Consider the following 60,948-nt stretch of genomic DNA (forward strand, 5'->3'; position numbering starts at 1 on the left):
AATACCCCAAAAAAGTAATACAGTAATACACGTTACAATAATCGTACTACACGTAGAAAAAAATATTAAAAGTAATTTGTATGTTTAGAAGCAACGTTGATACCTAAAGCGGCAAGTTGTTCTGTTGAACTTCAAATGATCAGCCTCAAAGATATTGACGATCAAAGTTTATATTACTATCCAATGTGCACCCGAGTGAACCGATGTGGAGGTTGCTGCGGTCACGATTTATTGGCATGTCGACCCACCAAAATCGAAACCCTCAACTTCGAAGTATGTGTATAAATGTAAATCAGAGACTTTTGTTTAGTCTGTTAAGTTACAAAGCGTTCATTTTTAGGTAATTGTCTTACAATACAACGGATCGGGGAAATTAGAATTTAATGGTCGAAAAACGGTGTCAGTAGACCAACATTTGATGTGCCAGTGCGGTTGTGTCATTGAAGAAGAAGTGCGATTTATATAATTTTCCTTTCATTTTTATAATAATACATTTTTTATTATTTATTTTTTTACAGAATTGCGCACCCTTACAAGTATATAGTCCCGATGAATGTCGTTGTATGTGTACCAATGAAGAAGATCGCCAAGAGTGTAATGATGAGTACGGGTTAAGACTGTGGAATTCAACAACTTGCACTTGCCAATGAGTGTAACTCAGGAATGTATTTCAGGATTTGACAGTTACACTTGCAGTTAAATTTACATCTTTCAAATTATCTGTTTAAGGCTTAATTAAAACTTGCAAAGTATATATTTCAGGTGTAAAGCTTAATGTAGATAAACACAAACATTTTATTACGTAAAGAATGAATTTAACAAAACCTCATCGTACTCATTAAGTGGAACGTGAACTAAGATATAAGCTCACTGAAAAATTGAAATAATAATTATATACATGTGATAGAGATCTGATTTAACTTTAATAATTTTAAATTTACCAAACTTATATTATACACACTACCTTTATTATTGTATTCGTAGGCACTAGACATTGTAACGGTACAAATTATGTTCGTTATAGATAGAAATGTTAGCTCAGTAAATGTACGTACATTTTACCGAGATCTTTTTTACCGTTCATAAAATTGAGTGACCCCTCATTTTTAATGTTTTTGCTAGTGTAATAACTTTTATTTAGTGTAGAATCATATAATATCCGTATATGAATACTATTCCTATAGTGAAAATAGGTTGTTAGATAGTAAATAGTAAAAATGGAAAAAAATATTCATCCTACATCTACGCACTTCATAAAAAAGTTTTGAGAAGGTAAGGAATTGGGCACGTAAGCTTTATTTGAAAATTGAATAAAAATTACACATATAAATCTTTTTTTATACATTTTACCAATTTACCAAATTGTACGTAAATTTATCAAATAATGTTTACCGGTAAATACCACATCTCTAGTTATATAGGTACCTATACTATAACGTAGGTATAAAAAATTTAAAATATTATAGGTGTAACCCAAATTTCCTTCGGGAAACAAACAGTAACAAACTCAACGCACTCTAAAATCGTACAGTACCAATATTATCGTTATTAAAGTGTGTTCAATACTGTTCAATCCCGATTTTATTGTTGGTCAGTTTATAGAAAACACAGCCGTAATTTATTAAGGGGTTATGTATATACAATTTCGTGACGTGTGTGCACTACGTATTGTGTGTGTGCGTGTGTATGGGAGAAGTTATGGTTATTGATTAGTGAGAATTTACATTTGAATCCAGTTAAATTACGTCGGACGCATAAGCGCAAATAGCGTTTGGGATTGGGGGGGGGGGGGGGGATAAAGCCTTACTTTGATAATATTGAATAAGCTTAAAACAAATTGTAGGAAATTTTTGGAGGGCTTAATCCCTAAAGCCCCCCCCCCCCCCCCAATTGAATAAAATGAAACAAATTATTCATATAGAGTTGGCATTTTTAATGGGCAACGAAGTACACGAGATCAGCTAGTATTTTATATTTATAAGTTTTTAAATATCAATATTAATCACAATATAGGTTTTATGCTCTAAATTTTTCCACGTGATTTATTTTTGTTTTTTATAAAATCCACAATAATATTTATGATCAGATAGTGGCTTGGTGTTTGCATTCAGTCTCGAAACGTCTTCTGAGTGTACACACTGCCCGGGGTCACTAGTGACATGGGTGACAACTGACAGCCCGGGTTTTTAGTGACAAATCCTTGCGACCTTGCCACACATACGATTGTCCAAACCAACCGCATCCTCTCTCACAGTAACAAGCTAATGACTTCAGCTGTCTAAGCCTTAGGTGAAAAAAAAAATGATTAGATACATTTTTATATAAAATCAAAATCAATAATAAACATTAAAACACTACACATATCATACGTATTATTCTCTATTATTGGGTTTGACATAATATGCAATATACATTAGTTTTTTTAACTCAACGTCAACTGTTAATACCTCCAAAAACAACATTTCTACTCACATGGTATTTAAAATAACGACAAACTGCACAGGGATTTTATTTTGAATGGTTTTAATAAATTCCACTATTACGTACCTATTATTAGTACTCACAACTTATGTGCTGATGCAACTGAATATCTACTGATGCAGAAATTACAAATGATACATTTTTCTTTATCGATTTGGATTTTACCATATTTTGACTACCATACGAGCAACGATAAAATATTATTTTAAATTTTATAGTTACACAATAAGTGGCATAACGTTAAACGGTTTTCACTTAAATCGGGAGGCATATTATGAGCTGTATGATTTGGGACGCAAATGAGCTACTTACGACGGTATAAAGGTCGCGACTTATAGACCTAGTTACAACTTCACGTATTAAAAGCTATTATTGGCGTATTATAAACTATCGGTCTAGTAAATATTAAGATTGGTGGGGTCACTTTGTAATTTTCTCGGGAAATATAAAGTCAGTAAACTTTTACCGGGTAAATTTACAGTATGGAGAATTGCATCAGCTGTATTACAATGATGTAGACTGTATAGTTGTAGAACACGTGCGGCATAATTATATAACGACAGCGTAATATTATTTATTTGTCGTATACCTACTGCAAACTTCAACCTACCAACTTACTATAGACGCAGAAGAATGTATGCCGCGGCGGTGACTATAATAATAATATTATCCATACCCACACGAAACACATTATTATTATTATTATTTTCATTGTTGTTGTACTATCGTCAGGCGCCGAACGCGAGATGAGTCACGCTCGGCGGCCGCCGCGGATAAACCGATAGCGGATAAGAGTAGAGGAACGACCACGGTACTCACCTGTTGTTCGCCTGCAACAGCCGCGATAATTGTGGTGGTGGCGGTGGTCGTGGCTAACCAATGCTTATAATATTATATCGTCCTCGGTTCGCGGCCATCCACCGTCATACGCACGCCGCCGTCACGGCGACAGAAAGCTAGCGACACCGGCCGCACCCGTACGCGCTTCACTCGCGCAACGCAACACGATAATATCGCTTTGAAGTTGTTGTTCATCTCGCTCGCCGTCATGTTCGCCTGCACCGCCGCTGTCGTCTGTTGCACGCTGCTCGCCACTGCCGCGGCCAGGCGCGGCCAGACCGCCACGCAGGCTCGTCCGACGACGACCACGGCTTGGCGCGAAGACGTCGTCGACGCGACCGGCGGCCCTACGCTCTCGCTCGGCACCGCCAGTTCGGGCGGCGGTTCTTCGTGCTGCAACGGGCCATACACCACCGACCACCTACCATCGTACAACACCGATCACCTACCATCGTACAACACCGTCGCAGGTCCTCGTGAAGTAAATAATGTTTTTTCTATATTATGTACCCAATTTAAATCGTATATTATTTTGTCGATGAGCCATCGCCTTTCCGTATCCTCATAGAATACTTCCATCATTTTCATTGATCATATTCCGTACTCTGTACCCCGGCGGGTGTGTTTCACATCGTCCCCTCCCCTTGAACCATATATACGGTATTTGTGTATTCGTTTCGAACGATACGTCTCGTTCGGTAACATTTACTATTGCAACGTAGTAAATTCAATATCGTTGTATAATCACAACACTATAATAAATATTATGGACTCACTCCCATTGACCAATTAATTTCCTCAAAGGTGGGCATGTTAATTCAATTAAATTGACTTCAGTTAAGTTAAACGTTAAGATTGAAAATAAAATTAACTTAACTCAGTTAAAAAAAAGTTAATTTTTTTTAAGTTATAATATTTTTAAGTCATAAACTGTCCTTGTGTTTTGTTGTACACAAACATTTACCAAGACGTTTAACACTGTGTAAAAAAGTTAGATTATTATAATATATAATTCGAAAATAAATGACCAAAATCGAAAAAGAGTCAACGAACCAGTATTGTCTATTTGATTACACATATGACACAAAAAGAAAACTGACTTAACTGCATGACAACGATAATTAACTATAAAAAGTTAAGTTACAGCAATAAAAATATTAACTGAATAAGTTAAAAACAAGAACAATAAACTACCTAATTAAATTAAAAAGTTAAAAAAAATTAACTTTTTAACTTATAACTTTAACTTTTTAACAATTGAATGCCCACCTTTGAATCAACTGTTGCACCAGTGCACCACCGTTGCTATCCTGCTTCAGTTTATTATTCCTGAATATCTCGTGTAACTATAATATACTTAATATATCTGCACGTGCATCGATTTACATTATATATTTTATTTTATTATGCGGCACACCGAGAGGAAATCGTATTCGAATTGTCTCACTGTAAATGGAATCCCCGACGCAACCGACATACCTACGTAGTTGTACCTACGTACTATATAATTTTTTGTTACCAACAAATATACTCGTCAGACCTTGTAGCACACATGCAAACCGACTCCACGCAGTGGGTAGGAGAATCGGTTAATATAATTGCGTTCACCACAGTGTCTTCGACTCTCTCCGTTCGGTTATATTATATTTTAATAATACACCTAGAAATAAATTCACGACCAAATTAACCACGTTGTGTCCACGCGTTCTCATCAAAAATTGAAATTTTTTAACGAACGTCATTATTTTGGGTAGATAATCAATAATCATAATATGGTTTGTTTTTATAACATATTATGTACATAATTTAACTGTATTGCAGACATCGTAATATGCGAATCTGTTCGTTTGAATAATATTTAATACCCTACTATCTATAATTACCTGCTTCTAAACATATTACTGGAAAACAAATAGGTATACAAGTCATATTTAACAATACAAGTTTTTTATTGCACAATATATTAATAATTGATACAAGACGTATAAAATATAAACAACCACCTGTCGGCAGCTCCTACATAGAAGCTCAAATAAGTATCATTACTTCACAGATGTCATTTGATTTTCTAAGATTTGTAATTTGTAAACCGACAAGCTATGAATACTATGTTGTTGTACAATGTTTGTAACCCAAACTATACAAACGGAAAATATGTTTTCCCGAGAAAATAACATTTAGCGGTTAGCACATTAAATATAATATATTCTTATATGGTTATTTTGAACTATTTGAACAATTAACATACCTAATGAATCATGAATGTATCAACCTATACGTATTTATTTTAAAAATTATAAATATTGCGTAGTATTAAATACACTTTATACAACTATTTATTTAGAGCTGCCTACTACAACCGCATGTATACTTCCTTCTATAAATAGTTACTACCTACTTTTAACCAGTTATTTATTTCTTATGATACACATTCGTTAAAATTATATCAGTTTTTGAAAACATTAAACTATATTCTGTACATAATACATAATACATAATTCACAATACATTATGATATCTATACTTAAAACATAAATAATAATAATAATACTATAATAGTATGTAAATCTTGTTTTAATATTATAACCTGCAGCCATATTGCCAAAGGTCAAATTAAAAAAAAACAGGCCAAGTCTCTATGCTGTATAGTCGATTTCCGTAATATACTTTGTCATTGAATATAGGTAACTGCAATGGATGTGTTAAACCTTTAATTTGAAAACAATAATAAATTATTATATACGAAAAACGGTTCTAAGCGAAGACGGTATCATTACCTCTATTTCTAAGGTCATTTTCTAATTTTATTATATTGGTATTAGGTATTCATTAGTATTAGTTGAACCACATTTTGCAAAATATATCGCATACATTATAATAAAATATCGAATATGATTATTAAATAACTTATAAGTCAATTCCATGTAACGTAAAATGTTATTAATAATATAAATATATTTTTTTAACATAATTTTTCATCGGGCAATTTGTTACAGCAATAGAAAAAAATGTTCTAACAGAGATAATGAAACTTGGATACAACTTAAAATAATAAACTAAAAAAAAACAACACTACACACGTGTCATTGTAAAACAAATTCATTCATCGCTTAGCTCAGACTCTAAAATTAATCGTACAAATTCATTGACAAATAAATAGAAATCAATGTATTTATATACTTTTTGTTATTTTTTTACTTTTAAACTTAATTCTAATATTTTAAATATAGGTAAGTACCTTATTCTAGTTGGTTAAAATAATTATTATAATAACACGTAATACAATTTTAAATTTAAATTTTAGGTTTAAAAAAGCTATCTATATAAATATGGTATGCGTTTTCTAACAAGAAAATTATAAATTTAGGCTTACAAATTTTCAATTGCCATTTAAATGATATTGCCATGTTAGGAGATTGTTCTTACAAAACACATTTTCCGTAAGTATTATGTACAACTTTTCGAGTAGGTACTATTGTTTATTATAATTACACACTTTTAAACAATTTTATTTTCCATAATGATATAAATGACGTGGATATAATTTAGTGATACAACGTTTTGTACAGAGTTATGCTCACATAGAAATGTGCAATACCTACCTGCAAGGTATTATATCATGATTGAATTAGTTAAATAATTAAAAAGTGTTTTACCACAACTGCATAGTTACTATAATATTATAACAAAAGTAATCAAAAACTATCTTTGAACGTGATAGACTTTAAGATTTCAAAACGTGATTATTGTATCAAAAGAATTGTAAAATTTGTTTCAATTATATTTTCGTCACGTATTCCATTACTGGCCAGCGGCCGTTAGCACAGTACCTACCACCCTATTATATTATACAATATGCAGGTTTTAGGCACCTAAATATAATTATTGTATTTTGAAGACAATACGGAATCTATGCATTTGATGAAGGAAGTAGAAACTACAGTTAATTATATGGTAAAAAGACTAAAATATTAAAGTTATTCATCATATATATAACTACGTGAGTATACATTATATACGAGTTGGAAACTCTTATAATAATCCATGAATCCTATGAAATCCATCTAAATTACTAGTTATTTAAATCAGCTGGCATTAATCAAAATTGTAGATTTAGGTATATTATTATATTATAATGTACTTTGAGTTATCCGACGTTAATTTGTTTATTTAATGTCTTGTCAAACCATTTTTATCACGATGGCCATTGGCCAACTTAAAAACTACCTAATTAAATATTCACTATTAAGGAAAAACCAATCATTATGGATTTAACTAATTCTCAGGTAGGTACTTATTACCTATAACTACTGACGTATTTTACTTTGTTGATTGATAAAATACCTACTTTCTTGGTGGTGCAACGTTGAACTATGTGATGTGTTGACACTTATCACTCAGTGTCTCAGCGATTATACAAACTTGTAACTCGATATAATATTTTCATTGAAAATTAACTAATAACTATATTATTACCTATTGAAAACTACAAGTACCTAGATACATGACTAACGAGAACATAATTGTAACATTTTTACGGATGATGGCGGTTTTCCTTATCAAACACTGACATTTTTACATAATGACTCATATAACTTACAAGAATATACTGGCGACATCTTAGATTCATAGCTATTTCAAAAAAACCTCAGGGTCTTGGTAACTATCAATTATTAGGTAATGTCTGCGGATGTAAATATTTTAAGCTTCTAATATTTTATTCAATTAAATAAATATTTAAGTAGATAAACTGTCATCAATACATAATTTCCAACGTAAAAAACCATGACCAAATAGATCAATTATATATACATATAGGTGTTTATGATTCACATAAGTATTTTCAAATGATTTTTACAACAATAAATTCAAAAAATTTGATCGAGAAAAATGTTTAGAAACATAAAAGCCTAAACACAATGCGTATAATATTATATTCAAATAAATACTACTTTTATAACTTTACTTGTATTTGCTCCAGTTTAGATTAATGAAGTGTTATTTATTTTAAAAATGTAGTCAATAAATTAAAAAAATATTTTAGTTTCTATAGAAGATATTATATAGTATACAGTTAGGTACCCACATAATGTACTCATCTACCATAATGTTACTTATCTATCTAGTTAAAAGTTTAAAATTTGATACATTATTTATACGATATACCCATTAGTTATTTCAATGTTCTCGTATAAGTATATAACTATTACATAATTCTAATTCATCATATTAGTGGTATACTTATTTACGTGCGATATACAAACATACGACATTTACATAGTCTATGGTTAGACTGGTTAGAGAAAAAGCATTTTAATTTTTAATTGTGTATTTTAGAATAAAAATAACGTATTTAAACAATAAGTATTATTATTTATATAATACACTTCGAACATATTCAGTCGGCGGTCGCACTTGCTATGAATTATAATTTATAAATTATCACTAGATATTAATATTAATTTTACAAAGACAAATTTACGCAAGAATATAAAATATTAGTGTAAATTAAAAACTCAAATATAAAATAATTAATATTGCACATGGGGCCGTGTCGATTTTTCTACTGGAAACAGATTTTTGAGGTCATATTAAATTAATTAGATGGTACCACCCATCCATCACTCAATAGATATTTAACAATAAAGAATCATGATAGCATGTGATTATAATATACTATAGTGAGACACTCAACTAGAGTGGTAAACATATTAAGGTATGATTGTTTTGAAATTAAAAAGAAAATGATATTACTGAAAATAAAAATGACATAAATAAATAAATAATGTACTTTCATGTCAACGTGACTCATGTGACGTATACGTAAGTAAATTCGTTACATACGTAGGTACCGATGCACAGTTGTAATATATCATGGTATTTTAATGTTTAACATAGCTGACCTTGATTAAATTACAGAATACAAAAAATAGTTATGTTTTGTTATTTAATGAGGTAATTCACAGGTTTTGTTTTCTAAATAATTCATCTCCGTTGATATTGTTTATGTATTTTTACTATAGCGACTTTAATTATTTTCTTATATACAGCCATATTCAACAAACAATAGGTATTAACTTAATTGCTTGTAAATAATTTGTATTTAAAAAAAATAAGAATACCTCAAAGACTGAAACTAATAATAGAATATTTTGATAATTTTAATATATTTTTTTAAAATTAATTCAATGTTAATAAAAAGAAATATACATTATAATTTATAATAAATTAACAACTATTGATTTGTATCTGAAGTCTGAATCGTATAAACATAAGATTATTCTTCGTATGAGTTCTAGGTAGTAATTTTAAGTTGCCCCGTTTAACACCACTTCATATCCACCCAACAAAAAAATTTAAATGTTTAACAAGTTTTATGTTTCAGATCCCCTTGAATGTCATATTGGAACTGAATCAGCTGAAGAATGTGTCAGAATTGTTCTCTAAATTTATGCCGGACATAAATACAAATGAAGCCCAAAAACTTTTCGCTACGACAGGTTTTCAAAGTAAGTCAATGAACTAATTAAATTTATTTCTAAAATCTAATTAATACACTTAATTTTCAAAGAACTGATAAAATATAAGACATGTATTGTATGCTCATTTTATTTTGCTATTAACGAATAGGACGTAATGAGTAATGACTTTGTAGTTGAGAATGTAACAATACGATAGGTAAAAAATATAACGTTCTCAGATAATTAGATTAAAAACTACATATTTAAACAAAAGTGTCATTGATCTATATTAATCACTTCATTTAATACCTACACTGAACATTTGAGTAAAATATTTGTTAAAAGATTTTTGAATGAATATTCGAATACTTACATACCTTAAACAAATAATATTCTGAATATCTACGAATTTTTCTTATTACGCTAATGATATTCCTAAACTCCAAAGTGTACTGAATATTATATAAAAAAGTATATATTTCAAATAATGCGTTCAGACATTCAGTATAATATCCAAGTATGAGTCAGATGTATAGAGTAAGATGAATACAAAAATGAAAATTTTTAGTAAGTAAGTAATATCAATTTTTTTTCCTCAAAATAGCTTATATTGCTATTTATATATGTGGTTGGGTTAACAGTTTTTTCTTAAAAAAAGAGGTAAACATGGTGGAAAGACAGCCACGATTGATATGATTTGGATTTTAAGTGATATTAATAACAACAATTAACATGTTCAATGAATATTTTCATGAAAATCAAATAATACAAGTGTTTACAATAATTGTAATTCATTTTTATTATTTATAAATTATAACTAATAATTACATAACATGTTAGATATAGGCATATACCATATTATCAAAAAATACAATAACTGTATAGGTAAATTAATTATATCGAACAAACTATAATGTAATTTTTATTTTGTTCTAGGCCGAACTGAGCTAAATGTAGAAAGAAGTATGTATTCTGGTTGAATAATAAAATTTAAAATAATAATTATAGGAATTCAATCACATAAAAAGTATTATAAATAATTTGTTTATTTAGAAGCGACGTTGACGCCTAAGCCAGCCGGTTGTTCTGTTGAGTCTCAAACCGTCAGCCTTAAAGATACTGACGATCAAAGTTTGTATTATTATCCAACGTGCACTCGAGTGAACCGATGTGGAGGTTGTTGCGCTCACGACTTATTGGGATGTCAACCGACCAAAGTCGAAACCCTCAACTTCGAAGTATGCAGTAAAACTAAAATTATTTTTATTTTTTTTTTTTTGTTAATTCTTTCGATATGACTGTTATTAATTTTTTGTCGTATTATATTTTTCACAGGTATTGGTCTCACAGTATAATGACGATGGAAAATTACAATTCAAAGGTCGAAAAACGGTGTCAATAGATCAACACTTGAAATGCAAGTGTGGATGCGTTGTTAAACCTGAAGTGCGACTAATAACATTCCTTACATCTTTCCATATTTCTAAAACAGTTGTTCAATATACCATATAATATGTATTGTTTTATTTTGTCAACAGAATTGTACCCCTCTGCAAACGTATTATCCCAACGAATGTCGTTGTACGTGTAGCAATGAAGAAGACCGCGATAAGTGTAACGATGAATACAGTTTAAAGCTATGGAATTCAGCGACTTGCACGTGCCAATGTCGTGAAATAAAAGAATGTACTTCAGGATTTGCATTTGACTATAACACTTGCGGGTAATTTTACATTGACTTATTGGTTATCAAATATCGAATAAATTAAAATCCAATATTGTATATAACATTTCAGGTGTGAACCTTTAAGAATGAGAATAAAAAATCCGGGTTATGAATTTAACAAAAACACGTATTCATTGGGAGGAACGTGACCTAATCTAAATGATGTTGTAAATAATAAATTTATTGAAAATGAATAACGATTTATTGTGTACAGGATGGAGCTTTAACTTTTTGTATTAGATAAGTTTATTTATTTTATATTTTGCTCTATTGATTTGTATGTTGTATACTTGTATTTATAATTGTATATGAAACCAAAACGGTTTTTCATTTTTTTTTTTTTTTTTTTATTATATTTGTGCTTAATAGTATTCCTAAAACGCTTTTATTGTTCCAAAGTTTTAAACATATTTATTTTGTCGAACTAATAAAAAAACCTACTGTCAAATTCGTTAACATTTTTATTTGTTTAACAGAAAGCGTGCTTAAATTATAACCTGACCTAACTTTGAATTGTAAAATAATATATCATAAGGTGAGTTCTGTAATATTTGAGTGCATCTAAGTTTCAAGTGTTCAAGTAAAGAAAACTGTCAGTATCTGGGGAGTGAATATAGCTTGAAATCGTATTATTTTTATATCGGAATGGGAGATGATTTTCAAATTTTAAAAATCAATTTGCAAATATTGACCTTTACAAAGTAACTAAATGCATTTTCAAATAAACTGGTCTTGGGGGAGGAGGATATTTTGACGCACGTTTATCCTTATATAGAAATTAAAAAATAAGTTTGAAAGACGAAATATTTTGAATGAATGTGGTGAACGAGAAAAATTTTAATAAATAATTTGAACTTTTTAGGTTGGGACGAAAGAACTCCAGCCACACCTGAGGGAAATCAGAGTTTTCACCTTGTTACCAATTTAGAGAGCCTCAACTTTTACACTAATTTTATTTGGTTTATTTCACATAAGATAATTTACGTTTTTCTGTGGCCTCTTAGCCAACAACTACAAATTGTAATTCACCAGGCAGTTCATGACGATCAGATCGAAAATAATCATAATAATTTACAAGAAAATAAACCAATATAATATAATCAATTAAAACAATTTGGAATCCCACTATTCACAACAAGAGGTTGAAAATAAGTTGAAAAACGTGAACTTTAACACGTGTACAAAATATTCAAGAGAAGTCTGACGATCAATATAGTTTTGATTTGTGTAAACAATGCAAAAATACTCACTAAATTTACTGCAGCAAATTGAAAAAAAAATAATATTTGGTTTGTGAAAAACTCAAAACTATATTCGGGCGATTATTGTCGCGCGCTTCGCTCTTATTTTTTACACAAACACACCAAGTTTATTTATTAGCAGTGAGACTAACTCGTTCACGGCAACAAGTTAAGCAATAACAAATGTAATGCATATTTTAAACATTGTATTACCTATGTACCTATATTATTGTTTTATGCATTAGGCTTCGTGCAGTTTTCACTTTCAGTAAATAGATCAAGTCATAAATAAATTATAGTTACACGCAGAGATTGGCTCAAGAATTTTGAATGATGACGGTGGGGGGAGGGTTTAAAAAAAATAGCAAATTGCCTGATCTAAAATTGAGAAATACAATAATTATAATTATACTACATAAGTACGTTTATATTTTTCATGAACGCTTAACTGTGAGGGACTTCGAATAATGTAAAAATAATATTTAAGATCCTTAATAATTGTTGATGGGATAGGTCGAGGAAATAGAGTTAAACGCCAAAATATAAGCGAAAAAATACTGAAAATGGAATGTTTATTGAGGAAATATGCCCCTAAAATATACGTTGATCCCATTAACCAGCGTGTGAATCAAATAGAAAAATATTTCCCTATATTTAAGTATACATGTAAATTGGGATAAGCCTGTTTGAGTCCAATTGGTGAATGAGTCCATTAACTGTGAGTCCAATAAGCGGCGACTATGCTGTACCTATACATTAATTAATACGCGGTTGTTTAACATGTATCGTCTTACTATTTCTTTTTTCTTTATTTCAACAATAAACCATACAAATTACTTAAATAAACTTAAATAGTGTTATGAGTATTTATTTTTTAGTATACTATAATATAGTTACTGACGAATAATTAATAATACTTCCACAATGGAAATATACAGCTTTTTTTTTATGTACTTAACTCAAAAACGAATAACCGTAGATGCTTCGTTACAATTTTACAAATAATAGATGTACCATAAAAATGTCAGTATATAATTAAATTACCTAGGTAAGCTTGTTCAAAAGGTCTAGGTATAGTATATTTTAACTATCTACCTATGTGATTTTGTTATTATGTTATGTTTATTGTACTGTAATAATAATTATGTGTACTTAATGAGTAATTCTTCTGTATTTTTACTTAATATTAAGTCTTATATAGAAATGTGTTACTTTCATTGTTAATTTTTCATTTATTTGTTTAGTTTTAATTGAATGAATTTTGGTATAACTTATAAATTTTGTGGGAGTGTCTTTGCAGGTAGGAATTGCTTTAGATTTTAATATTGGTTTTGCATGACAAATGTGAAATAACACCCATGGTTACAAAATTATAATTTGTTATATAATAATACTATAATGTAATATATTATAATATTGTATATTTCTATATTACAATAATACAATGCAATTAAGTGGGAAATCGCTCATCCATAAACTTACACCAACACTTGTCTTGCGCAGTATATTTTGTTAATTTTATCTAGATAAGCCATACTATGTAACACGGGGCGAACTTGCAAAAAGTCACGAAAACAAGTTTTTGAACACAAACAGACCGGAGAAGCGAGATAATTGCTACAGTAGGTACAGAGAAAAGATTTAAAGATAATTTTTGTTGAATAACATTATAATACAAATTAATGCGTATAAGTTAATTTATTATTATTTTAGTTTATTCAATTCAAATGAACCATTTTCAGATTGGTAGTACCTATGTGTATTATTCAAAGTAAAAAACTCTATTCCGGTGGATCATCAAAACCCTCCATGCCTATCATTTCCCTAAAGAATACCCGAATAGTGAATATATCTACCTACGTGGCTAATATCAATATCTACGTATCAATATAGACTATTGTGAATTCCTAAAAATGTGTTACTCGGGAGAATGTTATTTTAAAATTTGTGTATTTTTGTGTATTTGTGTGTATTTATATTTTATACCAAATCTACCAAAAGTTTAGGTATTGCTAACCAAACCATTGGGTAGGTATATTGTACAATATACTATTATATAATAGGTATGTTGATAAACCTTTATACATTTTAGATTCAAAAAACCTTATAATAATGATGAAATGGAAAAACTATTTATGTTTTTATAGGTGAAAATTGTACGTATACCTATAACTTACTACTTACATAAAGTATCGACAATTTAAACAGTAATCAGACAACAATATTACAGGTGTTAAATTAAAATTTACTTTTTTCGAAAATTTAAATTTGAAAAATAAACTTCACGTAGATATTTAACTAGATTCCTATATTTTTATTATAATACTAGCTGACCCGTCACAGCTGAGCCCGTGATTGGTTGTTTATTTTGTTTTCAGACGATGATTTGTATAATTTTTTATTTAAATTTTATCGTTTAATGTGATCGGCAAGTGAGTATAAAAAATGGTTAATGAAAACATATTGAAATGTTTCTAGCGATATTAATGGTAAATTAATTTTTATAGCACTTCATTACCCGTAAAAAACGTAAATCTTAAAAAAAATTACGATTGTTCAACTACTTTTGGGTGTAACAGCCTGCAGTAAGTGCAACTCAGCCACCCTGGTAGGCAATCCGACTACGTCGGATCGCGAACCAAGGGCAACTCTTTCACCAATCACCTTGGTAGGCAATTTTCAATAATTCGATTTGATGCAAGCTTGCACTTGGTCTATCCAAAAAACCAATGGCAACCGATAATAAATAAACACAAATAATTTCTACTGTTGACTGTAACCAATAGGAACTATTAATAAATAAAAATAAAATTTTCAATGTAAACTTCAATGTCCCTGTTTGAGCACCTCTTTGAAATGCGAATTTTGACAAATCCTTTCTTATTGCACGGTGAAAATATGAGAAGATTCTCTATTTCAAATTTCAAGTTCGTACGTTGTGTAGTTATTGAGTTAAAGCGATCAGTGACTAAGTGGTATTTTGATTTTATATGTATAGATATTATATGGCAATTTACAAAATAGTAAAATAATTAAAATAGGTAACCTACGTAATTTAAATGTTTTGTAACAGATTTATGAAAATAAGTAAGTCTAGTAAATATTATAAATCATTTTAGGACTTGTTTGAAAATACTTAGAAATATTGATAACGTCAACATTAAGTGATTATAATGAAAATATATTGTTATTTAAATTGTTAAGATGTGTTGATATTTATATTTAAAGAGTACTTATCCAATACTAATATAATAAAAAGTCAATATTTCAATATGATATTATATTATGTATTCAAAACAAAAATTATATATTCTCAGAATATTAACTAAGTAATAAAATAAATAAATTTACTATAATTAATATAGCATATTTGTACAGGTCTAAAATCACACTTACACTAATCATCGTTGACGACTAACACAAATGCCATGGGGGGGGGGGGGGGAGAACAAAATTGTATAATGTATATTGCCTAATTACTGCCCCTTATGAAAAACACACAGGCAGGCCCTTTAAGATGAAATTAGTGAATAAAATAAAATTATAATTCTTCTATTAGTAAATATAATACCATTATTTAAACATGTAGCTAGGTAGCTTAATAATGTTTTAAGTTATTAAACACCATTTGAATTTTAGAAGTATTCAAAGTCTAAGTAGGTATGTGGCATAGATTAGGTACAACATTTTACTCACTATTTTCTGGTGGCACAATTCCTTACGTAATTATTTTCCCAACATAATTAGTAAATATAAATTTACAATTCAAATTCTACAGTAAACCATTCAATATTAAATATCAACATATATTATTTTAATATTACAATTATGAAATTGAAACAATTTTATAACTTTAATATGTTAAAAATAAAATGATCAAGTTTCTATAGTTATAATTATGTATAACAAATAGTTACACATAATTAAAGTTTATTTTAATTATTAGGTATTATTAAGTAAATATATAATATTATATTGGTGGTATAAAATAATTTTATTAAGTCACATTATTTAAATTTTAAATCAACATATTTGACATAAAATGTTATGAATTTTAAAATGAGTGGATATTTTAATAAATAAATTAATGAATATTACAAAATCTGAATAGAGCTTTTTATATAATACAATTTTACGCTATATAATTATAACTAAATATAATAATCGACCTTATCATCTAAAACATAATTAATTGAAAAATATTTTTCTGAAAACATAACAGAAAGTGTATACACATATTACATGTCATGCCATTTTAATTCTATATGTTTTATTCATAGAAATATTTTTAAAAACAAATAATAATTATTATTATCACATTAAATATATTACAGTTAATAACTATTTCATAAATATTTTTAATTTCAATAGCAATAAATATTTTACAATTGTCAAATATAGGTACTTAAAAATGTAAAACTGACAGAAATAGTGATTTTTTAACTCTTAAAACAAAAACTGAAGGGTGTGTTGAATACAAACTATTTGGACATGTTATTTTAATTTAATAATTATTTTTTATTATTTTAACAATGAAAAACATTTTTTTTCAGTTAACTTTAATAATTGTGATTTAACTAATTATTTCTAAGTACGGATTAGCTAGTTCAAATTCAGTCATTATGTAATATATTCCGCACACCCTATTTGTTTTAAAAGAAACAATAATACAAAATAAATAAAACACAGCCTAATGATTATGTACAAATCTCTGAATAAAAAAAACACATGTTTAGATTAAATGTTTTTTTTACACATAATATATTAAGGTAACAAAATATAAAAATTGATAAAGCAACCAGAAAACTTTAAAAAAAATTACATAACGATAGGTACCTACTTAAAAAAACAATTAGGTAATACAATTAATTAATTATTTAAGTGTAAAATGTTAAAAATTCAGAAGTATTTATAATAATTTAAATGTTTAATAAGGTAACACAAAAAAAGTTATTCAAGCTAATTTAAAAAAAAAAAAATACTCAACAAATATTTAACCTAATTAAAATTTAAATAAATTTTTTTTATAAACTTAATCATTGAATAAGTATTTAATAGGTAAGATAAAACTGTTGCATGGCACAAGATTATTGTGTAAGTTCTTGTACCAATAAAGTTATATGTTTGACACGGTCACATTTTTCAAAAGCAATACGCATAACTCACGCATCAACTCAAATAGGAGTGCAATGTGATTAAATTTATAAGACCGCCGTGGACAGTGACTCAGTGGTATTGGGTGTCACTGCACGTAGTGTATATGTGTAAAGTCTTGTGGGATTGAATCTCATACCGAGCATTATTTCTTCATTTAATTTCCGAAGCATTTTCCTAGACCATCTACTCGCTCCAGTTTTGCGCACCCTGACCAAGGGCCAACTGGAGACAGAGCTGTGGCATGTTTTATTCTTAAACTTTATACATTTTGGTCAGTTTATATTTACATAGTAGTTTTTTTTTTATTATTATTATATTGTATTGTTTTACTAAATTGCACATATCCTATAGAGACCAAAACCTAACACTTGGTGGCACAAACTTAATCAATCATTTTACTAAGTATCACTTATATTACGATAATACCCTTTTGAAATGCAGTTCACACATAACCCTGAAACTTTGTCAACTTATACCATGTCTTGAAGTCTCGTATATACTTGTAGAATTAATTAGTTTTATCTACAAGACTTATTTTTAATGCCTAGTTCACAACAAACACAGTCAAATTAAAGTTATAACATTTTTACGTTCCTTCATTGGATGGTGTAGAAAGTTCACGTTCAGTAACTCCAATCCTTAATAATTCTTTCAACATAGGAAGTGGTCTTTTAGGCCATGTCTTTTTTGCTTTTAAGTCACGTGCCTCATTGTGTATTTTTTCCAGTTCTTTAATCATTGGATAAATTCTTTGTTCTATCCATTCGGATATGGTATATTTATCAAAGATCCCAGTCATGGATTCCTGAAAAGGTCTAACCATCGATAAAAGCGATCGGTATATACGAGAATGATCATTCATGAGTTCGTCGACACGAAGTGGAGATGAAAACTCATGTTCTACGTTGTAGCTAGTCATCCATCCACGGTTCTTTGTGGTCACCAATATAAAATCATTATAGTCTATTTCAATTGTGTGTAATCTGTACAGCAACCTAAAATTAAAGTTATACAAATTGGCGTTAATTTTGTACAAGATTTACTACTTACACTGGGTATTTAATGAACCAAACAAATTATATTAATTATTACCTGAAAAATGTATTCCCAGGAAATGTGCATCTCGAAAACTGATCCCAAAGATGAGGATCGTTATTTAAGTTTAAGAAATCTCCGTCATATTCGTTGTTGTGGCCAAAAATACCACAGTTGAGTCCTTCGTTCAAATCGGTTTGCAGCGACTGGTTCATGTAGCCATTTGTAGTTGCCAAAAGATTAACGACCATCGATGGTATGGATGACGGTAGGACCTCGCATAGGACAGCAAAATGATCATACCTGTTAAGTTAATCGGATAGGATAAAGTGATAATAATATAATATACCTAATGGATAGGTTTTTAAAAAAAATACTCTGTGATTAATTAATAAAATTATATTATATTACAAATAATTACCTCTGCCAACCAGTTATGACGATTCCTTTGAAACCACCTGTAAACCGACTATTTTCGTTGGACATCAATTGTAACCAATTTAAATTGTTTTCTAAATGTCTCTTAACGTTTGGAATGTATAGAGTTTCTCCAAATGCCCCTTTGAAAGCACTAGCTGTCCACGCATTCGGGAATACTATTTGATACTTTTCCCAAACACTTTGCATCACAAATCTATACACGTCTTCAGCGTACACCCACACCTGTATTACATACAATTAAAATGTATTAGATTAAGTTAAAATATGGTTTTAAGCAATGCCCCGAAATTGATTACCATCGGCTCCACTAATTTCCCAATATCGTATAGCTGCATTGTGGCCACCGGTAAATGTCTCAGCATGTCGTCCCATATAATAGGAATCGTATTTGGGGATTTAGTGCGTACATACGTAGCCACTTGCTTGACATGTGACAAGAACAAATCTTCTCTGGCTTTTGCCCTGCACCTGAAACATTCTCCCATGTGGAACACTTCGTCACAGCCAATATGTAAGTAGTTAACATTCCCGTGAATCTCGAGGATCTGTAAAATCGAATAAATAGGAGTTAATTTTAATTTACAACACAATAATCCCGGATGATTTAAATTGTTATTGGATATATTTACTTGGTCGACCATTTGTTCAACAAACTTCATAGAAGCGTTGTACGATGGGCAAAGTGCTTGTGGTGACTCTTGGACTTCTCTCAGGTGGGCGAAATCCGGTAGTTTCAATGCAAACTCCACGTGACCAAACGTTTGTATTAGCGGGATTACTTCCAGTCCATTCACCGCGGCCATTTTTAATATTTCTCTAATTTCTGCTTTTGAATACGCGTTTCCGGCAGCTATTGGAGATAGGCTTCCACTCCAAGGAAACATGTCTTCCCATTCGAGCAAAAGACCAGTACCACCGAATCTTTTTATTAAAGGGAAAAGTTTTTGAAGGTAACTCAGCTTGGGCGGCGCTCCTTTGAAATCGATATGTACTAATCGTTGAGGAGGCACATACGGTAGTGATTGTTGTGGTTCATTGATTTGAATCCGGCGGCTTTTACGGGCTGGCTCCTGCAGTTCTTCAATGAAATTAACATCTTCTTCTTTTTTCATTTTTCTAACGGTGCCCGAAATTGGCGCTGGGGGTTGATGTTTATTCAAGGGTTGTTCATCAGCATCAGACTCAGACATTACTAAGGTGTTTTGGATGTTTTGGATACCTATATCATTAGACGCGTTGTATTGTACACATACTACAAAAAGAAGTATGGTGAGTATAAGTCCAAATAATATGGATCTTCGTCGGCGTAATGAGTTAGTAAACCACCCGGCGTATGAAGTTATTGAATTCTTCCATAAAGTTCTGAAACATTAATTAAATTGTGATTAAAATACTTTTTCAAGTAAATAGATTAATATTTATTATTCTACATTTTAAATTCAACAAACGAAGACTTAAACTCTTAAAGACTTAATACGAAGTTTTAAATTATTTATCAAATTATATACCAGATATAGATATTAGATATAAGACTGTACATTTTGAGATTGACACAGATTTATGTAAAATTCTTAAATTATCAAATTCGATATTGTTAAAGAACAGAGGAACGATATTGTTTATTTGGTCGGAAAACTAAACGGTACCTACAACTATTATGTCTAACGGTTGGCTTAGGTAACGACTAACGGACACTAATAGTTGTGTAATAACAAGTACCTGCGGAGAAAAAAACAGAAAAAACACGCGGGATTTTGGCATTTTGCACAACACACATTTCAGTGGATTAAGTTAAATTTTTTTGTCTAACTGTTGAATAAATCGGCTGAATCATTTCTGTCATACTGATATTACACATTTATACGGTGCACGGTATAAGGAAAGAATAACAAGTCACACTATGGGGGACCATCCTTATCCAAACAACAATGTAGGTCCAACTGTTTCACGATATAGTAATCATATTATATATTTATATCTGAACATATCGATAGCGATACGCACAAATTTCTAATTGCCACGGTTGGTAGGTATATACTATTACTAAAAGGGCACAGAGAAAACAAATTGTATTATTATATTGTGTACACCGTTATTGTTAATATACCACAATCATACACTAACAAAAGTTGATAAAATTCAACAAAAGCCACCGTGATGCGCACGAATTTCCACACACCTCGATTAATTTCTTTTGCCGGGTTTTACAGCGTCACCTATGCGGTGGTCATGGTTAGATGAAAACCTGACAATTTATTTTACTATATAGCATTAGTTCATAAACACGAACTCGCGGAAACCAACACATTATGCTATACATTCACACGGATATTTTGTGATGACGAGGGGGGGGGACATTCAAATATGACATCACGAAATCGTATTTACCGCCGCCCTAGAGTTATATTTTATTAGGATTCTCCGCGTACATTATGCATAGTAATATTATTAACGCCCGTTTACCACGTTAACCGCTATATGTTAATAGGAGTTCACCAATTGCCAGATAACTGAATACATTAGGGACATACATACTGAATACTGTATACGTCTTTACTACTGCTGCAGTAACGTCCTCGCGAAATATTTCTACCATTTCGATATCCGTTGGCTAACTTTGGGTTCACCCTTTTGCGGGCGATCCCGTCCGCCACGCAAAGCGAATTATTGATATATTATGCGGGCGCGATTTCCGGCCAAGTATTCACCGCCTACCATAATATTAATATTATCGTCGTTATTAGATTAAATTACTACACGCACAGGCGGCTAGAAGACAAACAATGATTATGGCTGGAATTTTGATGCAGCTCTTTTTTTCTGGCGTTTTAAAACTCCTACAACTGAAAATATTTGTATTTAACAGAGTACTAATTAATTGTATAATACTGTAATGTAATTTTAATTTGTATTTCTTTTACAATTTTCGCATTAAAACTTATGGGGCATTTTTCGCAACTTATTGGAAGTAAATTATCATAAATCATAATACAACCATAACGATGAAAACCATTATATTGATATAATAGGCATGTATATAATGTTTTAGTTGCCACAAAATGACAAACGTGTGTGCAACACTGGTTGACCGCGACTGTTCTCACAGCTCTATGTATATATAATTACCCTATTAGTTCAAATTAAGAAGCCAGTAGACCTAATCTATCATATTTATTTTACTATTCAAGATTTAAAAAAAAATATTTTAAACGATTTGTTTGAGATTTTTAATTCATTATCTTGTTTTTAGTCATGGTAATTTTTCCAAATTTTAGGGTATCAAAATCCCTGACCTAATCGACCATCGACCACCGGATTAAAAAATACAAATAATATTATAAATCCAACGTTCTTTTGAAAATTCTTACGATCAATGCGTACGCGTGTGTGTGTGTGTATGTGTGCGTAATACTCGTGTGTATTGCAGATCAAACAAAACGAAGAATAATGCACAAATATAATAATAATATAAACAGTAGTGAATTATCCAGCCAAAAGCAAGCCAACAGGCAACGGGTGGTCTTCATTGTGTGTATAATAATATGGACCATTTGCGAGGAGTACAACAATAATATTGTCGTAATGATTTTTTTTTATTTTATCATTATTATTGTTCTGGTCACAGACACATAAAGTACAACGATTGGAAAATTAAAAAAAAAAAAAAAAAACAGTTAATACAATAAAGTCCTAAATAAATATATTATTATACGACGACAAACACTACTGCTCCGCCCTGTAATGGTATTGTTGTTATAATGTGTATTATCATATTATTATTATTATCGTGTGTTTAATTGACCGTGTAATTCAGCGACGCGATAAAGGGATAACAACGGAATCGGAATAAATAAACAAACCTATTCCCCGAGCGGCCAACGCTATTACGGGTAGATAAGTGTACCTATAATATATAACTATAAAATATAAATCCTATGGGTATTATAATGGGAAAAAAACTGACGCCGTCCAATCGAAAGGAAGCGAAGTCTCTGCAAACTGCTAACCCACATTCGCTCGTTTCCGCACACGATCATCACACACGCACACACACACACTCCCAACACACATCCAACACGGTGACATGTCCGTTATATTATATCTGTCGAGTTGACACTTTTCGATTTTACCACGCTCCAAAAACTCCTATATTGATGCGTACCCCGTGTCGTTTGTATCCAATAACGATTTGTTTCGTAGCACTATACACGGTCGGTCTCGACATATTCAGTTCAGATGTTCAGAAAAATAGATTTCCACTCGCTCCAGTGTCCGTGGCCCTTTGTGTTGGCAACCACTATATATTATAATAATACCACTGCCAACCGATATGCGGATACGAGTTTCCCATGTAAAACGAATACCGAGTTCCAGTGAACCGACGAAGCGTATATTATTAATATTACTGTAAATTAGCGTATTACCCTTTACACGCCGTTTAGCCGACTGCGAGTAATTAAAAAAATGTCAACTCGAGATTAAATAATTTAAATACCATTAGTTAATGTTATTAAAATAGTCGGCTTAATCTCGAAAATTCCAATTCAGGGGATACGGTGAAGCGGTTGGAATTTAGCCATCATTTAGGCGTATATAATGTTTATGGGAAATGTGTTTAAACAGAAGGCAACATTATCATTGCCTCTTGACGGAAAAGTACTAACGCAACTGCAATAGTACAAGTCGTTTTAATTGTGTACACAAATATGGCATATTGAAAGTGTACATAAAAAAAAAAAATGTGGAAGCGATAATGGGTCTGTTTTTAACGGCGATAGTTTACGAAAACTATGGAAGTCATCGTAAACTAAATCGTTATTCCTACTTATATGATGTGAATATCTGATTTCGGATGTATCAAATGAGTTTCTCTCAGTATGTTATGTACGCAGACACGCAGTATACGTTTACGATGTTTCTAAATCGAACAAATCCAACGATACATTTTTCATCGCGACCATTAACAGACACATTCTGGCATCGAAAAAATATATAAAATGACAAGCGGAACATAGCTGACGATAAACGTAATGGACTAATATAATGTTAAAAAACCATTTACAAATATTTCGTAAACAACATTTGTAAGCAGTGCTCGATATACTAGGAACGTGTTTTTGTTAAAAAGAAAAAAAATTCCCATTCTTGTTGAGTAAAATAAAAACAAAGTTATTGAATAATATCATGTTTCAATAAAAATAAATAACTACAAAAATTTTTGAATTTCATGAGACATTATTTTTAACAGTACTGTGAGTATTGTTCGATTAATCGCAAAATATTTCTTCCTTAGTCAGATTGTTTTTAATCCGAATTCGAAGCGTACAGTGAATTTTAACCAACTGAACGCTTATACTTTTTTGTACGAGATGAATCCTGAAACGGTATGTGAACGCAGTAATCGTCTAATAAGACGAATCAACCATTACTCAATCATTGCTGGTTACGTTTTTAATCGACATAAATAATAAGTAGATTGAAACTCAAATCAGTGAATATATTAATTTTGTTCTGTGTTTGAATTTTAACAAAGTAATCCTGCTTGGAGTGGTCGGCAACAACTGGCAAGTGATAACTAATAAATAGTATTAATTATAACTTTTATAACTCTGACGTTTATGAAATAAAACTACAACGCGCGAGTACCAGCTATAACTATGTAGAGCAGAAGTATTCAAACTTTTTAATTCCACGGCTCCTTTGTGTCTTAAAAATATTTAGCGGCTTCCAAATTATTGGCGACTTTTAATCAACGGAGACGGTCGACGGATATAATAAAATATGGACGATAATATTTATGATTTTAGCACTATGTATAGAAATTCAACTTGAAATTTCAATGATTGCTATAATGATTAAAAATAATATAATGTAATATTTCTATTTGTATATTACATTAATTTTGGTTTGAGTTATTTTACAAGTCTCTATCCACTAACTACCGTTACGCCCCTGGAGCCGCGACGCACAGTTTGAATACCTCAGAGAATATATTTTGATCGTTTAAATAAATCATGTTAATTTTTTTATGGCTGCGTTTTGTTATATTTAAATTGCGTCCTTAGATCTTCTATACGACGGTGTATAAATTCTCGTTTAACATTTAATTTATTAGACATCAGGTGAGTAATATGGTTTTTTATACATTAATATCCTAGATGACTATACTAAATAAAAACATCTATTGTTGTTGATGTTTGTTGTAGGAACACCGAACAAGTCATGGTTGTAAATTCTAATAGCGCTGTCTATAAAGATGATTGACAAACTTTGACCCCAAATTACTGTAAGGAGATTGGCATCACACCGCGATAAGATAGTCTTACCTTATAAATAATAATATTATAATAATTTACAACCATTTACTAAAATCGTTCACTAAATATATGTTTAATTATTTCATGAAATATATATCCATACCGTGATTACCTATGTGTTGTTTTCATCAGGATTTCTCAACTGTTTTTAATATTTTTTAAATATATATGTATATATTACACTGCTGTCTAGTACCTAATAACCTACCTACTCAAGGTTTATTATGGTTCATACTTTATTATTATAGTTTCTAAAACTTGTTAAACATTAACTGCGTATATTTCAATGATGCTAAATAGAAACATGAATTATACCCGTATGAAGTTAGAACTCGCAATAATAAGTTAAGAGTATTATTAACCATTATAATAATACGCGTTTAGTATCTAACCGTATGTTATTTTGAGGCAGGTGCGCGTATACGCTATAGTACAATATAATATTAGGCAAGACCAAACTGTGAAAACAATTTCCGTGTGTAGGAAAATATCTAAGCATTCCAAGAAAAGTTATATCTACATTATGAATGCATCACTCTCGTTGTCATACATATATAGCCAAAATGTGAATCATAATAATTAATATGTGAAAAATATTCTATTCTATGGTACACAATATTTTGAATACAGATACATTTTTATGAAAATGGTTCTTTTCAAGAAATAGACAATTTAGTGCGTTTTGTTTCTTTCATTGCCGAGTATAACTGTATAGAACCACTCACTACGTACCTACTAATAGTATTATAACAGTACTATTTTACAAATTACTTGTGGTATGATTTATAACATTCTGTTTCGGCCAAATAAACACATCATTATTATAACTGTTTGTGCAAATCATCTGTTTCACCACAAATGACAAATTAAACTTACAACTACGAACGAATCAGGTCGTATTGAGTATTTTTACAGTTAAATATATACTAGTGTTTAATATACAATGCATGTAAATAAATATGCATAGAATTCCAGTTTATTTGACTTTCAATAGTGAACCATTTATAAGTGGAAAAATGAATGAATTTTATCTTTCTATATTTTTTGGAAACTTTTAATAGCATACTTTGTATATATTAGATATTCTTTTTTTTCATCATAATTGTTTGATAATTAAATTACAGAAGGTACGTGTGTGATCTCTATACGAGCATAACGAGTGTTATTGCATTAATGAAATAATTTACTAGATAATTAATCACTTCTGAGCTCCGAATTCCGATAGTAAATGTATCTCTACTGATCGAAATATTGTGTACAATTTCCTTTTTTTTTATAGACACATAACTATCAATAATTTATACATAACTAGCTTATCCCATGCACTTCGTTGCCCGTTAAATGTACCAAATCTATATGACTCAAACTTTGTTTAATTCGTTATTTAATATTCGGTGTATGGTGTTCAAAATTTATCTTAACTTTTCCGTTGCCCGGAATAAAAATTCTGATTCGCAGCAATATATTATCAGGTAGGCTCCCTCCACCTGCGGTAGATCGCGGACCCCGTGCTGTTTGTACGTAAGTGTATGATTTAACTCTAAAATATCAAAGTTATACCGAGTTTGTCGTTTTTACTTAATTCCACCTACGGTGGATTAATATAATACATTAATACAAAATCCTAACCTAACCTTTTTTTTTGTCCATGTTAAATCATTACATAGGAACCGAACTGTTTTCACATTGCTCAGCCCCCATGCATGCAGCATTGTTTATTTAATAATAAATGTTTACAACTTTGTTTTTGGGCTCACATGGGGCGTGATACACTTTTCTCACCTGCTGGCAGGTGTGTATAACCTAACCTAACCTAACCATACTAAAATCAACTGAATAAAAAAAATCAAATTTAACCCTTTTTGAATTTGCTTATCTTTTTCCCAGACATTCATTTATACATATATATTATATATATACATTTATATTATTGGCAAAAAACAATAATACAAATCAACAAGCATGCCCGATTAACCAATAGCAACCAATATATAATACACTATTATTATATTTTAATATGCGAAAAAAAACTAAATTTTTATTTTATTATTTAGTTGATTATTGTCTGGACAGATGGGTAGGTACCTAATAAAAATGTTTAGTTTGATAAAACAAAAATATTGACTAAGGAAAATATAACTAAAGTTTCGAATATATTTTGTTCAAAAGGCAACCTAATTTTACGATCAAAACAAGAAAAAAATGTTTGGTTTCCCAAATTAATGTATAACCTATTATTCTCCGTAATGGTTTATTATATACCGCGATTTGTATTGGACAACATTGCACTGAACGCTCAAAATAATAATATATGAGTCTAAGTACCCTTTGCCAGTTTGTGCCACTTAAAGCCCTAGCTAACTGACCATACCAAATAACATAACATATCAGTAGACCAATCAGATATGGCTATACTGACTACCAATGGATAGATAGATAAATAATAAACGCCCAGCTCATGTTATACTACCAAGCTAAGTCCATAGTATAATCCAATATTCGTTACATCCAATTACATAAATAATTCTTTTACTCAGAAAACTAACAGACCTACCAGAGGCCAACAATGAACGCAAACATAATAAAAAGAAAACTTTTTTCCTTAAAAGTTTAATAACCAATTTTAACAAAACAATAGCTGCATGAAAATGAATATTTTATATGAAATGAAAAGGTCCTTATCTGCAGTGCCAAAAAAATTAAACATAAAAAATGTTTTATACCTATATTATATCACGGGTAGAATACTGTTAAACTGTATATTATTAACTCGATAATATAAAAAGTTTCACAACAATATTATGATGGAAAATATAGAAATAAATATAGCAATAGAAACCTGAAACTATATGGGGAATGGGGATATCTACAAAATAATATATTTGATTTTATCATAAATATTACAATATATTTTATATCAGTCTTTATTCACAATAATTATAATATCTATTACAAGTAAGTTGTTGATTATAATCTATAATCAATCTTCGTAAACCAAACAATACAATATGAAATAAACTATAATATTATAATATACGTAGTTTTTGAATATAAGTTAAAATGAAATGAATTACATATAGATTACTTACATTTTTTTTCGTCCAATACTTTAGTTTGATGATTTTACTATAGATAATACTTAGTATGGGGGGGGGGGGGGGAGTACTGTTTTATTCATTTCATGATCTCATTCAAATAATTAATAATAATAACGGTGCACAAATCACGAAAGCAAACTCCACCAAAAGTTTCGATTGTTATTGCAAGAATTAATTTTGAAACACAACTTGTCATATTATTATGTTCATACAATAAGGACATTTGTGTATGCCTGAGTGAATACATAAACGGAATACCTACTCAAACTTATATTATATTTTCCCGACTTGCTGCAAGTTTAAGGAAGGTAGTGATTAGATTAGATTAAATGTCGTATACATGGTTTACTTTACTGCATGTCAAAAGCTGAATCGTAATTAATTCTATACGCGTTTTCTTCCATACAGTTCATATTATGATAAAAGACGAATTTGATTATAAATGCAAACCAAAAACGTCATAAACACAGGAGTCACGGGGACAGCTGCCCTCACTGAGAGATAATTAAGACATAATTGATATTTGATTATACAATGAATAGTACCTATATGGCTATATGGTTATAAATCAGTGGTATAGTCAGGGGGACTTAAAGGGCTATAACCAGTGGCAGGAGGGGGCATTGACTTGTTTTCATTAGTGTTTATTAAGCATATTATTTAAAACTGTATTTACTAGCAAACATTAAGCCTCTATAGTCTATAATTATATGTATACATGAAAGTTTGCAAGCCCTTCCTCAGTGTACAATTTCTGGATACGTATGAGTACATTTTAAATTATTTTAAAATACAAAATGGTAGTTCATATTTAATTCATAATCCTTAATTATGATTTCACATTTACAATAATAATTTAAATTTTAGTGTATTAGGTACTATATAAATAAAAAAAAGAAAATTTAGTTTAAAATATTATTTATTTAGAAATTTGACTCCTATAAGAGTAATATTGAGGATTTGATGTAATTTTTTATTTATATAATATTATTTTTTCATGATATTGATTTTTTTTGTCAATAAGTAAAATTGAATATTGAAACTTTATAATAATGACCACTGTATGTGTTTCATGTTGTCTTCAGGACTTAGGTAAATATGTTACTTGTGCAAATAAAGTAGTACTTAAATATATAATTAATGATATTTTATTAAGTATAAAGTATATATTTTAGTTCATGGCTTACTGTCGTTTTGCACACACACGCGAATGAATAAAACAATGATAGTATTGTATTTCCAAAATTGTACCTGCAGGTATGCGCACTTAATATTATATCAACATAACTAGTCATTTAGATAAGTCGTCATATTATGATTATGTGCTTATAATTATAGTAAATAGATGACTTCAATTAATTGTGTTTGTGTAAATTTTAACCATCCAGAGTTGAATGTGAATATTCAATATTGTGTATACTGTATAGCTATAAATTAATTGTACGATATTGTATTGTGATGCTGTCGGGTTAGGCATAAAGAAAGACCGAGCGTATGATTTAAAATTATTGTTATTAACAAATCATACAGCCTTGAGACGAAGTATTATGGTAATATAAAATAAAGACTGGTCACGAATCTAAACTGGAAAAACAATCATGACATAAGCCTAAAAAAAGTACACAGACAGAAATAAAAATTACAGATATATAGGGTATACGACCACGTGAGTTTCGCTTCACTGCTCACCTCAGCACAAACCAGTATTGTATAATTATTATACGTTTGAAAGAAATGTATTATAAGCCAACAGTTATCGAGAAATTACCCAAAGTTTTTCTAATTTTTATAGGAAGTTTTCTCAAATATTGAAGGTCATAAAAATGCGAGAAACATAGAGAACCATAATTACACATTTTATAAAAGTAATCTAATACCTCAGTATAAAATATTACATCAATAATATCGCCGTCGTAATACGTAGGTAAGTTAATATGCACTCAAAACTTAACTTCATATTTCCATATTATAAATGTCACTATAATGATGTTTTTTTTATTATTATTGAAAATATACTTTATGGTAAGAACTGAGAATACTCAGAGAGCACTATCAGTACCATGAGTACTTACTATGGTCTATGGAGAAGTAATTTTTACATCACAACACCAAATACTATCCATTCCAAAGATAAACGAAGCGACTAAGCGAGACGAGTACCAAAACGCGTTTTACCGTTTTCTGTGCATCGGCTAATTATTGTATTGAAACTATATTAATTAAGCCATCTATAATATTAAAAAACAGTATATCCGTTACAATATATTTTTATTGTATTTTTTTTTATTATTATTCTATTATTATACAACATAATATCTCCTTCAACAGCATGACTAAATTTAATATTTAGACAAACGTCATTATTACGTATGTTGTATATAAAACCAGGAAGTCGAAATCATGTTCGTAATTTATCCTTCCTTGTTTCTAAATAATATAATGTTATACGATTTACATATTCTACGCAATTGTTTCAAATCTTTGAAATAATACATAATATATAGGTTTTGATATTAGGTACATACTTTGGTAGGTACAAATAGTTAGAAAAAAAACAACAAATCATTGACTTTTTCAATATTCCGTAAGAATCCAGACGCTATTTCTTATAAATATTAAAACCTACCTAACGCGGTGGGTTATGCAGTGGTAGGTGCACGTGTACCTCCTCCTATGTACGAAATAGTATATATCACACGTGTTTCCGGAGCCCATTTGCGCGGATGATGTCAAATAATAAAACGTGATGTAAAATGAAAACCGACTGCAGAACACTGCGGAAACCAAACGAATATTGTATATACATTATAATTAATGTACTTGATAGAGTGGCAAAAGTTGAACACACGACCGGATTTTGAAAACGTCACGTTTCTTTTGTTCAAAAGAAAAAAACCACTCGCTCTGGATTTTTTTACGCTCGATGGTTACTCGAAAGAATGACGCATAATACTCGAGACTCTGCCTCAATTAAGCCCGCAGTAAGGTTTCAATGTCAATGCGGCGGCGGCGTCGACGACGTCGGTCGCTGCAGCAGATAATATTATATATAGTACGCCGTGTTATATTATATTATTATTATGATGGTCGCATAATAATAATAATAATTATTTTTATTACGCGGCGGCGATTGGAATTTTGAAAAAAACACCAAACTCGGTATATATAAACACGCGGGCAATGTGCGTGTGCGTTTGATTTCTAAAAAGCGTGGAAAAAAAATCGCAGCAAAAAATTGCACGCGCACTGTCGTGAGAGGACGGACATCACGCTGCACCAGTAATAATACACCACCACGCTCAGCAGGATATCCGAGAGCTAACCGCGACGCATAATATGGTATTATTAACATAGTGTATTTTGTGAATATTATTATATTATTAGTTATTATGTACTTATAACTTATTACGACGGCAAAATGCGATGAGACACACGAGCAGTTTTTTTTTTTTTACCAACGCACCGGTTTTTAATATTATTACACCGTTATACGATCTTGCGCATTATATAATAATATAAACTATTTTACTTTGGGTAGATATGTGTCGTATATTAAAATGTATAATACATGTGCACAGTCGGCCAGTTATTGTGAGAAAATAAATTTCGCAGGACCGGTATGAGACGTGCATTTTCTACAGTTGGAAGTAACCATTATTACTACATTCATATACATTTTATACTGCACTGCTGCAGTCTGAAACGATTGTTATTATTGTTATTGTGATTACGTCCCGGAAAACTGTGACCCTTAATGTGCAGCAAGGCACACTTAACACGAAAACATTATTTTATGCAAATATTTGAAGTGCGTAAACGCGTTCTTTTCCACTTGCTAAAATACCCGACGGGCGGCGGCGGTGGCGGCGATATTAAAAAGCCTTAGTAGTAATATTAAACCAACACATATTATGACTTTACGCGTAAAACGGTGTAGTTTCTTGTTTTTTTAAGAGTATATACAGAAACAACGACTCAAATATTTTTCGCATTCTATAGTAATTTAGTAACCAGCAATTTTAAATTTGAAAAATATTAGTTATTTTTTAAAAAATATTAGTTATTTTTTAAATTTCTTACAAAAATAATAATAATATTAACGCTCCCTCAACCATCAAATTTATAAGTTAGTAATAACTTATTACACACTAAATTAACTTAATAATATACGAACTAACTTCATAAATGTCAAGCGTTTATTTGTAATAAGTAATGACTAATGAAATGTTAATTTATAAATTAACTCGACTCGGTTATTTAAAAATATTATGTACCTATACATCTGTACTAAGTCAAAATTATTTATTTTGGACGACGGACAGCAATGCAGTAAGGTAGTGGTGTCAAATAGAAAATATATGACTGGGCTCCCATGTAATAGCTAGGATGTCAGACAAAATAAATAGCGACCCCAGATACGGGCCTTTACCGGCGTATGCGCACAACAATCAGCGGGAAAAGAATATACGCTTGTAACACGATTAAAGATATACAGGCAGGCGCGGACTGGTAAAATAGGGCACGGGATGCTACACAATTTAAAGGGCAAAAAACAAAAATATTGTGGGGGCAAATTTAAAACATGTAGATTATTTATAAAATATTAATATATTTTAATTTGTTTTAAAAAAATATTGAATAGGTTTATACGTTAAAAACATAAATAAGTACCGAATTACAACAAGCTTTCAATCAAAATTGTACAAATTATAGATTACTAATAATCGTAGGTTGGTAACGTTCTGCTGTTCATTAGGTGTCTGAAGTCTTTAAATATATAATAAATAATATTAGGCAAATATATTTTAGGGCAAGGGATGCTGTAGCATCCCAGCATCCCAGCCAGTCCACGCCAGTATACAGGTTACTCAACGAAATTTAATTTTTGGTGCACGTAATGTCTTGGTACTACAAAATATATATTATATACAATATTATGTTGTTGATTTATGTTAACCACGCTTGGAGCGTTATATAGTATAGCTTTTCTCCTATCGTTGATCAGCCTGCTGTTTGAAACCAGAATGTTCGCGCACCACTTTTGTTATGTATGTGTATAGGGTCGTTGAGTGACCTGTATATCTTAAATCTTGACTTGTACCGTGTTTATATTTTGATTGCGCAGCGCGAACGTTATTATTCTTATTATAAGATATCGAAAAACGATGGAATATGTAGAAATCTGCAGATTTGGAGCCGGTTGATGGAGTTAGTTGGATACGTCATGATGCGAAAAAAAACCGGATACAGCTGCAATATTTAATTAATATTTATCCTGCGACGTGTGTTCCGTGTGGTATATTTCACCTCGTCAGTAAGACACTATTATACCATAACCAGATACGTAGTTAATAGTAAGTTGTTACCAAAACGACTATAAAGTCGGGTTTCCACTACACTGCCATAAAGAGTCGAATATTATTATATTATATTCAACTTTAGGTAACGTGTTACCAACATTTTATTACCTATACATACTAAATAGTAAATATATGGAACATGACACTATACACGGCGAATGGTGGAAACCCTGCTTGACTCGCCAACCATTTTAATGTTTACGTATGGGTATGGCATAGTATAAAATGTTTTGTTTTCTAGTTTTATTGCGGACAGACGACAATATAATAATATAGTATTGTCGTTTTCGTCATTTTGCTCGTTTTGTCATTATATCATCTAGCACACACGCGCGCAATTAGCCGACCCGACAATCGGCGTCGGGCGACGACAAGGACGACGGATTACGTATGAGTATGCATTTTTTCGAAATGACACTCGCGACAACTACACACGTTATGAGAAGAGTTATCACTTATCAGATGAATAATATTTTGCCGACGACTAAGTCGGATTCCGGCTGGCACACCGATACCTATATGCGTCGCACGACGACACGTGTCCGGGGCTGCGTGCCATGTACATCATAATAATAATAATAATAACACACGTGTATTTTACAACGAGTAATATTATTATATATTATACGTGCCGCCGCCGCCGCCGCCGCCGCCGCCTGGTTTATACTCGACGACACACAAAACGAAATCCTGATTTTATGGCCTCCGGAATCGGCGATCTGCGTGGGCGGCTGTGAGGCGAGGTGGGGACGCATAAAGGTCCGAACGCCGCCGTTTTTCATTGTCCCCGCGAAAACCCGCTCTCGAAATCTATATACCATCGTTTCCGAGTGCTATAAATTTCGTCGAGTGACGCCGCCGCCGCCGAAATACATCATCACCCTGCGAGTAAATCGTCCGACAGAGCTTTCGGTAAACGACAATATTATTATATTAATGTTGTACTATTACACCGCGAATATAACTACCTATATTATTGTAAATGACCGAAAAACAACAATATATCGCTGGTTAGAAACGTATTTCTATATATACATACTTATAATAGGTGGTACCAGTAAGTTATAAGTTATAACTAATGAATACAATCGTCGTTTTAAATCTTACGTACAATAATTATTATATTAATTAATAATTAACAATATGATGGTCGAGTGTGTGCGAAACGCGAACAAACGTCCTACAACTGTATATTATAATAGTATATAAAACGCCACGCACCAACTATAGCGATCCAAACGGAGCAAACTATATTTATTAAAATCGATTTCGGAGCATTCGGCTGGTGTTTTAAACGAAACGATAGTATCAGATTTTTGTAAAACAGCCATTGTAGACTGCCAGAAAACGACAATATTATTATATAATGCGTTCGAATAAAAACTGCGATGAAAAATAATTGCTAAATAATTTCTTTTTAATAATAGTAAAACGAATTGGGCAATAAATATTACAGCTTCTTGCAGTGTTGCAAATCTGTAATAATTGTACTCGTTGATTCTTTCTCCATTCTGTCGGGAATTCGGCATTGGTAGGATCTTTATAGTTGTTAAATAGTATAGCATTCATAAATTGTTACCGTTTATGATGTACAACTGCTGTTAATGACTACGATTATAAAACAGTTTATCATATTATTATTATTATTATTACGATTTTACAATGCAGTTCGGGCCGACTGTTGTTGTAGTCGTTATAGTAATGACTATGCGGCCGTGTACCATAGTCCGACAGTATCCAAGCGCGCGGTATCAACAGTATTTGAACCTAATCGACATTGATATAAAAGTCGCGGACGATAGTATATTTTTTTAGTCATATTTTTTTTCTCCGACTAACTTTCACTTTTAATACTCGTATTATTCAACCGACTGAAGCACGAGCAGGGGAAACGTCGTATAAATAACAAAACGCTTTTCTAGAAATTTATGGACCGTGAATATGTTTATAAGTCTTAAAAATAGCAGATTCATCACGCGATAAAGACGGTGGAATTTATTTTCATCGGTTCGGCAACAACCAGCGCGTCGGGGTATAATATACTTAAAACCGGCCAAAAACAACATAACAATTTACAACACGACAGTAAAATATGGTATAATATGACACAAGTGGCGGATCCAGAGCTTTATTTTGGGAGGGGCATGGGGGGTGGGCAAAAGTACAAAAAGTTCCAAAATTGGCTAAACACAGTGTAAAACAAAAGGAAAACTACGGCGATTGGGGGGGGAAGCAAATGCCCCCTTTGCCCTCCCCCTGGATCCGCCACTGTATGACACTATATATGGTGTGCGCATGATTTAATCGAAACCATTTTCACTGGGTTTCGGCTACACCCTGGTTGATGTAAACAATAATTATAATATTATTACGTTGTTTATCGTCTATGTTTGTCGTTGTAAACTGTTCACATTACAGTATCTTCAGCAGCCGTACTACAGTTAGCATACAGCCAATGATAGGTGAAAAGTATCTCGTCCCAATTATCATACCAATCGTCGGAAACAATATTATTATAGGTAAAATTATATTATTATATAATAATCCGTGCCAGGTGACCATTGTAAACGTACGGATACATACTTATAGTGCATCATGCAGCAAACAAGATAGGAAATCACCGATCGTATGCATTCCGATTCAAAAACCAGTTTGTCCAAGTTGCCGCGCATGTAACGCACGTTTGAATTGCGTTCGATTATTATTTTGTAATAAAATCGGATATCGGATACAAATGTACAATATTTAATGATTATAATAATATACAAAACCAAAGAGATGTAAAAAAGTATAATCCGGTGTCAAGTTCTAGAGGTGTATCATATGGTCTGTTCATATTATACGTCCTCCAGGGCATATAAGTTCTCACAACAGTTAAACTGTTAAAGCATCGTCGGGTCGTCGTTAGAAAATTATTTTTATGTTTTTTTCATAATATTATAATACGTTGATATTGCATAACATAATATATTATAGTAATACAATATTATACCAAACATGTGTGCACGGCGGAGGAAAAAAGAACAGGCGCAGAATACGAATATTATTATTATTATTAATTTAGTTTCCGCAGTGGAGTTCGTCTTCTTCTTGCTCGCGCTCTATACATAATATTATTGTTTAAGGTCGAAATCGTCCGCTGCAGCAAAGATCGAAACGAAACACATCAGTCACGGGCTATTGTGCACTACTCTTTGTTGTCGTCGAGATTTAGCTGCGCAAATTTTCGTTCCGGTGTGCCTGGCATACCGGTCAGTGTCAGTCGGTTAAACTGCAGTCAGTGCGCGAGCGGGTCGACTGTTTGTGTTTGTGTACGATGTATTGTACTTAATGATATTATAATAATATATTATATACGTGACACGCATGCGCGTGATGTACCACCTTGTGTGTTGGTTTTTTTTTAGTCCATCCAAATATCGAAATAGGTAACAAAAACTTTAAAAAAAACATCAAAACCGTGTAAATTCACCAGTGTAAATCTATAGACGCCGTCGGCATCAATGAGGTTTGTTGCAGTGGTGTCGACCGAGTGAGTTCTACTTTTTTGTTCCGAGCGTAGTAAACACCGCGAACGTCTGGGAAATAGGTACGTCCAACAGTAAATTGGATGTTTATCGACTACGAACGAAATCTGATATATATATATATAATACATTATATTTTTTTTAACGAGATCATTTATTTTGTACGCGGTGATGCGGTAGAAAAGCTGTCTTTGATGCAGCACCTGCACCGCTGGTATAACATGTACCTATCTACACTCTATAGACGCAACTGGCGCATTCGGACAGAAAACATTTTTTTTTTGTTTGCTCATAACGCCGCCACTCAACACCGTCATTACTTGCCAAGGCTTTCAAAATATTATGTTAACACATAATTGCAATAGTTGAAAGTTTTACAGCTATTTTGGCACACGTCTTTCGGTCAATTTCGTTGATACTGCTGACATTTTACCGATAGTAGTTTTTGGATTCTGAACGGTGCGGGAAGTCCATCAGTACTTATTGTCTGGTAATTATTTTAAGTATAGAAGTAGTAATCCAAAGTTTAATTTAACCCCTCTTCTAATCTCCGTAGATAAAAAATTCGTCATGGATTTACGATACTTCAAACATATTAGAAATTTGGAATTCTCCAACTGCTTTCAGTGCAAATTAAAAAAATATATATAATTGGAAATTATTATCACAATTATACGATTTGTACATATACAATGTAATTATACCATACTATTATTAAATAAATATGATATTCCTCAACAATACTCGAAATATTTATCTATGTACTATAATCATTAATTGTATGAACATTGAGGAGCGCACTAAAACACTATAGACTATAATATTATATTATATAGATCCCCATTTATAAATCTCCAAAGTCCGCACAGTACCGTTTTAAATGCACTTAATGATGGTTAAAATAACGCCCCCAACCTGAGGTATACTTTTTGAAATATGTTTTCTCAATCGAATCAGACTTATTCTTACCTGACATCATATAGTATCTGATTCAATTCACAGTTCAGATTCATAATATCCAATTATTCTTTAATTCATCAAATCCATTAATTAACCGATATTATAGCCTCTGAGCTCAAAAACAAACAAAACTGCACAGGATTGTTTTTTGATATTGCACCAGCATTTAACTAAGTATGGGGCATATGGGGGAGGGAGATACCATTAAGGGGTCACAACACACACCCCCCGAATGATTTTCTTCGTGAAAATGTATTCCTACGATTTAATTTTACCCTCTCCAGTATCAGTAATTTCGGGAAAAGTATTATTAGCACACACCCCCCCCCCCCTCCTCTGAAAATAATTGTATATGCGCTACTGGGCCAATGGTCACTGCTTTAATGCTAACATAAAATTCTATGATCGCTCTAGTATTATATAGTAGGTATTAAATTTGGGGGCCTGCCAAAACCAAGAACATTAAGCTTATTCAATCTTTCCAAAACATTGCTTTCCGCACTGTTGTTCCGTGATATGTACCTAACTAACTACCCAAACCCAGTACATAATGACTTGAAAATTAAAAATGTCACAGTATTAGTTAAAACTCACTACACTCGTTTCAATACAAAACTCAACTCAAATAAAAATCTCCTTATTAAGTACATGGCTAATGGCTATAGAGCTTATATGTACCTTGACAAGCCTTCTCACAGAGAAAACATAATTGGAATCGTGATTTACCATCATAAATCTATGCGAATACGGTTCAAAGGGTGTTACCATAGGGTGACTTCCTCAATCATGTTAATATTCGTGTTATATATATTTTTTCATTACTTAGTATACAAAATAACGGACTATGCACATTGTTTTATATTTAATTAAACTTTAAGAGCTAACAAAAACTATTTCCCAATTTAGTATATATATAGGTACACTCAATAACTTTTATTGTTCATTATTTTTTATTTGAAAATAAAAGTTATAACTGCCATTGGATGTAACATTTTATACATATATTTTAAGAACCTTTGGAGTAAGTAAAATGTACGATTATTGATTAGGTATATACATTTAGGTAATACATTAAAAGGTATTTACTTAATACAGTAATATGGTTAAGTTACATGAATAAATTTGTATTATTATTAGGTATAGTTCTATGAGATCAGAAGTTTATCAGAGGTATTTCGAATTTTGCTACTCCCAATTTATCTCATCTCCTGCTCGTGTGCCTGGATTCGGTGAGATTCTGAGAATATACTTAACTGCGTGAGGGTGCTGCAGCTGATAGGTACATACAAGGCCACTCTTTTCATTAAGTATTGATGAGTGGTGCGTGTGTGTGTGTAACCTATTCTGAGGCAGTTAACGGAGGTATCGGAAAATCAATAATTAATATAAATACGGTATCTTCAATAGCATTATAGCAATGAGTGTAATTACGGTTAGAAATACACTATACCTACATGTAAACCTCTTAGAAATTAAAACACAAATGGTTAACTGTATTTATAGTTTTTAAAACTGTATGTTTATAATTGCAATTGCAATTTATATACTTACTGTGCTTACAAATTACAGCTACACATTATATAAATTGTATAGGATTGTGTATTATTTAATGTTAATGTTGCGTAAGAAAGTTTATTGAGGGCGGTGGTTTTTTTTTCAATTCGATTAATATTCGACTATACCTTCATAATGTATTGAGAACAATGTTTGTTTAATTTCAACAGTTCGACAAAAATACAACTTTGTAAAGTTTGTCGTTGCTACAATATATAGACGTGTAAGTATTTATTATTAAGCATATCAAATAATACTATATGTTCATATATATACGTGATTTATTAAATAATATATTATATATTTGTATTATGTAGGTACTGTGTAAAGGTACATTTAACGTCTTGCAAAACGATTTTGAAGACTTGTATATTATAATTTAATTATTGTAATTTTTAGTCTATATACCTTCACGATATATAATTGTTTGGTAATTTGGTGTAGGTATCATCAGTGATGTAGTCGTAATTTGTTAAGAGCGTATACGCTTAAATGTGGGGTAAACATGGGGGGCTTCGCCCCTGACACAATGATACACCCTGTATACTACGCGTGGTTATTATTTTAATATTTATAATTGCATGCATTATATTACTACCCTGCCAAAATTGAGCTTCTAAAATCTTACTCGGATACTCCTAGAAATTATATTCAAAAAAAATGCCATAAAAAAAAAACCCCTAAAATAAAAATACGGTAAAAACTGCCCCGGAAAATTTACATTTTATTAGTTTATTATTCTCTATTAGTTATTTTTTTAATGACATATTTTTATTTTTATTATTAGATTTATGGCTTTAACGACTGATGTCTTTAGGCTGTAGGTTGGTAGGGTTGGTACTGTAGGGTTGAAACGGTCGGTAAGGAACACGTGTATGTGTGGCATGGTTTTGGCGCACTGCGAACTCGGGTGGTCACCCATCCGAGAACTAATGGTAGCCGCCGTTCCTTACCTTCAATCACGTCGCGTGATTGTTTTTAGCCACTGCGCCGCGCCGAGCCACAAATTACATTTATTAGATGTACATTTTTTTATTTACAATTAGGTAATTAATAAAATACCTAAATACAGTAATTATTAATATAATAAATTATATGCGAATGTTCGATTATATCTACCAACCTAACTTAGGTAGGTATTATATTTTTAATATACTATTGTCTATTTTCCTACTTTATATTTTTATTTCCATTTCATAATAATATGATGGTTTACAAAGGTTTTAATAATATATAGAGGGGACGGAGTGGCCGAGCAGACTAAGGCGTCGATTGTGACGCACACCGGCGCCGGTTCAAACCTCGGTTCAGGGGCGGTATTTTTCTTTGGGCATGTCACGGTGTCCGGAGAGAAATTCCGCCATCCCCCACCCGGACACAAAAAAATCTGCCAAAATTACACACACGTGTTTACATTTACAGTTCCCGCCCCACAGTTTAAAAATCACCCAATGGCCTAAGTTGCCACGGGTTAACTAATAAAAAAAAAAAAAATATTTTATAATAATATGATTGTACTATACTTATTTAAAGCACGAGAATACATTATGTTGAAAACAGTGTTACATACAATTATTGAATAAAAAATAATATCAATAATAGTTCTGATAGTTGATAGAAAAATTGGAATATTTAGAGCATAATCATTGAACGTTTAGTGTTTGGTAAAGCGCTTATTTCCTATTTCCGGGACTGTTTTCCCTATTTTCCTATAGTTACTATAATATATCCATATATATTATTAAATGTTTAATTACAGTGTTGTACTCGTACTGTCGTATATTCTAAAATACTATGAATATACTTATAATAAAATGATTATGGAAATCGTCAATTCGATAAGGTTTGTTTAACATTTTTATTTATTAATTAAATGTATTTATCAAATTGGTTTATAAAATAAATGTATTCCCATACGCATACACCCGCGTTTAATGTGTTATTAAGTTAATGTTATTAATGTGTAATTATATTATATTGGCTAATATGTGTACATTAATTGTTACTTATATTATATAAGTATACGCACTTGCAGTAAAATAGAGAAGTGGGTATACGCCCCACTACACCACTGGGAATAATAGTATTAGTACCTATATATTATACACATTACACATTAATATTATAATATACATTTGATTTGATATCAAACATAGGTTTCAAATCAGCTGTTACTGAAAATCGACAATGGTATAATGTAGAACAATATACCGAGAACATTAGTAACCTACATATTTTATTAACATCAAATTAAAAATAGATCGCACATCGTTTGTAAGTAATAGAATTTGACATACATACCGTGAATATATAAAATAACGCTAAAAATGCCTTTACATTACACGGCCGTACAAGTTGAAATGTATTATTCAACTTGCAAGTATAACATTTTACCAACAGAGGTACTTATTTGGTATATACAAAAAGACATGACACGATGTGGTGTGAAGGCACCTTAACCTTAAGGGTATTTTGACACATGTACCGATATCAGCATTATTATGACTAGGTATCGGGTTACTAATCTAGATTATAAATCTAATTAAGAACTGTGTTGTATAAGACAGGACGTCGAAACACAAAAGCTTTTTGTAAAGCCAGCGTGTAATATAATATACAGTTTACCTTTTTACGTTTCAAATTATTTTTCACTATATTATGGTGCTTACTGCTTACACACCGATACACAATTTTTTTTCTCTAAAATACATTACCTTGACACGTACAAAGTCGTTATGGTCTTAATTTTCATAATATGCACCTACGTCCCAACCAGTTTTCCTCTTTACGATAATTATCATTACATTTTGACATCTATTATGTGTGATGTCAAAATATACCTACATATATATAAACTTTAACACGAAAATAAAATATTAAAGCAATCATAAAGTTGAAACAAAATCATTTTTTCTTGTATTTTACGACGCACTAATAACAACACAGACTCCTGTGCTCTATGCCCTATTTTGATTAACAATAATAATTATCATGTACCACTTAGACCAGTACTATAGTCATTTCAACTTCACATATGAATAATATTATTACTTTGACAGTAATAAATAATACTAGAGAGCCTAGATATTATTATATGTACTATACCATAAGCTGTATACTGTAAGCTGTAAATTATAATTTGAATACAATTTAGTACCTATCTGGCTATCTATACTTTTAAGTTATCAAACATAATTTTATTATTACAAACAAATAATACCTCGAATTATACTAATAAATTATAATATTATTGAATTGATTTTTTTTTTATGTTAAAATATGGAAGAAAAATAAATCTATGAATAGCATTATTTAAATAACAAATGTTTAAATCTGATAATCTCACCTTATATAATATACAATATTATTATACCGCGGAACTAAAAAACTAAAAGCACAATTTATTTAAATGCCTTAATATTTTTTGGTCCGATTTTAACGTATTTGGAATAATATTCAATAAATTGAATGAAAGTCATTTAAAAATTATACTTTGTACATATTATAATTGAGAAGATAATATTATTAGAAATACGTTAATAATTATTATTTATTGGTTATGTTTAAATATAGTTGTTTTTTTAATATTAGATTTTTCGTATAATTGTTTAACCTAGATTTAATACCTATTACATTTTACTTAACTAAAATAGCAATATTTTATACTTATAATATGCAAAACCTAAAATATAGGCTACATATTATGGTATTATTATATAGATAGGTAGGTGTATACCTATAGTCATATTATGGTGTTCATATAAATTATAAGAGAAAGTCGATGTGACTATAGCAGGATAATCATTGTTTTGTTTTCCCAAAGCTAGAATTATACCTATTTGCCTTGTACAAAAATATATAAAAAGCGGTGGGTGTAACTAGCTGAGGACAATAAGTGAAAATTGTTAAAATATGACCATATATTACTATATTTACGAAAGCTGCAGGGAAAGTTTTTTGAAACGTATATTCAAAAAATCGTAGACATTTGACCAAAAAACACGACATATTACTGAAAAGTGAAAATTACAGTAAAGAATCTCATAAAATATTATCTCTACTATTATTTATTGGAACATTGCCTATTTTCCATAACATAGTAAACACTACAGTGCAATATGAAATATATTAACGTTTAAATGTAATAAAGGTTTCAAAATACATGTAATTTAACTTAATTTAAAATATAAATTACATAAAGTTCCTTACCGCGGTAACCTACCTAATATTGGCTATTGCTTATTATCAATGACAACTATACTATTTAAGTGTTTGTGATTTTATATAACAAAATATTCAATATAGGTACGCATAATACTTTGTAGTGTGTTCTATGTAAAATAGGAAGTAAAAATAAAAATTGAGTTTATTCGGGAACATACTGCATAAATATTAAATAGATACAAAAATTACCACGTACCTCGTAGATATTAGATAATTACATATTTATAGGGATATGCAATTGTGATAAAACCGAACGGAAATTGTATGTAAATATATTTTAATCCCCAGGGAAAATTGTGTTATAAAATATACCGTATACCAAGAGTATCCATCCGGCTTTTTTTTTATTTGCAATTTGTATACCTTTGTGTCCGAACAAAGTATTTGCTTTTGTATTGCTGTTGTTTTATGGTTAATTACAGCACGACATCATCCGCAAATATATGTGTCATTTTATATACAAAAGCTAAAAGGCGTGGGTTAAGCGTACTGTACCTACATTTGATAAATAACTGTAATTTTACATTTTGACCAATTAGGAAGTATTTTACATTACTAATTATCTACGAATAGAGCCCAAGGGGAAAATAATTGAAACGGTGATCATGTAAATTTATGATACCACGTTATATAGTTACATTTTACATATTAGGTATTACGCATGCAACAATAATTTCGTTGTGCACTTTGTAATTGTACGTGTACATCAAAATTCAAACAATAATACAAATACATAATATCTTTATTATTACCTTCAAAAATATTGTTATAAATTGTATTTTAAAACCAAGTGCACAGTGAAAAAAAGCGAAAAACGTGCCATAATTATTCATAAGCGTACAATAGGCACAGTATACGAAATTGAATAGAATGTGAATAAATAGAATTTATAGTTTAATTCAATTTTGATACCTTACAATTTATTTGATATAATATATGATATATTATAATGATAGTATAGGCGTTTAATTTAAAAACATATAATAAAATCCAATAACCATCAGTTTATTCACTATTAAATAATTAAGTTGATGTTTTTAAAAAAAAATTAGTTTATAAATCATAATATATTTTTGTTTTAAATATATTTTTATAAACATGCCTATATAATATATCATGGATAATGTAAAGAAAATCTATTAGTCTGTTGTTTTTGCTGTTATTATTTAATCAAGTAGTCAATTACATAGAATACCATAATATATAATATAAATATATTGACATTTATAGTAATGTACTAGTTACCTACATATATGGTATAATGTATAAGTAACTAAGAAAGTTCATAACGTTCAGTGTTACCAGAATAAAAGTGTTTGTGCTGGGTTAGATGTTTTTCTTTTTAATAATATCATTATTTTTTAATTATGATTTAAGAATAATTTTTCAGTTAAAAATGTTTTTTATTTATTTTCAAATTTAAAGATAATAATATATGCCTATATATATTTTATGTATTATATATATATTTATATCCTTAATAATTATCCTATAGGGGAAATTGGTATATTAGTATATTAATTACAATTATTTATTTACTTCCCACAATTAAAAAACAAAATTTATTAAAAGTTTAAATTGTAATATTCTGATTCAGATAATTAAAAAAAAATATGAATTCAAAACACTCGTAAATTCAAAAAATAACAAATTAGTTAAATGTTATCAATTATTTTGTAATTGTGTAAGGATAAGTATACCTATTGGCAAAACAAATTATCACCGAGAACGCAATTGACGCCTGTACTGATGGTTAGGCGGATTTCCACCTACGTCCAATCGGGACACTATTTTCAGCTTGTATGTATTTTCTCGACATTTTCGTTTACGTTTTGCATTAAGTGAAATTATTTGAATGTATTTCATAATATTAGTAGACATTGTACCTATCAACGTATACAGTTAACTATACTAGAGTAAACAGTTTCATTAAAAAAATTAATTTATCAGGAAAAGTAAAATAACCAGTATAAAACTATATCTATACATCCCGAATCGGAAGGTACAAATTGTTACCACCAGAGCACGTTTTATTAATTTGCTTCACTATTATTATGTATCCGCAAAAGAGGTCACAGTAATAATTTGCCCTTATCTCTACTATTTAAAATAAAATAAATATTATGACATGAAATATAGACATTTCCTGAGTAACACTTATATTAGCGAAAATATTTAAATATAAATACATATTATGATAATATATAAAAAAATAAATCTAAATATGAACACCGGTTTAATGATTCTTCTTAAAACTCGTTTCAAACTTAAGAAAAAAAAACAATAATATAATATAGATAGGTATTAGTTCTATTATTTATTTATGTAAAATTATTAATATGGCACCGATATAATAATATACCTAATCAAATATTTTCATTTTTAGTAAACAATAAATTACACCTTGAATTATGGGTTGTATAAAATACCATAAATCATAACTAAAATTTAAATATTAAACGCCTACTAAGTATTAACCGCTATTGGATGCATCATATCATAATTTGGAGCAATCAAAATGTATTTAAACTATTTATACATATTACAAAGGATCGATATAAGACTTAATAGCATTTAGAATTTTGGCACTTATAGATTATTTATTACAATAATTCATATTCCGATATAGGAAAACGTGCAGTTAAATAATTTTAATGACACATATAACTAGTTAGTAGTTTCTCCAATTAGTTTGCATAATTTTGTACATAATTTTTTCGGACCATCAAATAGCAACTAAATATAACTACGATTTATATATCATTATTCATTAGCACGTTTTCGTGCCCCATTTATTTATAACTTCTTACACAGACTCAGTATTTTATAATCGAATTTTGATCCGTCACGTTTTCAATATAAATCGGGATATTTCTATAAGGATATATATACTGGATAAGCCAATAATGTCGTGTTAGTGAAACTTTTTTTTCATATAGGTACGAAGTACCTACAATAATTTGTATCAAATAATAATATTATAAAATTAAGATAAAAAATGTTTTAACTTATTAAATATAATTTGTTATTTTATAGGTAGGTAGCTAAAAGAATAATCAGTGGGTGTGTGGTGCTTCTTTATTTAAATTGTCCGTGTAATTGTGTTGTTTCTCTATTATTATATAATAATATGCGTGTTGTGCCTAGGTCCTCGAAGTACAGAATGTAATGTTTTTGAAAAAAACGAAATATCTTATCATAATTAATATAAACGCTCACGCTTAAAATGACATCGAAAAGATAAGAGGTTTAAAATCGAGAAAAAATACATTCATCAAAACGAAACGACAGACTTTTTAAATACAAACTCAAAGTTTGCCCTCTAAGCAGTCTACGCTATAGGTACGTGGTCAAGATAACAATCACGTACTAAAAATGATTTAAAAGAAATCGATTTCATAAAAATCATGAAGTATAGTTCAATACTTGGCGTTTACTATAGGGGCATTAACCTCGGCGACTTTTTTCAGCTCTTGGCTAACTGTCAAAAATCCAAATAAAATAAAGACGACCACCGAAGCATTGCCGTCAATGCCAGCTCAAAGGGGACGTGCTTTTGTTCTTTGCGAAATTGCTACAGATTTTTATTTCCCGTTATATTATACAAAATATTAAAGAGTAAATACGCAAGTATGATCACATATATGATAGGTACTTATAAAGACTACATTACCGTACGCACTAGATCGTAATATTTTTGAATTAAATACTTATTTACGTTTTTATAATGGTCCAGATAGTTATTACTTATTACTTGAGTTATTAGTTACTACAACTATCCGTGAGCGGTAAGCGGCACACATTTAATACAGATTACAGAACAATTTTGCAGATTGCCCAGCATGCCTATAACAAATAACCATAAAATCGAAAAAAAAACTGTTACTTTTAAGGACTTCTCCATCAGGGTTTTAGAAAATAAATTTATTATTTAAGGCCTTGAATTAGGTATTATTATACCTAGGTATAATAATAAATAATAATAAAATATAATAATGCAACTTCAAATAAAAGCATAAAATCAAATAGGACGCATCACCAATCATGTCTAAGTATGATTTCTTTTGTCGAGCTAAGTTACGTACTATTTCTTTAATCTCATTGCTCTTATAATTGTACCCGCAAATACAGACTTTGTAGGTATTTAACAATTATAAAATAAATATGGTAATAAAAGCGCGTCCAAACTTTGTAACTAAGTAACAACAATATACCTACTAAATTTTTCGTCAGTTTAAACACCGTCACAATCATAGTTTACGGCGTTTAAAACGGATAAAAGACAATTTATTGCGCCACCAGTACAATAGATGTAAAAATATTTCACTTTGAGTGTATATCACCTGTACGCGGAGGTGGTACATTCATCGCTATCGTAGGAGTCAGTAAGAAACATAATAATAAATACTAAACAGTATGCCCACGTAAATATAAGGTTAGGCCACAGATGGGTAGAATTGTTTTTATTATTTTATTTAAGCGTCTGTAATATTTGTATAACATAAATAAACCACGTCTTTTGTGAGTTTGCCGAATGCAAGTTGAACACATTCACATCGGACAACGAATGACGAGAAAAAACGCGAGGTGGAATGAACAAGTAGAACTAGGTAAGTACCTACTAACAACATCGGTCCGCGCGCTACTTTCACGGCGGCAACGGTTACAAAAAATCAAATCGTAGCTACGTTTTAATTCGGAGTTCGGACTGGTATGATATCATATTATATGAAATCAACGATATTATAATATAATATATTTATATTATATTATATTGATATTATACGCCGTGTGTACACGAAACTACCGCCGCAGACCGCCGACCGGTATAGAATTACTGGAGGGTGTATAAGAAAATAAAAAACAAACAGATTCGACCAAAATGGATGAGCCAGCCTTGCAGTATAAGTTATAGTGGGTATAATATAGTAGGATGTGGAATACTGCCATCAGATACTGGAATGCCGAAACGGCGGTAAAAACTATTATTCATTCGACGAATCCAACAGCCCCACTTATCACGAATCGTTATCATCAACAAACATTTTATTACCTACCACCCACGGGTCGCAATTTCGGCATCGTCGACCGTTTGCTGCGAGAATGGATCGTCAGGGGTGTGTTAAGGGGTGACGGAGGGTGGTGACCGGCACCTGTCCGCCGTAGTGCGGTAACCGACTAAGGTAAACGTAGGTAGTAATAGTACCTATCGGACACACTACACAGATATAATAACACGACCATGTCGACTGGATCGTTCCAAATTATTATTTATAATAATTATTGTTTATATTTTTTACTTGGGTAAACAGGTGGGCACCCTCGGCTCACGGCGGACGGCGGGCAATAACAAACAATCATATTTTAAACAATACAATATTATATATTGCACACGTGACACCTGTGCCGCAAAAATATCTATCTTATTTACCTGTCCATATCGTCAGATGGTCTCCACTGCGATTTCCACACTGCGTGTCAGTCCATCCGCACCGGGAGGCGAATCGGACCGTTTTTTAAAAGTCCGTCAACGCGTGTAATCCACTGACCGTCGCAGGCGAGACGACGGTGGGTGACCGGAAAAGATCTGTCTGGACCGGCCGGAACCCGCGACCCAGTGCCGAAAATATTGCGAAGAGAGGACTGACACACAACACTGATCACGACGCGCGAAGAGGACGGACAACGGCGAACGACAGACGTCCAGCTATGTAGAACGGCGACTGTCGGACGGGCGACGGCGGCGTCGACTACTACTACTACTTCTACACCAGTACTACGGCGGCGACGACGACGACGACGGCGACGTACTCGGTAGAGAAACCACCTCGCTCCCCACCCGGACCAAACCCGTCGTCCCGTCCACTCGGCCACTGACCACCCGCCAAACGGCATACGATGTGGCCGCTTTACGACGGCTACAACTACTACGGCTACAGTGTACGCGTGTGCGCGTGAACACTCGGCGTGGCCGCGGGGACACGGGACTTGTAATAATATTATATTATTTTAATATTATTTTGTTTCATATTACATTATTACAATGCGCGCGCGCGCGCGCGTGGCGGCGGCGGGTGTGCCTTTTCGCGTACATTGTGTTCTTCTATCGATTTACCGTCGGACGTGTATCGGCGAGGCCATCTGGTAGTCTGCTCCCCGAACTAAAACGCGCCGGGGACGCGCCGGGGACGAGACCGACGGCGCGGCGGCTGCGGACGACGCGCGCTCTCTTGCCGTCGTCGCTCTTCTCTCGTACCACTCGCTCACTCGGTCACTATGCGCGCGTGCGGCCACGACCACTTACCGGGTAACCAGGTCCGCGGCGGGTGACGTCCTGGAAATAAACGTACCCAAAGGCTGCTCTACCTATAGACCTATAGACGGTTTAAATGAAAACGTATAACAGCGACGTGCCTCAACCACAGATTTATATGTAGGGAACTTGAATTGAAGACTCAATGTCGGTTGGCAATTGTATGGTATTTTATATGGTAAATAAGAATAATAATTATGATTTATCTTGCATTACATTTTATTATTTTTAAAACTTGTTTAAAAAAAATGTATATAAATCATTTTAAATTTACTATTTTATTTTACCACTATAAAAACGATGTTATTCCTAATACATTTTGTATAATGAATGAAATGTTTTGCCAACCGAAAAAACGGTGGCCGTCCACAGCTGAGCTTCACTTGATAATAAATTAATAAAGTAAATTATAAAGAAGTTCCTTATTTAGTGTAGTCTGTGGCCTCGAGATTATTTTGGCGAAGCCGTACATTGTCATTGTGATAATATAGAGGGTTCTCGGAAAATTAAAAGTTAAAGGCACGTATTTTAAAAGGACTCTTTTTTAACGCTGGCATGAATATAATATGGTATCAATATATTATGTAATGTTATTAATTTTGTCATAAATGTTAATAACGATTCTTTACTGGCTTAACTATTACAAAGTAACGTTTTTCATTTCACATATTAGGTATATATACGGCTTAAAACATATTATCACAGATCAGTGTCAACCTGGCCAAAGCCCCGAGACACGAACAGAACTGAAGCCCTAAGATTTATTTTTTCCAAAAACTTAAATGTAGTATTACTACATGTTTAGGTATATGGTGTATTGATGTCACTCATAGGAAAAAGCCAAAAATAATTTATGAATACATTTCACGAAGACCTATATAATATATTTAAAATACATATAAAACATGGAGGCAGCACCTCCAGTTCTTCCCAAATCATCTACAAAAACTAATATAATTTTGCGTCTAATATTCATTTTTTAGATTCCGAGAGAAGCGATAAACAGCTGAACAACTTAATTAATAATTGATAACTATATTTGATAAACTTCTATCATATTAGAATGTATAAAAACTAAGAAACAAAAATAAAAAATGTTATCATACATAAATCGAAAACAATTAAAATAGGATATTTAAGACATTGTTTTTTTCGATCAGAATTTAATCGGTTGTGTATGATATATAATATTGTAATATAAATGCTTGTAAACCGTAGTTCATACCTACTCCATAGTCCATATAATATTATAGTAGTAGGTATACTGATATATACTTATAATCAATATAAAGCTTACATACCCATCAAACGACGTAAAAGAAGGACTTCATTGCCCAAAATGCATACGTAGGGATCCCATGAAAAATCCCAGTAAAGCCTATCCACTATAATATAAATTATATTAAACTGTTGTACTGTAGCCAATGGCCTACCCTATATAAGTCACAAGAATCGGTCATTCCACGTAGTGGCGTGGCAGTAAACGCGTCACATCACCGGGTTTTTCTTCCGACCGCCATCAATCGCAAACCCCAAAAAAACAGTTTTCCGTCTCGTATTACGTCTAATTTTATTTTATCGCTCGACGTATTGCGTATTTGCGTACCCCTTTCCATTTTATCGTCGCTGACCCTTTTCCTTAGCCCCTTTCTTTGTGATTGCTCTGGCTTAGGATTTTCCTCGTCAATCACAGGTACTGCACACACCCTGTGTTATAACATTACCTATTTGGCATCTGAAGTTCGAAATTTTGTGAGTCTCTGTAATATTAGTGACATTAATTACGCTGGAAATGTCATTTCGGCCGAAACCACGACACGTTTTTTGCCACGAGACGTTTCCTGTTATCTATAGTGTCGTATTAAAACACCAAATTCGTCGTCGCATCGTTGTGTCCAGACCTTTTTCGCAGGTCATGCACAAGTTTCAATAAGTTTAATAATATATGATTGTGATCTGTGAAATACAGTAGGGACCTTAAAGTTTCGAAAAAGAAAAACTTATCGTTACCTGGTTGTCGGTACAGAGATTAATAAAAACTAAACATCAATGACATAAAAATGAAAATAAAAATATTTATATTTAAAATGAACCACGATATTATTGATATCACATTGAGGTGTACAATTAATGTTTTGTCAAATTTCGCAGGTTGTGCAAGTACATAATAGGCGCGACCTGTAGACACGCCTCGTCATATACTCGTATTGTATACTATTATAATATAAACAATGCACTAATATGTACGTACTACATAATACATTAATACATATTACATTTATTATTATGGTTTAAAACAGTGGCGTAGTTATGGTGGGGGGGATAGATCCCCCTAGAGCCTTTTTTCTTTTTTTTTTAATGTTTAATGCGTTGACTTATATACCGATATAAGATTATTTGGTTATAAAATTACCCATATTATGTCATAAATTATAACCACGGATATAATCCACCACGTCCTATCTGGGCTCTCAAATTATATTATCTAATGGCTAACGCCTATCATAGTATCAATAGTATCATGCATCCATACATGCATACACGATACGCTACACACAATATACAACACTCGTCAAACAACAGTTTTTTCCACAGATTTCTATATATAGACTGTGGGTTTTTCAATACGTAATTATGATGGTAAGACGGGATAAACTGTTAACCAGACCGTTGTTTCATGACGCGAGTACGCGACGACGCCCTTTACACAGTTTTATGTTTGTTGACGTCTCTGCAGGGACTATATGTATAGTGACTGTGTGACTGTATGTTTCAATTTATTTTTGTCCATATTGATTATTGATGCTACACATTTGCTATGGATAACACTAAGGAGTATGAAACAAACAGAAGAAACAATACTTTTCTTTCTTATTTTGTAAAAAAACTAAAAGTAAACGAAGATATTATTATATGTATTATTATATTACAATTATATAAATGTATTCTGTTTAATTTAATATTTAAAACAAGAAAAAACCGAATGAACCTTCAGTTAATAATGAATCCACATCCGCTGAGTTAACTCCAATTGAGGATATTGACAGTTGTGATCTCCAGTCTCAAGTTCCAATTCATGTAAGTACCTACTTTCCCTTACTTTGATAAAAATGTTGGCATTGCACATGAGCTTGTTATAAGCATATGCTTAAGAGTTAAGTTGTTAAAAATGTATACATTTTATATGCTTAATGCTTATTGACCAATGTGTTTTTATATAAAAGATCGAAGAACCCTTGAATATACAGCAATATAAGAAAAATGATGTAGATTTATTCGTACAAAGAAATTCGATTTCTGATGAAGATAAACATCTTGTAAGAATAATAATTTGATATCAAAAATTGTATAATTACCTACATAAACAAAAATTAATTTTAGATTCTAACTAATGTGTGGGTACCACCATCTAACTATAAATTTCCTATAAGTCAAAAAAACAAAAACCGTGGATTGAAGTTTCAATATAAGTGGCTTACAGAATATAATTGGCTGTCATATTCTGAATATAAAAATGGAGCTCTCTGCAAATATTGCGTTATTTTTGCAAAGACTGGCGGAATCAATAATCAGCCATTAGGACAGCTTGTAGTTAAAGCCTTAAATGGAGTGGAAAAATGCTAAGGAGGTAGTTGAAGTACGCACTAATTGCATGCTTTTTTATTTATATGCCCATGTCGGTAGATTGTATAATATAATATTTATTATTGTTAATTTTTATTTCAGATTTTTCGTACACATTCACAAAGGAGCTATCACGAATATTCCATCTTGGATTCAGACAATTTTTTAAATATATACTCTCATAAAGAATTGTCAATAATTGATAGACTGGATTCCGAGAGGTATAAGATAACATAAGTCATGTTAATTATTTATTATTTTTCAATATATATTTATGATTATTTTTATTAATTTTAATAGATCGAAGCAAGTTAAGTCAAATAGGAAACGCCTTGTACCAATTATTGATTGTATAATATTGTGTATAATATCGTCAAGAACTAGCACTGCGTGGACATAATGATTCTGGAAACTTATATGGTTAGTATTTTTTTATACATTTATTTATTTCACCCTTTAGCTTTTTGTATATATTATATTTGATATATTTTTTGTATCTCAGATCTTACTGTAAGTCATTTATGTTACAGATTATGATAATATAAATCAAGGAAATTTTAGAGCTATTTTGAAATACCGTAGTGATGGTGATGAATATTTAAAAAGTATTTTGAAAAAAGAAGGAAGAAATAAATTCATTTGTCCACAAATTCAGAATGAAATTAATGACTCAAAATGTTTTACTGTGCTGGCTGATAAACAGTTAGCCCTCTGTGTTAGATGTGTTGACAAAAATAAAAATGTGAATGAAGATTTTTTAAAATGTATTCCTGTTCAAAGTTTGACAGGGAAAAATTTAGCAGATTCTATTTTGAATGATAATTGAAAAAAAATATGGCTTACATATTTTAAAACAATTTATTTTGATTTTAATTTGGTATAATAGGATTGATGAGTTGTGGGATTGACTGCAACTATTTATATAGACAAGGTTACAATGGTGCAAGTAATATGGCAGGCCACATACAAGGCGTTCAAGCCCAAGTGAGAGCAAAATATCCCAAAACATTATACATACATTGTGCAGCTCATTCATTAAACTTGGCCGTCTCAACAGCTAGTAACATTAAACCTATAAGAAACTGTTTGGGAATTATAGAAAAGTTATACGTTTTTTTCAGTACACCCAAATGTAATAATGTTCTGCTGTCTTGTATTGAAAATAGTGAGACTGATGTAAAAGTGAAAACGTCTTTGTGCCACAAGATGGGTACAAAGATATGATGCGGTTCACGATTTTGTTGAGCTATTTGAGTTTGTCTTATAAGCATTAGAGACTATTTCAGATTGTAATGATTCATCAGGCTCCACTACAGATGCAAATTTACTATTAAAAGCTATGGATTCTGAGTTTATAATATCAGTCTATATTGTTAAGGTAGTTTTTTAAAACCTTGAAATTAAAATATTAATTAAATAGGTAAAAATTATGTTATTAAAAATGCCATTTTGTTTGTATTTAGCTGTTGTCTTCCTTTATGTGAGCAGCTACAAAAATAAAAAATTGATTTAAAGGAAGCAGTCGACCTAACAAAAGATATTGTTTCATAATTGAAATGCATGAGAAGTGAATGTGATGAGTTCAAAAAAATATTCCTACAAGCAAAGGTTAAAAAAAATATACAAATGTGTGTTAGGTAAATACTAGTTATTTTTATAAAAATGTTTTTAAAAAAAAAAATGGTTGTTAAAATGGATATTGAGTTGACAATTAAACAGTTGAATAAAAGACAAACAAATAGAGCAAATCCATTGTCTGATCAAAAATTAGATGCAGAAACGTACTATAAAATAACTGTTTTTATACCATACGTTGATTATTTCATAACTGAATTGAAAAAGAGATTTTTAGCACACTCAGATATTTTTAAAGGTAATATAATAATATAATATTATTATTTATTAGTGTATTTTAAAATTGTATTACATTTTTAGGGTTTGAGAGTTTATTTTCTTCCAATACAGTTTTAGCTGAAAATGATGAATCTTCATTCAAAATATTAGTTGAATTTTACTCTCCAGATGTATAAAACTTTTACATTGTACTGGTTGAGCTAAAGTTATGAGGGCGCAAATTAAGCAGATCTAATTATGTTCCGAAATCAGCTCTTCAAGCTCTAACTGAATGTGATGCCAGTATATTTCCTAATATATTTATAATAATCAAAATTGTATGTACATTGCCTGTCTCTACCACCACACCTGAGCGGATGTTTTCTTCTCTTAAAAGAATAAAGACTTATTTAAGAAATACCATGTCTAAAGTAAGAATAAAAAACACATTTTTGTGCATTGTCATAAAACAATTGTCATTACATCTTCATAATAATTAACTAATTACCATTATTTGTCATAAAACAGGATCGATTGAATGGATTAACCATGTTAGCTGTCCACAAAAATGTACACATTGACACAGAGGAAATAATTAATGAATTAGCTAAAAAACCAAGAAAATTGGATCTTATTTTATAAATTATAGTGTTATACATGTTTTCATTTTTTATTTTGAAGTACTATTTTTTTTTAAATGTTTAAGTATTAAGCACAATATATTTTTTTAAATTTCTATTGCTTATTTTATTTATGGTGGGGGGGATACCAAACAAGAGTGGTGGGGAGATAAATTGTATACGATGTACTGGCGGTAATAAATAAGTACCAATTTAACTGTGTATAGTATTATGTTTAAAAAATTAAAAGAACTGTTAGGGGGTATGGGGGACGAAGCCCCCCCACTTTATGTTTAGCCAATAAATTATTTATCCCCCCCAGAACAAAATCATAACTATGCCACTGGTTTAAAATACAACGTTTTTCTCCCACTGTTCCACCATATTGTTTTGATCAAAATCTAGACTTTTATATTTGATTGAATTCGCCAGGCCGTATAATATATTACATATATTATAATTTATAGCACAAATTGTTCGATAACAAACGATTAGTTATTTCTTATTAGTACTTGGGCAGAAGATTATAGGTAATAATGTAATATACACACAGTATAGTTGTCAGTCAGTCACACAGCTAATAATCATTTCCGACAAAATATTATATTTTAAACAAAACAATTTACTATAGTTTGTACACTAATAATACAAAAAGTAAATTTGAGAAATTGATTGATATACTATTATAGTTTGTACGGAATATTGTTAAATATAATATTATAATATAGTGACAATACATTTTGATTTTAATGTTTCTAAAACCACATTACGGTCGAATCAGTGTCTATTGTTAAATGTATTTAAAAGCTTATAAAGTATATCTGATGATAATGTATATACCTAGGTAATATTATTGATAGTGTTTGAAGTATGAAATATTTCACAAAAACGTTAAACATTGATATTTTTTTAACACAATTTATTTATTTTTTTAACACAATGTTCAGTGTTTTAAATTCTAATGTAAGAATTCAGTAGGTATACAAGATACCTGTATAATATTGTATACCCACTTGTATCATTTAAACATTAAAATATTTTAAAATGTTGAATGCCATTTTAAATGTATAATACCAAAGGTTAGGTATACATATAGGTACCATACAATTATGAAGGTAATTTATGACAGTTATATGTAATTATAAAACTTATTTAAAAATAAAACAAATTTTTTTAAAATACTGAAATATTTCATTTTTTTAAATTTCATGAAATGTTCAAACACTAATTATTTATATACATGTGATTTACGTTTTACCATCATTTTCTAGACAGTTAGATAAACACAATACTTATCATATTCGTTACTATTAATACAATAATACTTACTAAATGTTTTGATTAGTTGTATATATAAATATAATATACATACACGAGGTTAACATAATATTGTCGATTGTAATTAAAAATGATTTATCATAGTAATATGACATATTATTATAATAAATCTTGACGTACAGAATGGGAATTTAAAGCAGAATAATTTTATTTAAAAGTTATAATAATATTATAATATAATATAATAATTAATAAGAATAACCTAGATTTTATTTTAAAGAAATACATAAAAAAATCATTCTATTCTTCAACTATTCGTATGACAATGAAATGGGTAAATGGCATAATAATAATATGAGAAGTAGACAATACCCACCGACAACGACGCGTCTTTAAGGCCTGTTAAACGCGCGATTGTTACCAGTTTGATCTTGCTACATAATTATTATAGGTACATACTACATACCTATCCCTACTAATATATACGTACATAATATGTCACATTCACATAGTGTAATCACTAATCGAACTTTTCATGTAATCCATTTCATGAATTCGATTATATAACATGTAAAACGTTTTTAGGTCCATGTAATGGAAACAAGTTTTATACATTGCATGAAAGCAGAACCATTATTTTGTACTTTATTGTAAAATGTTTTTAATTTATTATTTTTCGTGGAATAGTCATACAAAAATAATATTTTCATTGGGCCATTTCCTATTCATAACACAATAATATATTAATATCAAGGTATAAAATAATAAGTAGGTACTTGCACTTTTGAATGTATTTTATACCATCACGCATATCGCATACAATATTTCTATATGCAAAAAAAAAATGTCTAAAACAAATGTTTTTTTGAAGAAAACCAGTAGAATATAATGATAAAAGTTGATACTTCTAGGGTGGGATTTTATCCTGAAGGAACTTTTACTTTCACGAAAAGTTACCCATGCAGGGTTAGTGTAAATTAAAAAAATATATATAGGTACACAGTGAAATGTTTTCATTTCATGAAACGGATAAAATTTGTGTCCATTATGGTAATATCGAAGTTCATGAAATGGATATCTATTTCGAAAGAAAAGTTCGTTAACATTATTTGGACGCACGTGATAATATCGATTTAATATCACATAATATTCTGTAATATAAAATTTCTTCGATTCACAGAATGTTAGATTTTTAACTCGAAATCTTTTTTATTAATTATATTATCATTTTGGGAAAATTATAATTATTTAAGGCAACGGTAAAATAAGAAATTTAAGACTGATTATATTCTTTTATTTTTTTGAAACATATTACAACATAATTTGACATGGTATAATATAGTTGTATATCTTTTGACCCCCCATAGTACCTACTAGATTTACTTTCCTATCAGAAAAGTTACTGTTTTTCAAGCACTTTTACTGTCCTAAAAGCTGATGACAGACACAAAAAAAAAAAACACACATCATTGTAAAATCAATACATTCATCGCTTCCCTCAGAATGTAAAAAAAAAAATTGGAAGTGACTGCTGAACAGTAGGTTACAAGTGGGTGACTGTTATGGATAGTGTTAAATTTGAATTCAATGATATAATATCATAGTATACGAAAAACGATTTTAAGTGGATACGAATTGTCAGCCTAGGATATTGTATACTATATTTATATTGATATTATTAAATATTATTAATACCGTAGCCGGTTAAGTTGAATTATTATTATTTGTTTATTATCGTATTTGTATATGATAATATATTTTAGACGTTTCAATTACCCACGAATAATATTTTTAAAATAGGCATATGTATATATTACAAGTAACAACGAATTAAGAACGATATTGCAAAAAATAATTGCCGGAAATCATTAGTTTTTAACTGAAAACGACAGGGAAGTCGGAACTTGGCGGTCAGTCTTATTTTAAAGTTATATGTATTATAACTAATTGAAATTTTTGGTATTTTCATATGTACCCGGTGTACCACACTGCGCTTGCTCGAACAATTAAAATCAAAAACATCCCTCGACTTGTTATGTAAAACCACCATAGGTGGGTGTCAGAATTATTTTTGCATCATCAATTTTAAAATGTTGATTTACCTAGATTAAAAAAAAAATTAATTTGTAATACTTAAGCTCGGTAAACTTTAAGCGTTGTACGGGTGCGTAAAACACCGAAAATCGTTAACTTCGTATTGCTATACCATAAAAACCAATGGCTTCCCGGTAGTAGAGTTTTGGACAAGTACCTACATAGGTAACTTATAATAATTCATATTGTAAATTAATTAGGTATCAAAAAAATATAACTTCTCAAACACTTTGTCTATTGGCACTGGCGGGAGAATGTATTAGAATGTCTATAAACTTGCGGACCAGTTTGTATAGTTAAATTTGGCATGCGAACTATAATTGAAATAGAAAACTAGAATAGGTGCATTGCAGATCACAAAGATTTCTGTAAAAGAACATTATACGATTTATAAATATACCGTATAGGTATACTGAGTACTTATATAATAATATATAAGTTCTTTGGGTTTATCATAGTAAATAATATATTTTATGATATCTATGGCAATCGTCAATTGTCGAAATTCGTCGGCGACGGTTAACAATTCTAATAATTTCAGCAATACTATTGTATTATAAATATAATATATTGTATATTTTGATTTCAGTAAACAAAAAAATAATAGGCCACAAATATAAACGGACAGTTCGTTAAACCGGATAAGTTGTAACACAAACTCGCAAATTTCGTTTGATCAGGTTATTTTCATAAAATATTTCGATACTTTCAAGTTTCAGCTCATCGGAGTGAGATGATTAGATAAAGATGGATGAAGATAGCTG

General features: G+C 30.8%; 4 protein-coding genes across 4 annotated transcripts in view; 3 read left to right on the plus strand and 1 right to left on the minus strand.

Moving 5' to 3' along the window:
• The window catches only part of LOC132944753 (vascular endothelial growth factor A-like), a 3,442-nt gene extending 2,381 nt beyond the window's left edge, over positions 1-1,061 (plus strand). Inside the window, exons 4-6 of the mRNA XM_061014237.1 lie at positions 89-273; positions 341-451; positions 519-1,061. Coding sequence (XP_060870220.1) covers positions 89-273; positions 341-451; positions 519-650 — 428 coding nt within the window. The 3' untranslated portion in view covers positions 651-1,061. The remainder of the gene's footprint in view (positions 1-88; positions 274-340; positions 452-518) is intronic.
• Positions 1,062-3,300: 2,239 nt separating this feature from the next.
• On the plus strand, positions 3,301-11,956 carry LOC132945312 (vascular endothelial growth factor C-like). Its single transcript, XM_061015021.1, has 7 exons — positions 3,301-3,802; positions 9,707-9,830; positions 10,719-10,745; positions 10,836-11,020; positions 11,118-11,228; positions 11,321-11,505; positions 11,579-11,956. The coding sequence occupies exons 1-7, from the start codon at positions 3,530-3,532 to the stop codon at positions 11,655-11,657; spliced, it is 984 nt and encodes a 327-aa protein (XP_060871004.1). The 5' UTR covers positions 3,301-3,529; the 3' UTR covers positions 11,658-11,956.
• A 4,058-nt stretch (positions 11,957-16,014) lies between these two features.
• LOC132945033 (hexosaminidase D) lies at positions 16,015-50,270 on the minus strand. Its single transcript, XM_061014643.1, has 6 exons — positions 49,854-50,270; positions 20,012-20,744; positions 19,679-19,927; positions 19,363-19,604; positions 18,999-19,244; positions 16,015-18,901 (listed from the first exon to the last, which is right to left on the minus strand). The coding sequence occupies exons 1-6, from the start codon at positions 49,859-49,861 to the stop codon at positions 18,493-18,495; spliced, it is 1,887 nt and encodes a 628-aa protein (XP_060870626.1). The 5' UTR covers positions 49,862-50,270; the 3' UTR covers positions 16,015-18,492.
• Positions 50,271-56,051: 5,781 nt separating this feature from the next.
• On the plus strand, positions 56,052-57,001 carry LOC132944839 (52 kDa repressor of the inhibitor of the protein kinase-like). Its single transcript, XM_061014360.1, has 3 exons — positions 56,052-56,232; positions 56,427-56,623; positions 56,721-57,001. Exons 1-3 carry the CDS (start codon positions 56,052-56,054, stop codon positions 56,832-56,834), a joined length of 492 nt encoding a protein of 163 aa, XP_060870343.1. The 3' UTR covers positions 56,835-57,001.
• The last annotated feature ends 3,947 nt before the right edge of the window (positions 57,002-60,948 follow it).

The sequence above is a fragment of the Metopolophium dirhodum genome, chromosome 5 (genome assembly GCF_019925205.1).
Source record: "Metopolophium dirhodum isolate CAU chromosome 5, ASM1992520v1, whole genome shotgun sequence".
In the NCBI taxonomy this organism is placed as follows: domain Eukaryota; kingdom Metazoa; phylum Arthropoda; class Insecta; order Hemiptera; family Aphididae; genus Metopolophium; species Metopolophium dirhodum.

Excerpts from the sequence above, each read along its gene's own strand:
- LOC132945312 (XM_061015021.1), top strand. The coding sequence starts at position 3,530 with ATGTTCGCCTGCACCGCCGCTGTCGTCTGTTGCACGCTGCTCGCCACT. Across the intron at positions 10,746-10,835 it reads TGAGCTAAATGTAGAAAGAA|AAGCGACGTTGACGCCTAAG; the intron begins GTATGTATTCTG and ends TTGTTTATTTAG. Across the intron at positions 11,021-11,117 it reads TCGAAACCCTCAACTTCGAA|GTATTGGTCTCACAGTATAA; the intron begins GTATGCAGTAAA and ends TATTTTTCACAG.
- LOC132945033 (XM_061014643.1), bottom strand. Across the intron at positions 19,245-19,362 it reads GTCATAACTGGTTGGCAGAG|GTATGATCATTTTGCTGTCC; the intron begins GTAATTATTTGT and ends TTAACTTAACAG. Across the intron at positions 18,902-18,998 it reads CCTGGGAATACATTTTTCAG|GTTGCTGTACAGATTACACA; the intron begins GTAATAATTAAT and ends CTTTAATTTTAG.
- LOC132944839 (XM_061014360.1), top strand. The coding sequence starts at position 56,052 with ATGGATATTGAGTTGACAATTAAACAGTTGAATAAAAGACAAACAAAT. Across the intron at positions 56,233-56,426 it reads ACACTCAGATATTTTTAAAG|GGCGCAAATTAAGCAGATCT; the intron begins GTAATATAATAA and ends TAAAGTTATGAG. Across the intron at positions 56,624-56,720 it reads TAAGAAATACCATGTCTAAA|GATCGATTGAATGGATTAAC; the intron begins GTAAGAATAAAA and ends GTCATAAAACAG.